Source organism: Rhinoderma darwinii, chromosome 7 (genome assembly GCF_050947455.1).
Source record: "Rhinoderma darwinii isolate aRhiDar2 chromosome 7, aRhiDar2.hap1, whole genome shotgun sequence".
NCBI classification, from domain to species: domain Eukaryota; kingdom Metazoa; phylum Chordata; class Amphibia; order Anura; family Rhinodermatidae; genus Rhinoderma; species Rhinoderma darwinii.
This window is the reverse complement of record NC_134693.1, coordinates 25298873-25368651: the sequence shown is the minus strand read 5'-3', so window position 1 is coordinate 25368651 and position 69779 is coordinate 25298873. Positions and strand designations below refer to the sequence as shown.

Here is a 69779-nt window from a genome sequence, read left to right as displayed (position 1 = left end):
ACTAGGAGTTTATTCAAATGAGAGAAAAAGTATCTGTCCTTTACACTTTTTTCTCCCTCTATAATCCACAACTGGTTTGGGCTTCAAACACAGCATAAAAAAACTGAACAAAGCCTGCACGTGTGAATACACCCTACGTGATAACCCGACAGACATCACATTTAGTCACAAAATGACATCATAATACGCTCAAAAGAACTTTTAATAAAATACATTTTCAAGTCCAGAAATAATATTGATATGTGGTAGATATTATGGTATTTGGTAGATAATATCTGTGGTCTAAAGGGGGTTCTACATTGGGTGATTATCAGGCAGACAAGAGACATATAACGCTCATTCCCGATCATTGTCCTGTGTAAACAGGGGGAACGATCAGCAGATGAACGAGCAAACGCTCCATCATCTGCTGGTCTTAGTTTTAAAAAAAAGTTAAATATTATCGTTGTCGGCAGCACATCTCGCTGTGTAGACTTGCTGCCGACATGATAATAATGGATGGGGACGAGCGATCGAGGTAACGACAGATAGTCCCCATCCATAACTCCGTGTGACAGGAGCAAACGAGCGGCGATCAATGATGTCTCGTTGATCGGCGCTCGGCTGCTTATCAGCCGGTGTAAAAGGGCCTTAAGGTGCTGTGTCTGGTACTGCTACTCACCCAACTCAAGTGAACAGGGCTGAGCTGCAGTACCAGAGAGAGCGAGTGATAAATAAGGCCCTTTTGTTTTGCTAATTAGTGGGGGCCCCGTGTGTTGGACCCCACTGATCATAGTTGGCCTTTTCTAAAGGTACTTTTGCGCCGATCAACGAGACAACAAGTTGATCAGTGGTCATTTGCTCCTTTCACAAGGAGCTATGCATGGAGACGAGTGCTCATCACTACGATCACTCGTCCCCATACATTTGTTCCATTTCAGCAGCACGTCTACAAGTTTACACAGGGAGATGTGCTGCCGACAACGATAATATTTTACTCATTTAAAACGATACAATCCAGGGCGGAGCCTGGCCGCGGTACATGACAGACGTGTGAAACCTAGTCTCCCGCTGATGAGCAGAGCACTTGACCGGCCTTTTTGATCATGGGGAAGATGACAGGCAAGGAGAAGAATCAGGAACTCACCCCGGCTCCTAAGGCTTCTCGAAATCAGCACGAAGTTGATTGGTTCTTTCAGAAGAACTTGCCGGCCTCTCTGGCACGAGCTCCCAAGATGGCGCCGGAACCACGAGATGCCGCCCAGCGCTCTGAGGATTCGGATGATGAAAGTGCTTCCGATGCACAGGCAAGTGATGATTTACTCCCTATATCGAGGGGATTTCTAAAGAGGGCTTTGACCACAGCTCTGGCACCGGTTGTCAGTGAATTGGCAGATATTAAGGCTGACCTGCGGCATGTTGGGGATCGGGTGGAGGCCCTGGAACAAGCACACCAATCCTCCATTATCTTCAACACCGCATTGAAGGATAAGGTTCTTGCGCAACAGGCACACATTAATCAGACCTTGTTACTCCTGGAAGATCAGGAGAACAGGAGCAGAAGAAATATCTTGAAGATTAGAGGGCTGCCTGAATCCTATTTACCAGATGGTTTGCACACCACGGTCTCTCATTTATTTGAACTTCTCTTGGGCCGGGACAGAGCAGCGGCCATTGTCATAGAAAGCGTGCATAGAGCCTTGAGACCTAAGCTGGCACAGTCTGACCCACCCAGAGACATCATATGTCAGCTCTTGAGTTATGTGGACACTTCACTTATCCTTTCTTCACCGAGAGATAGAGATCCTTCTTTTGAGGATTCGGCAATTCAGTTGTTTCAGGATCTTGCCCCTTCTACCCTGCAGAAACACAGATTTTTGAAGCCACTAACGGATAAACTTAAAGAGGCTCTGTAACCAGATTTTGCAACCCCTATCTGCTATTGCAGCAGATAGGCGCTGCAATGTAGATTACAGTAACGTTTTTATTTTTAAAAAAATGAGCATTTTTGGCCAAGTTATGACCATTTTTGTATGTATGCAAATGAGGCTTGCAAAAGTACAACTGGGCGTGTTGAAAAGTAAAACTACAACTGGGCGTGTATTATGTGCGTACATCGGGGCGTGTTTACTACTTTTACTAGCTGGGCGTTGTGTATAGAAGTATCATCCACTTCTCTTCACAACGCCCAGCTTCTGGCAGTGCAGACACAGCCGTGTTCTCCAGAGATCACGCTGTGTCGTCACTCACAGGTCCTGCATCGTGTCAGACGAGCGAGGACACATCGGCACCAGAGGCTACAGATGATTCTGCAGCAGCATCGGCGTTTGCAGGTAAGTCGATGTAGCTACTTACCTGCAAATGCTGATGCTGCTGCAGAATCAACTGTAGCCTCTGGTGCCGACACGATGCAGGACCTGTGAGTGACGTCACAGATCTGCACTGCCAGAAGCTGGGCGTTCTGAAGAGAAGTGGATGATACTTCTCATCAGAACGCCCAGCTAGTAAAAGTAGTAAACACGCCCCGATGTACGCACATAATACACGCCCAGTTGTACTTTTACTTTTCAACACGCCCAGTTGTACTTTTGCAAGCCTCATTTGCATAAATACGAAAATGGTCATAACTTGGCCAAAAATGCTCGTTTTTTAAAAATAAAAACGTTACTGTAATCTACATTGCAGCGCCTATCTGCTGCAATAGCAGATAGGGGTTGCAAAATCTGGTTACAGAGCCTCTTTAAGAGATTCTAAAATTCCCTATTGCTGGCTGTATCCTTTTGGCCTGGCCATTACCCATGGAGACAAGATGATGATTAGACAACCAGGGGACCCTTCGCTACGTTTGGGGTGAACTTCACATTGCTCCTATGGAAATTCCTTCCTGGTTGCCACTGGAAGAAACTGATGACCTACCAATTCTACAACCTCCGGATGCCTGGTCTACACGGCTGCTACGAAGAAGTCACCGAGATCCAAAAAACATCTCTCTAGATCGTCCCTCAATTAAGACTCTTTCTACAAAGTATCTCCATCCATATCCTTTTTTGTTCTTATGATTTCTTGTTATATTTGAACTCCGTATATATAAAAAAAAGGAAATGTCCTAGCGGTTACTATTGGCCGGTTACACTTGTTTTTCTTTGCCTAAAAGGTTTCTGGTAGCTCCTCCGATCAGGGCTAATATTTTCTCTGCTCTTCCACTCTCCTTCCTTCCCTTCAGGTTTGCATTTATATATTGGAATATCCCCTCTACAATTTGGTTCCGCTATGCTGTCAATACGACTTCTGCACTATTCCTGTATGATATGCAGTTTGGTTATGCACTGTTTTAGTTTCTGTTTGTACTTCATCTTACAGGTACTCCCACTATATGCTTTTTCAAGGTGTTCCTGCTATTTTGAATATGGCTGAGTTGACTCTACACTTTTACATTTAATGTAAAGGGCTGCAACTCTCCACCTAAACGGAGTCGCATCTTCTCTCTATTGTCTAGAACGAAGTCTGAAATTATACTGTTACAAGAAACTTTCTGGTCATATTCCGAAGTTACAACATGGTCTTTATAATAAATGGTATCATGCCCCTAGTCCCTCCTTGGAGTCTAGAGGTATAAGCATTGGTTTTCATAGGCATTCTCCATTCATGTGTGAAGACTTGATAGCTGACTCAGAAGGGAGCTATTTGTTGTCGAAGGGTAGATTTGGCACACAATTAGTTACAATATGTAACCTTTATGCTCCAAATTTTAACACTACGCACTGGATTATTGAAGTTTTAGATAAAGTCGCTGCTTTCACAGAGCGGTTATTGTTTTTGGGAGGTGACTTGAATTTAATTTTTAACTCATTGTTGGATTCCACTTCGAAGAGATCAGGGGTTTCCTATAGGGCTCAGAGATGTATCCTTTCTTCATTGGCACAAAATTGGTTAGTTGATGTGGAGGACTCTGCATCCAGACACGAAGGACTTCACCACCTTCTCTGCGGCTCATCGTTCTTATCGGGAGGCTAGATTATATATTTGCTCGTGACTCTGGTCTTTCACAGATCCTGAGTTCCTCGATAGGCAGCATAACGATGTCCGATCATGCACCGGAGGTTAAACTTATTGGTCATGTGGCAAGAGTGGACTTGGAGATTAAATGAGACTCTTTTGGATAACCACGAGACGCTGGTGGCTCTTGAGGGGAAGGTGAAGTCCTATTTTGCTACAAATTTGTCTGCAGACACTACTCAGGCTTCTCAATGGGGGGCCCATAAGGCTTATATGAGAGGAGAATTCATAGCCCTTGGAGCATTTCGGAAAAAACAGAGGGCTAAGCGGATAAGCAAACTTTTGTCTCAGATAGCTAAAATTGAAAGGTTACATAAGAGGTCGCTTGCTATTTTAGAAGAAGATACACTGACTAATCTCCGTAATTCTCTCAAAGATGTATTAAATATTAAGTCTGCCAAGGCCTACCTTCATATGCAGCATAAATACTATTCTCATGGAGATAAAGGGGGAAAGGTTATGTCCGCATTAGTTAAAAAAGCCAGAGAGTAAACACATATCAAACAAATACTAACAGAGCAGGGCTCCTTGTCTTCCGACCCATCTATTACAGTTGATACTTTCTCTTCATTCTATGGTTCACTGTATAATTTACAAAAGACTGTTCCTACAACTAATCGTACATCTATTGCGTCCGCCCCTTTTGTGGAGGGAAATCACCAGGCCATCTCTAGTTTCTTAGACAAGTTATCTCTTCCTACTTCAACTAAAGAAGATGAGACTGCGCTTCTGGCCCCAGTCACTTCAGATGAGATTAAGACGGTCTTGCGGACTTTTCCGAATGGGAACTGCTCTGGACCGGATGGCTTTCGGGTTTTCTACTACAGCATTTTTTTTGATGTGTTGGATGTACCTTTGGTGGAGTACTTTAACTCGTTACATGCAGGCTGTCCTCCACACTCACAAGCCCTTGAGGCACATATCGCTATACTTAATAAGGAGGGTTAGGATCCTCTTCATTGTGGGAATTATCCTATTTCACTCCTAAATACAGATGTTACATTTTGGGTGACGATATTAGCAAATAGAATGGCCCCGGCTTTGCCCAAATAGATTGCACCGGAGCAGTCTGGTTTTGTGCGAGGAAGGGAGGGTAGAGACAACTCATAGGGTTTTGCATGCCATAAACCATACCAAAACTTTTTAACAGGCCTCTTATGTTAACCAAAGAAAGAGAAGAGATGCCTCCAGCTCACCATATGGATGGACCTATGTTGAATGGTCATCTGCGCACAGGTCCTCGTGACGGCACACGATTGATTGACTGACTGCTTGTAGAAGGAGGGGGGGGTGGATCCAGCGCTGTGGTTATTTAAAAAGAAACTATTTCTAAGTTTTAATTGTATCCATTAAAATTAGGATCGGTTGCGAAGTTATGATGATATCCTGGAATGCTAGGAGTGTAAAAAAATGAAGGTAAATAGCCTACGCGTTTCGAACGCTGCCTGCGTTCTTATTCATGGCTTGAGGTACCTATTCAATACCTCAAGCCATGAATAAGAACGCAGGCAGCGTTCGAAACGCGTAGGCTATTTACCTTCATTTTTTTACACTCCTAGCATTCCAGGATATCATAACTTCGCAACCGATCCTAATTTTAATGGATACAATTAAAACTTAGAAATAGTTTCTTTTTAAATAACCACAGCGCTGGATCCACCCCCCTCTTCTTCTACAGGCCTCTTATGTTGCTAGGTACAGACGCGGAAAAGGCCTTTGATAGGGTGGACTGGCAATAGATGTACCTTACATTGCTTAAATTTGGATTTCCCTTAGCAATGGTAGAAGCTGTCTTTACTCTTTATGCCTCGCCCTCTGCTAGGGTTAGGGCTAATGGATTATTGTCCTCACCTTTCGCAATAACCAATGGTACGAAACAGGGCTGTCCGCTATCTCCTACCCTCATTTTAACTCTAGAAACATTCATTCACGCTATCAGACAGGACCCCAATATTAGGGGACTGCAGGTGGAGCACAGAGAGCATAAGGTAGCTGCTTTTGCCAATGACATGTTACTGTTCATTTCCAATCCTAAATCTGCGTTCCCTGCTTTACTGAAATTATTAGAGGAGTTTGGGGCTTTATCAAATTTTAAAATCAATCATTCCAAATGTGAGGCGCTAAATGTTACTCTGTCTCCACTTGTAGTCTCTCTCTCTCTCTCTCGAGAGAGAGAGAGAGACTTCCCATTTAGGTGGGCATCAGTGTTCATCACTTATCTGGGGGTTAAAATATCTAGTAATTTACATGACATCTACCGCCTTAACTTTCCTCCCTTGTTGAAGTCGATCTCTGCTCAGCTACGGGATCTCAGCGTTCCAATGATCTCGTGGATCAGGAGGAAGAATTTACTAAAATCCTTTATAGTACCTAAGCTTCTATATCTGATGCAGGTTGCCCCTATTTTCATCCCCGCTTCCTTTTCACGGAAACTAGGAGATTGGTTCTATAAAAATCTAGAAAACAATCTCGACCTAGAATCTCATATAGACAATTGACTCTCCCAAGGCAAAAGGCGGCTTTGTTTTTCCGGACATACTACTCTATTCTCAAGCTATACAACTTCGGTCACGTCTTGAATTATTGTCTGGTTCACATTCGACTTTGGCTAAACAAATAGCTTTGGGGAGTTTCAAGACTCAGGTCCTGACTACTGGGTGGGGTGGGGTGGGGTGGGTGTTATGAGGAGGGTTGATAGTGAGAGTCCTTTGATAAAGGGCCTGTTGTTCTCCTGTAAATTTAGTTCTACCCATGTGTCCAGTATTCAGTTTCCCTCACCTTTGATGACGGCTACTGACTCCCTTCACTCTTTCCCTGCATTTTGATGACCCCTTGAATTTGTGGAGCTCATTGAAATCTATACCAATAGGGGACTTATATAAAGGGGGTACGGTACCAACACTTGATGCTCTTCACGACTTAGGAATAGGACAACATTGGTCCAAAGCACAGTACGACCACTTCAACGCTACTAGTTTTGGATTCCTGGGACGTTATAACCTTACTAGATTACTTTTTTGGTTCGAGGCTCTGATTTGTTCTACACCCTTGCCCAAAAAACTGATTTCTATCCACTATAACAAAATACTTACCTTTGATGTGCAAGAAAAGCCTCTCTTTCTTTGTACTTGGGAACAGGACTTGAAAGTTGTGTTCTCCTCCCCCCCAAGACACTTCCGCTATAATTAAAAGATCTCATGGTCTGTCTAGATATGTTAGAACTCAGGAGACTGCATATAAGATGCTTTACGAGGTGGTATAGGTCCCCGGATATAGTAGCTAAAATGTATGATACTGCATCCGATGCGTGTTGGAGGTGTGTGTGTGTGTGTGTGTGTGTGTGTGTGTGTGTGTGTGTGTGTGTGTGTGTGTGTGTGTGTGTGTGTGTGTGTGTGTGTGTGTGTGTGTGTGGGGGGGGGGGGGGTTCCCCAGGTACTTTAATTCATATATGATGGGAGCGCTCTATAATTAAACCGTATTGGTCATCTATTGAGTCGACAATTAGCACTATTTGTAATAAGACCATTACACTTACTCCTTCTCTAGTATTGGTTAATCTACCTTCATCAGACTGTAGCCTCACTAGATTTGACTTGTCTTCACTCCTTATCATGGGAGCCAAGCTCCTCATTCTGATCAAATGGTTGGATAAGGTACCTCCTGATGTCTCAATAGAGTCAGGCAAATATATAGGCTGGAGGAATTGTCCAGCTGGGAAGCTAGAACACATGACCAATTTCTGATGTTATGGGCCCTGTGGTGCACTTGGGCATTGACTCACCTAACGTGATCTAGTACTTCCCTTTTCTATTGTGTTGTACGTATTTTGACTTCTAACTCCATCAGCGTTTTTTCACCTTGATCATAGCTTTAGAAGTGACTCTAGCTGCAAGTACAGAGTACCTATTTCTATAGTATAGAAAGGGAGGAAACCTCCAGCTCACCGGTCTGTTGCGTCTCCAGACTCTTCGCTCGGATCCCCGCTACGGCTGGCGGTGCGTAATAGAGGAAAAGGAAAAAATGATCCAGCGCTGAGTCGTGCTCTTGTTAAAAAGGAAAAGATATTCCCACCTTTATTGGAGAAATGACATTAAAAATTGAAAGGAGACGCAGTCCCAAGAAGTGTGGTGGTTGCGGCCTGTTGCCCGAGCCTACGCGTTTCAAGCACGTACCATGCTCTTAATCATGACAAGAGCACGACTCAGCGCTGGATCATTTTTTCCTTTTCCTCTACCTATTTCTATATTTTTTATTTTATGTTACATGTTTCTAATGTGATATTGGCTTCACATGTTGTTGCACGCCGGAAAAGTGTTATAATCTATTATATGGCTTATTTTGTATTATTGTATATTACATATAGCTATGTATTTTTGGGCTTTTGCCTGGCTGTGTATGTATTTTTGTTAATGTCTTTAATGTTTTGTTAATGTCTTATTTTAATTTTTTTTTTTAAATAAAACGATACAATCAGCTGATGAACAAGTGTATCCCCGTGTATCCCTAGCCTTAAAGGGGCGCTATAATGTAGGTGACAGAAGTGCTTTTTATTTAAAAAAAAACTATCTATTTTTACCACTTTATTAGCGATTTTGGTTTATGCTAATGAGTTTCTTAATGCCCAAGTGGGCGTGTTTAGACTTTCGACCAAGTGGGCGTTGTACAGAGGAGTGTATGACACTGACCAATCAGCATCATGCACTCTTCTCCATTCATTTATACAGCAGAATCACGTTCTTACTAGAACGCGATGTGCAGCCACATACACAGACATTAACGTTAATCAAGTGTCCTGTTAATGAATATACATGACCCCCAGCCTGGACGTCATGTGTATTCAGAATCCTGACACTTCTGAATCTTTTCTGTGAGATTTCCAGCAAGAGAAATTAAATCTCGTTTACCTCGTAATCTTGCGAGATTACGAGTGGCTTGCTGGAATCTCACAGAAAAGATTCAGAAGTGTCAGGATTCTGAATACACATGACGTCCAGGCTGGTTGGTCATGTGTATTCATTATCAGGACACTTGATTAACGTTAATGTCTGTGTATGTGGCTGCACATCTTGTTCTAGTAAGAACGCCATGCTGCTGTGTAAATGAATGGAGAGGAGTGCATGATGCTGATTGGTCAGCGTCATACACTCTCCTCTGTACAATGCCCACTTGGTCGAAAGTAAAAACACGCCCACTTGGGCATTAAGAAACTCATTAGCATAAAGCTAAAAATCGCTCACAAAGTGGTTTAAAATAGATCGTTTTTCTAAATAAAAAGAATTGCTGTCACCTACATTATAGCGCCCATCTCCTTATGTAGGAGATAGAGCACTTATAATGTGGTGACAGAGCCTCTTTAACAAGCTGTGTTCCGGTGTCAGTTGGAAATGGTTTTTAGCCTCTGGATCTAAACAAGAAAGTTTCCACTCACTTAAAGCAAACAGGGATCCTGAAATGGAGATGAACTGAAAAAAACAAAAATCATATTAGGGTAAACTTTTTTTTTAAAAGCATAAACTTATCTAAATCATTTCCATCACGCCCACCAAACACAGGAAAAACCATTGCCAGAGGATGACAAATCACGAAACTGCAATATAGATGGTAAACGATACACATTATAAGATATAAAGATATTCCATTGTATGTAAGCGCTGTTTATAGGTTTTATTCTCCTAGATGGAACAATGACCCATCAGTCATATAGTGATATATTATATAGTGATCCAGCCACGGTTTATAGTTGTGAAGAACATGACCGCTGTGGAGCCCACCAGGCAGCTAGACTGTAGGATGACCTCAGCGCACAGTAAGAATGTCATAGATAAACAAGGCCTCTTATTGAGTGGACAGAACTGTACTGTAACGCACGCATCAGCACGAGTTGCAGATTTGAGTGTTGAAATGCTGAGAACAGGAACTATTCAGTGCGGGGTATTAGGCGTTTTGAAGCAGAGCCAACTCAGGGTTTTAGACCTTCGGGATACACAGCTTTAATCGGATGCTGAGCTAGCAACACCGCTTTGAAAGGCTGATGAAAATACAATTTGATTTTAGACAAAATAAAAAACATATACTGCAGTGATTACATGAACATAAATGTAACACAAATGAAGGTTAATCCCTCTGGAGTCAGCGACTGCCCAAGTCAGTGTGCGGCTAAGGTCCCTTCTGACAGGGAATGGGTTTTTAAAAACAAACATAATATGTACGTGTGTCCCCACTTTGAATACATGATTGGACAAAAAAATAAAATAGATCAGTCAATAATTGGTTAATGGATCAAGCATCGCATGATTCTACCTTGCAACACGAAACTGGTGCGAGCGCTCTAGAAGTATGCAGCGCCGCACAGGTGAGGAGCCTGTCCTGCAATATCAAACTTCACTTTACAGAGACCGAAGGCCATGGAATTCCATTTCCAATGGAAAGAAATAATAATAATATAATTATAATAATATAATAATAATAAAAAGGTGCAAATATTTCCTCCGCTCTAGGAAGAGCCATAAGCCCGGCCTGGCATTTCTGGGAGCCAAAAGGTTTAAAACGAGTTGAGTGCCAGTTCTTTGTCCGCCAGTCTATAAATTGCCAGACCGATTTGGCACGGAGGTGCCCAGGCCCAGAGGGCCAAAGTTCGTCTGGATGAAGTCTTTTTCCCACGGGCCCATCACTATATGTTGAGAGGTTTGATGTGGAGTGGATGCATCTACAATGGTTTAAGCACACCCTATTGGCTAAAAAAAGCTAAATGTTCGGGTGAAACTGAGTGGATGAGCAGCGCCTCTTGCGACTGTCCACATTGGAAACAATAAGACCGTTCCGGGCGTATCGCACCATTGCAGGCCTGATACTTGAGACAATGCCCAGAACAAGGCAAGGTTCACTCCATACATTGATAGACAAACCTCCACAAATTTACTTAGAACAACATAACCGGTTATAAGAGGACGGGGTGGAAGGTGCCGAGTATTTGTGGAACGCAGAAGGCCGGAAAGAAAATCATGAACAGCATACATCTTACTAGTTAGGCCTAGTATCCAAAGATAGGGAGACTTAAGGAGACAGAGCATCATTTCTTGGGCACGTGTCAAGATCCAAGAAGAATCGATCATTATCCATGTAACAGGAGTTACTGCTCGAATCTCATGATAAAGTCTGCAGTAAAAACCAATTGTTTCCAATGTAAAATATTCGGTGTATGTTCTGGTTTGCCAGCAGATTTGTGGGTTTCTAGGACTTGTGTGCATTCTCCTAATCCCCATGATGTGGATCTTGTGGCTCAAACAGGCTGAACCCTCAGGGGCCACGTCTTGTCTGCGATGTCCGGAAGAGCCTCAGTTAGTTTCGTAAGAGGAAAGTAGCGCCGCATCTACCGGCTCCATGCAGGAAGGGCAAGTGAAGGAACGCATTAGCCAGTCATCTATACAGTCCATGTGGTAAATGTGCATGCAGGGCAGGAATCGTATGGGGTCACCATACACAAAGTCCATCATACAGATCACGCACCTGCAAAAAAAAATTATGTAAAATTATTAGAATAAACTTGGTTAGGTTTTATTCTGTGTTCTTTATTATACACCTAATATCCATTATTTTCCATCATGACATGCCAGATGGGTTAACATAGGGAAACCAAAGGGTAAAAAGGAGAGAAAAAAAAAACAAAAATCCACTTGTATACACTGTGCAAGGGCCTGGAGGGATGGTGATGACACAGGAACTTTAAGAACCCAAGAGAGAACCCATGTGTCCTGCACCGCCCCTTCAGGCCCTTGTACAAGGCATAACACAGAGTATAACTTTTGCCTAGGGTGTTCCTTTAGTTCTGTCATAGACCTTGAAGGGGTTGTCTAGCTTTGAAAACTTATATTCATACCCCCTATTGGGTAATTCTAAATTAATAGAGGGGGGACCCCCCCATGTGGAAGACCCTCATCTTTTAGCCAGAGTGGAAAATGGCTACAAAGAGCATCTCCCCCTCTCTCTCTGGAGGACCTGTCCTGCATTACACAGACATTCCATTGATATGTATGGACACAGTGTAATGCTTAATGTCCCCTGTGGTGTCGCTGCAGGGATATTGACACATACTGCCAGGTTTTCCTACAGATTACAGCTGATCGTTGGGGGTCCCAGCAAGAGGACACTGTGATCATCTTATTTTCAAAGGATCCTTCTAACAAGTAGTGATTGTCCAAAGTAGAAAACCCTTTTAACTTTCAGTCAGTAGATACTACCAACAATCTATTGTTCGTGGGTCCTGGTTAAAACGAATAGTCAGACTCTTCATACTGCCTGGAATCTTAACTCAATCCCCCCTCTCTTCAGGTCTATATTCTCATGCATTGGGGGCAGGATTATACTAGTAAGTATCGATGTAGTAAAGGCAGTCAACTTTCAGGTTGGTCAGGTAAATTGCTAAATTGGATTGAAATCTGACAACTTTTCTGAGCCAGAAATATGTTTAGAGTAGCGGTCACTGCCCTTCTAACCACCTACTCATCTTGGCAGGTTTTACAAAGTGCATTATGTAGTCTGTCATCCTAGTATTAAAAAATATATACTAAAATTAGACTATCATCAAAAAGTTAATATATTTCAGTAATTCAATTCAAAAACTGAAGCTCCTAAATTCTATAGATTCATTACACACAGAGTGATCCATTTCCAGCATTTTTTTCTTTTAATGTTGATGATTATGGTAACAGTTAATGAAAACCCAAAATTTAGTGTCTCATAAAATTTTAATATTATATAAGCCTAATTTCAAAAATGTTTTTTAATACAGAAATGTTGGCCTACTGAAAAGTATGTACAGTATATGCCCTCAATACTTGGTCGGGCTCATTTTGCATGAATTACTGCATCAATGCAGCGTGGCATGGGGGCGATCAGCCTGTGGCACTGCTGAGGTGTTATCAATGCAGCGTGGCATGGAGGTGATCAGCCTGTGGCACTGCTGAGATGTTATCAATGCGGCGTGGCATGGAGGCGATCAGCCTGTGGCACTGCTGAGGTGTGATCAATGCGGCGTGGCATGGAGGCGATCAGCCTGTGGCACTGCTGAGGTGTGATCAATGCGGCGTGGCATGGAGGTGATCAGCATGTGGCACTGCTGAGGTGTTATGGAAGCCCAGGTTGCTTTGATAGTGGCCTTCAGCTCGTCTTCATTGTTGGGTCTGGGGTCTCTCGTCTTCCTCTTGACAATATCCTATAGATTCCCTATGGGGTTTAGGTCAGGCGAGTTTGCTGGCCAATCAAGCGCAGTGATACTGTGGTTATTACACCAGGTATTGGTACTTTTGGCAGTGTGGGCAGGTGCCAAGTCCTGCTGGAAAATGAAATCCGCCTCTCCATAAAGCTTGTCAGCAGAGGGAGGCATGAAGTGCTGGAAAATGTCCTGGTAGACGCTGCGCTGACTCTGGACTTGATATAACACAGTGGCCCAACACCAGCAGATGACACGGCCCCCGAACCATCACTGACCGTGGAAACTTCACACTGGATCGCAAGACACTTGGATTGATGCCTCTCCACTCTTCCTCTAGACCCTGGGACCGAGATTAAATGCAAAATTTACTTTCATCTGAAACCAGCACTTTGGACACTGAGCAGCAGTGTTGGTCCACTGTGTTATATCAAGTCCAGAGTCAGCGCAGCGTCTACCAGGAAATTTTTGAGCACTTCATGCTTCCCTCTGCTGACGAGCTTTATGGAGATGCTGATTACATTTTCCAGCAGGACTTGGTACATTTGGCAGGTGCCAATACCTGGTTTACTAACCACAGTATCACTGCGCTTGATTGGCCAGCAAACTCGCCTGACCTAAACCCCAGAGAGAATCTATAGGGTATTGTCAAGAGGAAGATGAGAGACACCAGACCCAACAATGCAGACGAGCTGAAGGCCACTATCAAAGCAACCTGGGCTTCCATAACACCTCAGCAGTGCCACAGGCTGATCACCTCCATGCCACGCCGCATTGATAACACCTCAGCAGTGCCACAGGCTGATCACCTCCATGCCACGCCGCATTGATAACACCTCAGCAGTGCCAGACTGATCGCCTCCATGCCACGCCGCATTGATAACACCTCAGCAGTGCCACAGGCTGATCGCCTCCATGCCACGCCGCATTGATGCAGTAATTAGCGCAAAAAGACCATGTATTGAGGGCAGATACTGTACATACTTTTCAGTAGGACAACATTTCGGTATTAAAAATAATTTTTGAAATTGGGCTTATATAAATATCCTAATTTTCTGAAACAAAATTTTAGGTTTTCATTAACGGTTACCATAATCATCAACATTACAAGAAGAAAATGCTGGAAATAGATCACTCTGTGTGTAATGAATCTATAGAATATATGAGCTTCACGTTTTGAATTACTGAAATAAATTAACTTTTTGATGATATTCTAATTCATTGAGAAGGACTAGTATACGCTGAAATCTGTAGCCTACCCGGAGACACGTTGGTAGTTAAATGTAGAGATTTTGTAGATCTCATTTTTTGTAATGTTTTTACCTTTTTACACAGGAAACTTGAATTTACCAATGAAGTGAATATCAGTAGTGACTCGAACGAATATTAAATATATAATTACATTTCAAGCAGGCCTCCTCCACCTGCAGATATTTGTGACAGATATTGTTTAGAGTGATAGTAGAATATTTAAAATACTGTACTGCTATTTAAGTAGGAAACTCCGCTCTGCCCCATCTGTAAATGATAAAGCATAGACAAGGTAATGCAATCATGGCAATTCCCTACAGGAATGATGTATTTCACACAGGAGACACCTGGCTATGTGATCTCATCCTGCTTTTGTGCTTGGGGCTCCATTCTGTAGGTTGACGTTCATCTAGAACATTTTTGTCTAAAGAATAAAGCTTCCCACAGACACGAATGTTATCCAATCCCAAAATAGTCCAGGTGATCTTCCGATGTTCTAATGTGTTTGGGGGCGGCTGGACCCCCGTTTAAATGTAAGCTTTTTTGAGATGTGTTGGGGGAGATGCAGATACTTGGCACTAGTAGAGTCAGGAATTGGGTTGGGAAACAAAGATCTTTACTTTTATGATCAGATGTGACAGATTTGCGGTGGGGATTCCGCATTGCAAATCAGCGACCCATCCACACACACGTTCAAATTTGCAGCAGATTTCCCCCTAAATTTCCCCCTTTCAATGTATAGGGTGAAATCTTCTGTGAATCCGCAGCACAATCCATGTCAAAATCTACATGTAACACGTAAACTTTGCCACAAATTAGCAGCGACAGGCTGACAAGGGGAAAACAAAAAGCGTGCCCCCTCCTTTTCTTTATACTACTTCTAAGTAAACACTAGGGTACAAAGTTTTCTCTGATCCCGGCTGTTACTGCCGGAGTGCGGCCATCAATCAGAGCAGTCACCCCACTGTTGATCTGTATGTAATGGAGACTTCTAGGCAAAGCAAAACATGACATACAAGATACATCACTGTGCACCAAGGAGTTAGGCCTCATGCACACGAACGTAAAAATGCCCGTAATTACGGGCCCATAGACTTCTATTGGCCACGGGTACCTCCCCGTATGCTTACGGGAAGGTGCCCGAGCCATTGAAAAATATAGAACATGTCCTATTTTAGGCCATAATTATGGCACGGGCAGGCCCATAGGAGTCTATGGGACTCCCGTAATTACGGGTGACTACGTGTGCGCACCCGTAATTATGGGAGCGTTGCTAGGCGACGTCAGTGGATAGTCACTGTCCAGGGTGATGAAAGAGTTAACTGATCAACAGTAACTCTTTCAGCACCCTGAACAGTGACTACCGATCACAATATAGATCAACCTGTAAAAAAAATAGAAGTTCATACTTACCCAGAACTCCCTGCTTCTTCCTCCAGTGCGGCCTCCCGGGATGACGTTTCAGCCCATTAGACCGCTGAAGCCAATCACAGGCTGCAGCGGTCACATGGACTGCCGTGTTATTCAGGGAGGTCGGGCTGGATGTCGAAAGAGGGACGCGTCACCAAGACAACGGCCGGGTAAGTATGAATTTCTTTTGCTTTTATTGCAGAAAGGGCTGTCCCTTCTCTCTATCCTGCACTGATAGAGAGAAGTGGCTGCCAATTACTGCAGTGCAATTTTCTAGTGAAAACGTGCCCGTAAATACGGGTGGAATACGGGTGACACCGGACCCGTATTTACGTGCATGGGTCCGTAAATACTGGTGCAATACGGGTCGAATACGTGTGACAAAGGACCCGTATTTACGCCAGTATTTACGGGAGGACAAAGATATGTTTGTGTGAATGAGGCCTTAATCAGGTAGATTAGAACTATTCTGCCCTTCAGGGGCAACAAGAGCCCCATGATGCCAGTCTAAAATAGAGCCCATGAAAGATCAAGGCAGTTTATACATGTTGGGTTGACAGATACTACATATGGGGGGAGACGGTAAGTCTGAGAAAACTCACTCTCTTATCTTCTTCTCTGATCCATCTCTCCCGGGATCATACACTCCCTTGGGCAGGTGCTGAATGAGACCTATTCGTTGCGCTATTCGGATCTGCTCCTCTTCTGTCAGTTGAGTAGCTAGTCGAGTCTGACTTGGCGTGGGATGATACACGGGCACTGGAGCCTGCTCCTGAAAGACATGACATAAAAAATTTAAAAAAACACATTAAAAACGGAGCAAATCAATATGAGATATTTTGCATCAAGTAATAAAACCAAAACACAAATATAAGCAGCCTAGACAATGGTTTCTTGCTGCTCCCTAGTAAGGAAAAGTCGGAGTCAGACTAAAAGTAACTGTTCTTGTAAACTGCTCGTTTTGCACGAAAACAAATTATCCAGAATTAAGTCCAGCGAAATTCCAGAGAACAGAGATTGCCCGGAGCCAGAGAATCTTTGTGACTGTTAACGCATATCAGTTTCATCAACGATTAATCTCAGATAGAGATGGTTGTAAGGGGAAGAACTCACACCGAAGACCAACTAAACAGAATTTCTGTTTTGTTTTTTTAAATTCCATCTCGATGAGTCTTCACATCTGCAAAAATATTCGTCATTTTCCACAGGATCAGTGTCAGTCCATCATGTAGGGCGTCCAAGGATCCGTGCAGTCGGACCGTATGGAAGAACAGAGTCTCTACAGCTCTGTAGGATGCTGTATTCTGGAGATATTCTCCCCTAGGGGAGTACACCTCCGTAAAGCATTGCTTAAAAGAACATGGCAAGTAATTGGAGGCATATGGAGATACCATAAGACCCCATCCACTTCTACAGGTATGATATTAGAGCTCCATGTAACTCGGTAGGTTGTACGGAGCTGTAATAAGGCCATCTACACGAGGCCTTGGGGTCATCAGTAAGAAGAACGTTCTAGAACATGTGCCAAAATGGATATAGGACGTGTACAGTACAGTCTTGTCCATGGCTTACACTGTGCATGTGTCCTCTTCACTGGGTCAGGGATACATATATCAAACAGCAAAGTGAGCAGTCCTGCTAACCTAGGCTCTGTTCACACCTCACCAGAGGTATACGTTGGGAGTATGTCTGCAGAATATGCACTGGCACGGAAAGCTAAATCTGCAGTATTCTGGCCCACAAAAGCAGCCAACCTTAGAGTAGAGAGCGGCTACAATGAGCATCTAAGGGACCTGACACTTCCATACATTATACAGACAGCCTATTGATTTCAATGGGCACCATGTAATGCTTTATTGCTCCTGTGGTGGTGCTGCAGGGGAATTGAACACTTGCTGCCAGATTCCCCCACAGATTACAGCTGATCACGGGGGCACCAAAAAACAGGACACCCTGTCACCAACTTATCATTGGAGGTCCTATATAATAAAAAAAAAGGGACAGTCCAAAGCAGACATCCCCTTTAATATAACCAAATGCATGACTTGAAGCCATTTTTATCACAATATTTGCTGCCGATCTTACCATACATTACTATTTTGACATGTCTTTTGCTGCGGTCTAATGCAGTAGGCATGCGCAACACAATTTGCTCATTGGTTCATGTTGCCCTGTATGTTATACCACTCAATGCGCCGAACGTAATTTCCACACATCCGAATGGCGTTGTGGGTGTGATTTTTACAGAAAAACTTCTGATATATGATATGGATTTCAGCTGCAGAAATTATTGCAATGGAAATCTGCCCAGTGTAAACCCTCAGGGGGAAGGTGTACAGGCATAGGAATGCTTTGCTTTGTACAGCAGGTAACATATAGGACTGCGTTAACCTGATCCTTAGTCAGCCTGATCCATATGTGCAGGGAAGGAACTCTGCAAAGCTTTTGTGAGGGCTTTTTTTGTCCTGTTGACCAGCTGCAAAGAGCAAAAATCCTTACACACAAAGATGTAAAAGACCATGCTACTCCCCAAGGCACGGACTGACTGTCTGGTCCAATCCGATATGCATCAGCTCAGAGATTGTGCTTTCTAATGGGTCACAAAGGGAGGCTTTGCCATGCAGCTGAAAACAGACTGTCCCGGCCAAGTGCAGTCACAGCATCTTCCAACAAAGGCTCGCCACCCAATATACGGTCTCACTTCACAAAGCCGTAGTCAGCGGTTCAGTCAAGCCAAAGTAATATATTGGGTAAAGTTACACATTTTCACACTGTCACTAATTAGTTAACTGGAATCAATTGTTTTTGCGTGTCTTCATGTACGGTCTTCAGCTGGAGTTGGATTGAGAGGTCTGACACATCCAATTATCTCAGGAGTCTGCCTGGTCGGGCAGCCTAGGCTTAAGATGTAATGTGCCAGACAGCAGTGTCTTCTCCCAGGCCAGCTGTCTCCGGAGGCCACGCCAGTTGCTGCTGTCTTACACCATTAAATCACCAGACTGCTGACACACGTGCAATAAAAGAGGCTTCTGCTTCAATATCCCTCCCAGCACTCAGTGCTCTCAAGAAATGCAAGCTCATTTGACTGTAAAACAGTTGTGTAATTGTCAAGCCCTTAGGAATAGTTTAAGAATACTTGAAAGGATCTCTTCTCCTTCTGGTAAGAAACATAATGTACAAGCAATCCCCTGCCCAAAGGAAAAACAGGCAAAAATAAAAAAAGCTGTGAATGGTCTACTCCAGATGTTGCAGAATTATACACCTTTAAGAGGCTCTGTCACCACATTATAAGTGGCCTATCCTCTACATATTGTGATCGGCGCTGTAATGTAGTTTACAGCAGTGTTTATTTAGAAAAACTATGAATTTTGACGGAGTTATGACCTATTTTCGATTTATGCTAATGACTTTCTTAATAGACAACTGGGCGTGTTTTTACTTTTTGACCAAGTGGGCGTTGTGTAGAGAAGTGTATGACCCTGACCAATCAGCGTCATACGCTTCTCTCCAGTCATGTACTCAGCACATAGTGCTCTTGCTAGATAACGCTTGCTGTGCTGTAAGTCCCACACAAATGTTACCAAAGTGTCGGGATTTGGAAAAGACATCGCGTCCTGGCTGGAAGCGATGTCTATTCACTCACGACACTTCAGTAACGTTAATGTGTAAGTAAGTGACAGCACATCATGATCTAGCAAGATCACTATTTGCCGAGTACATGAATGGAGAGGAGTGTATGACGCTGATTGGTCAGCGTCATACACTTCTCTCCACAACGCCCACTTGGTCAAAAAGTAAAAACACCCAGTTGTCTATTAATAAAGTCATTAGCATAAATCGAAAATAGGTCTACATTACAGTGCCGATCACATTATGTAGAAGATAGGGCACGTATAATGTGGTTACAGAGCCTCTTTAAAGTGTACCTAACTTTTTTAGAATAAGCGGTCTTTTGTGTGTACATGAGGAACAACACTATATCTGGCCATTATATGACTTGTATATTAGCACTTTTCCCTTCTGCAGGCTCTAATTCTCAGTGGTCTCTGAGCTAGCGGGCAGGGCCTAACTGCTATCATATCTTCTATACACTGCACACAGAGATAGATATAGAAGAATCCTGGTCTCCTATCACATACATAGAAGCTGCAACAGCATGGAGGAGATCATACAGTTGTAATGAGAAGTGTAGCTGAGAATCCAGCACTGGGGTGACACAGTAACACTTACCAGGAAACTGGAGCACATCTGTGTGTATCTTTCTGACTCTGTACCTGCTCCTCACTACTTAGACTTCTATGAGCAGCATGTCTGTCTCTTTCTCGCTCTCTCACACTCACTCTGCTCCTCCCACCCCTCTCCAGACTTTTATGGGCAGCAGCAACTGTGTGTCTGTCTGCTCCCCCTTTCCCTCGGCATAGACTGGCAGTGAAGTGACACCCCCCCCCCCCCACTTTCTGCAGTACGTCACCTCTGCTCTGTAACTAGGGATGGATTTCGCTTGACAACAGAGGATGGATAGCATATTACAGAAAGGGGGACACCTAGTGGTAGTAAACTTACACACAATTTGCATAGATAAAGTTACTTTTTTTGAATGTTAAGGCCCTTTTACACAGGCCAATTATCGAACATAGACAGAACGCTCGTTACCGATCATTGCCATGTAAAAACAGGGCAACGATCAGCCGATGAATGAGCATTTAATTGGCTGATTGTATGGTTTATGCTGCAAGGAATATTATCGTTGTCGGCTGCACATTTCCCCATGTAAACAGGGAGAAGTGCTGCCGACATGATGGAAATATACGTAATATTGTTCGCTCGTCCCCAAACATAGCTCCTTGTAAAAAAAGAAGAAAACGAGCCATTGATCGGCGTTCATTTACACGCCCTATGTCTGGACGTGTAAGAGGATCCTTGGTTAAACATCACTGAATTATAACGGGGCCTGTATTCCTCCAAAAATAAGTTACCCAGATGGTGTGACCTACTACACTCAAACCATTTACCCCTCTACTTAGTGGTTCGGATATGCTGATGGCATTTGCCATCAGAAAAATGTAATTAGCCTAAACGGGAACGTTAAAAGGGTTTTCCCCAAATATATTACCTATCCACGGGATAGATCACCATTTTGTGATCGGTGGGACCCTCACCGATCGTGAGAACAGGGGTCCCGAAACCCCAAGATCCTCCTCACTGCAGCCCTCGCAAAGAGAAGGAGCTTAAATGGAGCGGCAGTCGAGTGCTGTACTCGGCTGTTTCTGCCATTGCTTGACCACTACTCCATTCAATGTTCTCTTCGTTTGTGGAGCAGTGAGAGGGAACAAGGTGTTCGGTACCCCTGTTCTCATGTTTAGTGGGGGTGGGGTCCCAGCGATTAGAAAATTTTCACCTATCCGATAGGTGATAAAGGGGATTTCCCAAAATCATAAGTTCACAGAAAACCTATGTACGTTTTACTGTAAAAATAACGGAGCAGAGACAATCACTACGATGAACAGAGTCTTAACCTCATCCCCTGCAATTACATTTATCAGTTACTATTATTGAAGATAGGCTGTGGATCTACCTTTCAAAAAAAGTCAATCACTGGGCTATGTAGGCCTCTAAACTCATAGAACGGCACATATCAGGTATTGTTTGTAGCCGGTCTGTTCTACCAGAGGAATTGTGCAATGATCCAGATCATGTGCAAGAAGCTCTTATCTAATAGGTAAACCAAGGATCCTCTGATCTTATCGAACAGTGCAGCCAGATAGAGACAGGACAGAGTCATTCTCCAGGATCCCCCTTTATTCACTGTAATTTCCATCAGTATATGAACATTTTAGGCGGTGTAGAGGTTCACGCTGGGGTTCTTCAATGGCAATCCTAACAGGAAGTCCAGAAAACCATTAGTCCACATATTCTGATCTGCCCCGTATAATCTAGAAGTGTCATAAATAGCTTCTATGTGCATTAATAAAGACAGACTATAAGATGATCACTTTAACATCCATTAAAAACTGTTAAAAAACAAAAACACACCTACTTATTACATAGAGCTTAGACTTCAGCCAACTATTTCTAGAAGCTGCAGCCCCAGATTATGTAACTGGGGAAAAAACGAAAAAGCACTAAGGTAGTGAAGACCAGAAACCGACACACTCCACCCTTATCCATAGTAACGGCTACTTATAAACTGTAGAGAAGCCAACTGTTAGGAACTGTGTCCTGCCTGTATAACAAGCCCCCGCCGTAGGCAGTAAAAACTACTCAATGTAACGTTTGTGTTTATTCTGGTTTGGTTTAACTAAAAAAAAGTAAATCTAAAATCCGGGCTTCCCATCAGACCTCAAACAAGGTTTGTTTTCTGCTAAATAATAATGGAATGCAAAATCAAATGTGTTATGTGTACCCAGCATAGGAATGTGTCTTTTTGACTTTTGTAAAAGTTTTTCCAACTTTTGAAAAGTTGCAAAAACTTCCAGTGAGCAACTGGCTACAAGGTTCAATTTTCCTTATTTTTTTTTCCATTTAGAACAGCCTAGAGCCATCAGGAAATGCTGGGTGTTGTAGTTTTGAAACAGCTGGAGAGCAACTGCTCTATGGCCAAAGCATCTAGCGACATCACGTTACGTGAACACATTCTGTGTATGTACCGAGAAAGCTACCAATGCCTACAGTCACCTAACATAGCTATAGGTCCCCATTCAGCCGACGGAGGCCAAAAGGGTTACATTTTTAACTCCGCCAAAGTAGTATGCGTCCACATACCTCCTTTTTTTTTACATTTTTTAACTCTAGAAAAGCACAGCTGACTGTTCTTTCCTATACAGTAGAAAACTGCAGAAGAACGTATATAGTTTATTTTAATATTGCAGTCAATGGGTGACGTATGGCTATACAGTGGCATAAGTCGGAGCCTTACGCTGGAGGTAATACGTTGGGGAATACTCCTGACATATACCTCTGACTTGATGTGAACAGAACCTAATGTGTATGTACCTCTGCTGTCAGGGAACACAGTAGATTGCCTGGCAGCAGGCATGTTCAGTCAATCCAATCTGACTGGTAACATAATGCTGCCCATACACACTCGGTTCAGCCGAGAACTCTCTTACATCTATAGCCAGTTTTAAAGGGGATGTTTTATGACAGACGACCCCCTTATATCTCAGGGCAGACATCAATTGATTGCCTCAGGTCTGGCTTCCGAGACTATTTTGAATGTCTGGTGTCAAAGAGAAGCTACATTCAAACATCTCAAAACCTGGTTTGGTCTTTCATCAAGACTAGGAGATGTACGCGCCACTTTACTTGTGCGTAAAGAAGGAGGAGGAATATGAAAGCTCTGGGATTTTTAGCGGCAACTAATCTTTAAGCATAAAGTGAGCAGACAAGGATCAATGACAGGCACTTACTCTTTTACCCATAGTAAGTATAGAAATGCTGACCATACGTGTCTACCCTACTAGAGAACAATGAAGGACATTGAATATCTAAAAAGACCGCTGAATTATGACTAGGGTTTAAAGATTAAAAAGATCCAGTGGTATACAGGCGGAATATGTAATACATTATAATAAAAAAAAAAAAAAAAAGAAAAAAAAAAAAGAGGTCAATCAGTGTTGGATGGCAGCTCTCTGTGGTAATCCAGGGGATAAAGATTAAAGAAAGATTAGAGCTCAGCACGATTGGAAAATAACCAAAATATATAAAACCTAGCCCGGTCATAGGGAACAACTGGTTAGAAATCCCAATAGTTTAGAGTCGTAAAAGATGCTGCTGAGGAGATACATTTTATGCGCCTTCCCGAAATAAATCACATGGAGTCGTGAAGAGAACAAGTAGTGGGAGAGGCTGGAGATCAGGATCTACAGGGCCTCAAACAAGCACAGTATTAAATCAGAACGCTCAGTCTAATGTAAAAAACATTTATTAGGAGCAGGTCCTTCAGGCACCGCAAAGAGATCAGAGAGATGATCATAGAGGACGACATTTATCCAGCCCATTCAGACCACCATAGAAATGAGACAGAACAACAAACCTGTCCCAAGTGAAGCTTCTTAAAGAGGCTCTGTCACCAGATTTTGCAACCCCTATCTGCTATTGCAGCAGATAGGCGCTGCAATGTAGATTACAGTAACGTTTTTATTTTTTAAAAAACGAGCATTTTTGGCCAAGTTATGACCATTTTTGTAGTTATGCAAATGAGGCTTGCAAAAGTACAACTGGGCGTGTTTAAAAGTAAAAGTCCAACTGGGCGTGTATTTTGTGCGTACATCGGGGCGTGTTTACTACTTTTACTAGCTGGGCGTTCTGACGAGAAGTATCATCCACTTCTCTTCAGAACGCCCAGCTTCTGGCAGTGCAGACACACCGCGTGTTCTCGAGAGATCACGCTGTGTCGTCACTCACAGGTCCTGCATCGTGTCAGACGAGCGAGGACACATCGGCACCAGAGGCTACAGTTGATTCTGCAGCAGCATCAGCGTTTGCAGGTAAGTAGCTACATCGACTTACCTGCAAACGCCGATGCTGCTGCAGAATCAAATGTAGCCTCTGGTGCCGATGTGTCCTCGCTCGTCTGACACGATGCAGGACCTGTGAGTGGCGACACAGCGTGATCTCTCGAGAACACGGCTGTGTCTGCACTGCCAGAAGCTGGGCGTTCTGAAGAGAAGTGGATGATACTTCTCGTCAGAACGCCCAGCTAGTAAAAGTAGTAAAAACGCCCCGATGTACGCACATAATACACGCCCACTTGTACTTTTAAACACGCCCAGTTGTACTTTTGCAAGCCTCATTTGCATAAATACAAAAATGGTCATAACTTGGCCAAAAATGCTCGTTTTTTTAAAAATAAAAACGTTACTGTAATCTACATTGCAGCGCCTATCTGCTGCAATAGCAGATAGGGGTTGCAAAATCTGGTGACAGAGCCTCTTTAAAGAGGCTCTGTCACCAGATTATAAGTGCCCTGTCTCCTACATAGCCTGATCGGCGCTGTAATGTAGATAACAGCAGTGGTTTTTATTTTGAAAAACGATCATTTTTGAGCAATTTTAGATTTATGCTAATTAGTTTCTTAAAGACCAACTGGGCGTGTTTTTACTTTTGACCAAGTTGGTGTTGTACAGAGAAGTGTACCCTGGGACAGTGACTGAAATGGGAGAGCGGACCCTGGGACAGTGACTGAAATGGGAGAGGGATAAAAAGTCTCCCATATCTTGATTCCTGCCTGTAGCAGTAATTGAGGGACAACGGTATAACTACAACCCCTCTCCCGATCCATAAATAATGGCGAGATCGGGACACTTAACAAAAAGGGAACGTACAAAGCCTACAAACCTCTTCAAGAGGATCTGTCACCACATTAAAAGTGGCCTATCTTCTACATAATGTGATCGGCACTGTAATGTAGATTACACAGTGTTTTTTTATTTAGAAAAATGATAATTTTTGACGGAGTTATGACCTATATTAGCTTTATGCTAATGAGTTTCTTAATGGACAACTGGGCGTGTTTTACTTTTTGACAAAGTGGGCGTTGTACAGAGGAGTGTATGACGCTGACCAATCAGCGTCATACACTGCTCCCTCATTTACATAGCATATGGTGAACTTATTACATCACTTTTTGCAGTCACATACACACACACACACACACACTAACACGTTACTCAAGTGTCTTGACAGTGAATATACATTACCTCCAGCCAGGACGTGATGTCTATTCAGAATCCTGACACTTCTGTAGCGTTTGTTTGAGATTTACAGCAAGGCAAGCGTAATCTCGCGAGATTATGATGTAACCTGTCATTTAAAACGAGATTACGTTTGCCTTGCTGTAAATCTCAAACAAACGCTACAGAAGTGTCAGGATTCTGAATAGACATCACGTCCTGGCTGGAGGTAATGTATATTCACTGTCAGGACACTTCAGTCACGTTATAGTGTGTTTATGTGGTTGCACATAGCGATATAGCTATATCACTATGTGCTGTGTAAATGAATGGGGAGAAGTGTATGACGCTGATTGGTCACTGATTGTTCAGCGTCATACACTCCTCTGTACAACGCCCACTTGGTCAAAAAGTAAAACACGCCCAGTTGTCCATTAAGAAACTCATAAGCATTAACCTAAAATAGGTCATAACTCCGTCAAAATTGAGTTTTTCTAAATAAAAAACACTGCTGTAATCTACATTACAGCGCCGATCACATTATGTACAAGATAGGCCACTTATAATGTGGTGACAGAGCCTCTTTAAAGAGGCTCTGTCACCAGATTTTGCAACCCCTATCTGCTATTGCAGCAGATAGGCGCTGCAATGTAGATTACAGTAACGTTTTTATTTTTAAAAAACGAGCATTTTTGGCCAAGTTATGACCATTTTTGTAGTTATGCAAATGAGGCTTGCAAAAGTCCAAGTGGGTGTGTTTAAAAGTAAAAGTCCAAGTGGGCGTGTATTACGTGCGTACATCGGGGCGTTTTTAATACTTTTACTAGCTGGGCGCTCTGAAGAGAAGTATCATCCACTTCTCTTCACAACGCCCAGCTTCTGACCGTGCAGATCTGTGACGTCACTCACAGGTCCTGCATCGTGTCGGCCACATCGGCACCAGAGGCTACAGTTGATTCTGCAGCAGCATCAGCGTTTGCAGGTAAGATCGACTTACCTGCAAACGCTGATGCTGCTGCAGAATCAAATGTAGCCTCTGGTGCCGATGTGGCCGACACGATGCAGGACCTGTGAGTGACGTCACAGATCTGCACTGTCAGAAGCTGGGCGTTGTGAAGAGAAGTGGATGATACTTCTCTTCAGAGCGCCCAGCTAGTAAAAGTATTAAAAACGCCCCGATGTACGCACATAATACACACCCACTTGGACTTTTACTTTTAAACACACCCACTTGGACTTTTGCAAGCCTCATTTGCATAACTACAAAAATGGTCATAACTTGGCCAAAAATGCTCGTTTTTTAAAAATAAAAACGTTACTGTAATCTACATTGCAGCGCCTATCTGCTGCAATAGCAGATAGGGGTTGCAAAATCTGGTGACAGAGCCTCTTTAAGTATCCCTTGACAATAAGCTGATCACAGGAAGTTTCATTGCTGGACCCCAAGGATCAGCTGTAATCTGTGAGGAAACCCAGTAGCAAGAGTTCATCTTCCCTGCAGTGCCACCACAGGAGGAATGAAGTATTACACAGTTGCCCAAAAAAAATCAATAGACAGTCCGTGTAACACATGGACGTGCTGTGTCGGCTCCTCCAAAGTGAGGAATGCTGGTAGTAATCTTTTACACTCTGGCTAATTAATGAAGGTTCTGAATTATAGAACCCCCTCAATCAATTCTGAATTCCCCAATAATGGATTTGAAAATGGGTGTTCGTAACCAGACTACCCCCTTAACACAAATCATAACTGTTTAAATGTAAAAGTAAAGGGTCTGTATAGACTGGTTCAAAGAAGGACATGTGAGAACAGACAAGGTATAAAGTTCTCCGCACAGTTGCACCCACACCACACTGCTGACGTCAACCATTTCTAATCTCATCACTGTGAAAGCCAGGTAATGGGCTCATTTCTTAAACAAAAGCCTAGCAACTTGACCTTGTGTAAATCGTATCACTTGTGACTCATGACTAGTTCTGGTCATTGTTGGGCTTTCCAGAACAAACACACGGTGTAAATTAAATTTGCTCACTGAAAATAATTCAAGATTAACCATAAATTACAGGAATGCATATGACCTGCCATGAGGCACACGTGGAAACAAATATCTAGACACATTCTGTATGGATTTCCTCCCTAAAATATCCAATTAAAATTTTAGGCATGTCTGTAGGTTAACAAGGAAGGGGGAGGGGAAGTGAAGTAACACAGGACTGGAAGATCAGACTACAGGGTTTGTTTGTAGTCTGTAACCATGGAGACATATAGGTCTGCAAAAGAGCAGTGCAGACAAAACAGTAGAATATTGAACCCCTTGAGGATGGGCCAATTTTGGCCTTGAGGATAAGATTTTTTTTTTTTGCCTCTTCGTATTCCAACGGTCATAACTTTAGTATTTTTTGTTTGACGTAGCTGTATTAAGCTTTGTTTTTTCAGGACAAGTTATACTTCATGTGCCATTGTTTGGTACACATGAATTAGTGTTTAACCCCTTAGTGACCACTAATACGCCTTTTTACGTCGGTCACTAATGGGCTTTAGGCTAGGCTGACGCCTTTTCACGTCAGCCTAGTCTAAGTCCTGCACGGGTCTCCCGTGCAGGCAGGAGCCGGGGCTCTGCTGTCTGATGACAGCTGAGCTCCTGCTCCAACGCCCGCGATCGAAGTTTACTTCGATTGCGGCCGTTTAACCCGTTAAATGCCGCCGTCAATAGCGACCGCGGCATTTAACTTTGTTTACAGAGGGAGTGAGCTCCCTCTGTCACCCATCGGCGGCCCGCGAATGCAATCGCGGGTCTCCGATGGGGTGTCATGGCAGCCGGGGGACTGATAAAAGCCCCCAGGTCTGCCCTGGACATATGCCTGTTAGGACGCGCCGGAGGCACGTCCTAACAGATTGCCTGTCAGATTTACACTGACAGGCAATAATGCTCTGGTATACGAAGTATACCAGAGAATTATAGCAGCGATCGGAATATCGCACAGTAAAGTCCCCTAGTGGGACTAATAAAATAAGTCATCAAAGTGAAAGATTATTAATAAAAAGTACAGTAAAAAAATAAGTAAAACCATTTTTTTCCATAAAAAGTGGTTTTATTTAGTAAAAGTGTAAAAAAAAAAAAAAAAGTACACATATGTGGTATCGCCGCGACCGTAATGACTCCATTAATAAAGTTAATATGTAATTTAAACCGCAAAGTGAACACCGTAAAAAAAAAAAACGCAAAGAACCATGGTGAAATTTTTATTTTTTTCCATTGCCCCCCAAAAAAAGTCATAATAAAAATGAATCAATAAGTCCCATGCACCCCAAAACAGTACCATTCAAAACTACGTCTTGTCCCGCAGAAAACAAGCCCAAAAAATCACTACATTGATGGAAAAATAAAAAAATTACGGCTCTTGCAAAGCGATGATGCAAAAACAGATAATTTTAGTTCAAAAGTGTTTTTATTGTGCAAAAGTCGTAAAACATAAAAAAACCTCTACATATGTGGTATCCCCGTAATCGTACCGACCCATAGAATAAAGGTAACATGTTATTTACGTCGCACAGTGAACGGCGTCAATTTAAAAACGCATAGAACAATGGCGGAATTTCAGGTTTTTTTTTATAATCCCCCACAAAAAGGTTAATAAAAGTTAGGCCTCATGCACACGACCGTGTTTTTGCGTCCGCAATTCAACCGCAAATCCACGGGTTAATTGCGGACCCATTCATTTCTATGTGGCCATACCCACTATCCGTGTTTTCACGGCTCTCCGCATGTCCGCACATCCGTGCCGCAGAAACTCCGGACATGTCTTATTATGGGCCGCAAATGCGGTGCGGACATGCCAATAGAAGTCAATGGGCCCGTGGAAATTGCGGATACACCTCCGTGTGTCATCCGCAGTTTTGCGGATTTGCGGAAGTGTTGCTAGGCGACGACCGGGAATGAGTTCTGTCGTCATCATGTTTTACCTAGGCTTTTTTTTTTTCATCCGCATTTTGCGGATTACATACGGATGAACTGCGGAGGACATACGGATGAACTGCGGATGACATTTCACGGAACACGGTCCTGGAATTTGCGGACCAGAAAAACACTACGGTCGTGTGCATGAGGCCTTAATATAAAAATTATATGTACTCAAAAATGGTGCTATTAAAAAGCACAACTAATCCCGCAAAAAACAAGTCCTCATACAGCTATGTAGACGAAAAAATAAAAAAGTTATAGCTCTTTGAATGAGACTATAGAAAAACGAATAAAATAGCTTGGTCATTAAGGCCTAAAATGGGCTGGTCACTAAGGGGTTAATTTCTATGAATTTTTTTTGGGCAACGAAGAAAAAAAACCAAAAAACAATTCCGATGCAGTTTTTATTTTTTACACCATACACCAAAATCTTAAATTATGTTATAAATGTATTGCACAGGTTGTTATGGTTGTGCAGATACCAAATATGCATATTTTTTTTAAAAAAATGTAGCATAACTTTTTCTTAATCCTATAGGGGATGGGGGCTTTCAATTTATGCCCTAACAGGGAATATGGTCAGACAGCCCTGGAGTTATTCAAAGGACATTGGGCTGTCTGCCCAAATAAGAGCACTTTATATGCCGCGACCAGCATTGAATGCAACATACAAAGGGTTGAACGACTGGAACAAGAAATTTCTCTGATCTTAGAGAGGCTGCGGCTATGTGTTACAACCGTTGCCTTGCTCCGGATCACGTGGCTTGAGTAAATCTAGGTCAATGTGATCCTAGAAACACATGGAGGAATGGGGGAATATTACCACACGGCATACTTTTTTTGTGGGATCCCTCGGGTTGGAAAAGTGTAGTCTACGATGCTATTCCATCGCCCCAAGAAAGGTATACGGACGTATACCAGCCAGATGGAGGCCAAAAAGACATTCATTTGGCCTCAGTCGGGCTAAATTAGCCCTATGGACAGGATTAGCATGTGCGTCTGGGAGTTTTCCCGATGTACACGCTAAAGGTACAACAAAACGTAGCAAAAACAGACGGTACGGATTCTCCTTGCAGAGATCCAGCTAGTAGGGAGTCATTAGTGCAATTGCTCTGTGTGTAAAACCGCTCTCCCACAGAAAAAAAACAAAAAATCCTGTCCCTCAAGTGCCCCCTATAGGTAGCTGCCCTGTAAGTCAATGCCCAACTTTCTAAAGAGCCTTGAAACAGGATTCATGAACAACTGCTATACTTTCCCTTTGCACCAAAAATATATATACGGTATATGAAATGAAAGCTAGCACATTCTGACAAATAAGGGGGGATAGCTATTGGCTGAACGAGCATGTGGCCAACAGGAAAATTATTGGATTGGCTAAATAGGAAGGGAGCAGGGGATAAGCATCTGCCAGACATTGCTGGAACTGCTGATCTTCAAAGGGAACAAAGGATTGGACAGGAAAAGATCCTCGTTTCCCTGCCGGCAAGCCTCAGCCAAGACACTAGATGGGTGTGGATCATACAAATTTTGACATGATCCCACCACACGTAAGGCCAGCTTTATAAGTTAATATAGGCAGTAGAATCAATACACAGAAAAAGCCTCATCTGACCAACTCCAACTGTTCGGAATTCAAGCTGGTTCTTCCAGGTAATATCCTATATCACAGACCTGCATGTATGCCATGAAGAATAGGGATCAAACAGCAATGAAACCAGCTTTTCTGTAATTGCGGCTTGCTCCGGCGGGGCTTAATATGAAGGTTACATCAAGAACACAATTATGGGCTTGGCAGCGCACATCCGAACAAAAAACAGAATTCTCACTTTATATGTTATCTCTATTCTGCAGGTGCAGATTCATCTTTCCTGTGCCTTTTCTTTTTATTTTATCACAAGGGCCAGTGATCATTATCTTGCTATATGCCACAGAACAGGAAATAAATTACACATATGGCTTATGGCTCTGTGCACATCACGATTTTGGCCTACGTTTAACGTACACGCCAGGAATAGCTCCCGACCACTGCATAGCGGCCGTGTAGGGTTACTGCAGCTCTTCTCCTATTCACTTGTCAAAGACTTCTGCTTCCGGCACTGCCCACTGCATAGCTTCCGGCGCCTGGAGGCAGCCGCAACAGCTGATCAGTGCAGCACCCGGGTGTCGGACCCCCACGATCATATACTGATTACCTATCCTATGGATAGGGCATCAGTATAAAAAATAGCCCCAAACCTGGACAACCCCTTAATAGGCCAAAATAGGCCTGGTAGTTAAAGGGGGTTGTACACGACCAGACAACTGATGACCTATCCACAGGATAGGTCATCAGTATATGAATGGTGGAGTCAGACACACTGACCCCCCACCGATCGGCTGCCGGATGTTTTGAAGGGTATGCGGTAGTTGCCGCCGGAAGCAGATGGTTCTGCAGAACTGCAGCACGGCCGTTATTCCATGACCAGATCCATCTGCTTCCGGCATGGACGTCCAATGCTTGGAGGCGGTCGGAGCAACTGATCAGTGCGGGGACCATGTGTAGGACCCCCACCGATCATATACGGATGACCTATCCTGTGGATAGGCCATCAGTTGACTGGTCGTGGACAACCCCTTTAAGGGGTTCAAATTTACCATATTACATTAGAGGCAATAATCAATATACTTCATATACAAACATCCTCCAGTTCCCACTGTAGTTAAACACATTGTATTTGTTTTGATAAATCTCCCAAAAGCAAAAGGTTACCCTGACAACTAAACAGATTGATACTTTCATTTTCCAAAGGGCCTGACGGAAATAAGAGCTGCAATGTGATTGGTTGCAGGTCATTAAATGCATTAACCCCTTAATGACCAGCCTATTTTAAACCTTAATGACCATGGTATTTTTTACGTTTTTCCATCGTCGCATTCCAAGAGCTATAACTTTTTTATTTTTGCGCAGGCATAGCTGTATAAGGGACATTTTGTATTTTTAATAGCACCATTTTGGGGTACATATTATTTATTGATTAATTTGTATTAACTTTTTTTTTTTGATAGAAAAAAACCTGAAATTTTGCCACTCTTTTGCGTCCTAAATCTACGCCGTTTCCCGTGTGGTATAAATAACACTAACTTTATTCAGCGGGTTGTTACGATTGCAACGATACCAAATTTGTATGGATTTTGTGTTTTACTACTTACACAATAGTCCACAGCAACCAGATTCCAGCTCATTCTTCAGAGGCCCTGAAAATGAAAACTAATCTCATGGGTTGCTATGGGCAACTGCTCCACTTTTTCTTTGTACCAATTTTTATATATCTCCGCGTACACGTATTTATATTTGTAATGAAGCGATGTCGTCACAATTATATTTATTATACACAGTTGATATAAGCCCATCTATACAGGCTGTATAAACGTCACATATGTACAGACCTCTATATAGATCTCTTGTACATCGCCTGGCCTGTATTAATGAGCTGCATGTGAAGGAATAAAAAAGTATATATGAGAAAGGTAGAAACAAAACCGCATATAGAGCCGCGTACATTTCATAAAGAGGAGTAACTATACGGCCTCCGGCGTGCAGCGGTCTGAACAGTACATTACTTTTAGGGAACAATTAATAAGTGTCGTGTGTGAATTGTCTATTGGTAGGTGGCAGGACACATTTATAAAAGAGTGCGTCCGCTTATCTGTCAGCCTGCAGATTCCCTAGAAGTGGGCATAACCATAGCCCCCTTTACGTCCATATGGCACATACGCTCCGATATCTGAAGCCAATGGCTTATAGATTATGGCTCACATTTACTAAGCTGTTTACTCCATCAAAAACTCAAATTTATTAAGACGCAAGCGCCTTTAACAGGTTTGGCGCAAATAAACGTTTCCCGTTAATTAGACCGGCATAAGGGCTCCATGAGAGAAGGTCCAGCTACAGCCAGCTCCATATCAAAAGCCTATTGCAAACGACCATTTGTCTACAAAAAACTTCCGTTGTGCATCCATGTGTGATCAGGATCCACAAAAAGAAAAAAATTTTGTCACCAGTATGTCAAGCCGCAAATCCGTACCGTAAAATGACTTGTCCTGAGTTTTTGCAACGCAGATTCGTGGCCCCTACACGGATCCCATAAACATCACGTGAAGTCCATGGCTCCATAGAAATAAATGGGTCTGTGTGCTATCTACAAAATTGTGGATAGAATTTGGACAAAAAAAATAAAAAATCTTTGCCTGCGTGCATGAGCCCACACCGAGCCCAAACCCCTATTCTATCCCAGAAAAGTTAGAAAATAAGTAAGCGAGAAACAATGGCATAATGAAGGGACATAACCGCACAACAGGCGTAACTATAGGGCGTGCTGAGATTGCAACTGCTCTGGTGCCTGGGGGCCCAATAGTACCTCTGCCATGTAAGAGAACAGCAGTGCTATACAAGACATGAGTTTGGGGGCCTTTATAGATTTTGCCTTAGCTTCAAGATACGCCTTTGAATACCACACACAGCTACCAGACCCCTGCGATTTCTGCTATGGGGGTCCCCACTCTCCCTTATACAGCTCATCTCCATAAAAGGTGGTTCAGATGGTAGTTTTTCATAAAGTTGAAAGACTACACAAGAAAAACTTCCCCACCCTAACCTTCCTTGTATGCATTCTGGCAAGACGTACTTTCTCTACAACAAAAATAATATCATCGCTTTCCAAGAGCTGTGCAACAATGGCTGTGATGTAATAGCGACTCTGCAGTCTGCGCTGTCACGTGATAAACATGAGCGCATGGAATTGTTGAGATTTCTTTATGTAACGATAGCATATGACCTTCCCCGTGAACCTTGCACATGGTGTACCCGTCTCAGACTAGGTCACAGAGCAAAGTGCAGAACATATATATATATCATAGCCTTGTGTCCACATCACAAGATCTATAACATCAGATGCCAATAATCTACAGAGAGTCATAGGAACTTAAATCCCAGCAGTTCAGGCCCTGTTCACATTAGCGTTCAGAAATTTCAGAGTAGCAGAACAATGAAAATGCAGGAAGCGCAGGCTACGATGAACAACGGGCGCCCGACGGAACACATTGACTTTAATGGATTTCGACATTTGACTTTTTAATGGATGGTGTGCTATGGTTTCTGGTATTTTTTTCGCCAGTACCTTCGATGGAGGCCCCTAAGGCCTCATTCACACGACAGGGTCCGAGTGTTGGCCGGGAAAATCGGCCGTTTTTGGCCGATTTTCCCGGCCGGTTTGCATCCGATTTGCATCCGTTCCGTTCCGGGCCGAGTTGCCGTTTTTACCGGCCGATTTGCATCCGTTTTTTCCCCTGTCCGTTTTAAAATCGGATGAATTTCATTTAAATTTGTTGCCACACACAGCCCTTTGTAGATAATGCCACAGCCCCCCTGGTAGGTAATGCCACCCAGCCCCCTGTAGGCGATGCCACCCACCAGCCCCCTGTAGGCGATGCCACCCACCCTGCCCCCTGTAGGCGATGCCACCCACCCTGCCCCCTGTAGGCGATGCCACCCTGCCCCCTGTAGGCGATGCCACCCTGCCCCCTGTAGGCGATGCCACCCTGCCCCCTGTAGGCGATGCCACCCTGCCCCCTGTAGGCGATGCCACCCTGCCCCCTGTAGGCGATGCCACCCTGCCCCCTGTAGGCGATGCCACCCTGCCCCCTGTAGGCGATGCCACCAAGTCCCCTGTAGGTGATCCCACCCATCCCCCCCCCTTCCAGGAGAAGTCACTGACTTCAATGTCCATATATGGACAGTGTAGTCACTGAATTCTCCTGAAGAGGAATTCCCTGCCACAGGTCGGGAATTCGCTTCAGAAGTGAGTGACGTCACTGTGTCCATATATGGACAGTGTAGTCACTCACTTCTCCTGTAGCGGAATCCCCGGCCATAGAGTCGGGGATTGCGCTGCAGAAGTACGTGACTTTGCTGTGTCCATATATGGACAGTGTAGTCATGCACTTCTCCTGTAGCGGCATCCCCGGCCATAGTCGGGGATTCCGCTGCAGAAGTACGTGACTTTGAGGTGTCCATATATGGACAGTGTAGTCACTCACTTCTCCTGTAGCGGCATCCCCGGCCATAGAGTCGGGGATTCCGCTGCAGAAGTGCGTGACTTCGCTGTGTCCATATATGGACAGTGTAGTCATGCACTTCTCCTGTAGCGGCATCCCCGGCCATAGAGTCGGGGATTCCGCTGCAGAAGTGAGTGACTTCGCTGTGTCCATATCTGGACAGTGTAGTCACGCACTTCTCCTGTAGCGGAATCCCCAATCCCCGGCCGGGGATTGGGGATTCCGACTCCTACAGCGAGCAATAAAAGACCCTCCTCCTCCTCCTCACATGCACTCTGCACTCTGAGGAGGAGAGAGAGTGCGCGAGCGACGGTAGACCCGGCCATCACTCGGGACACATTCCGGTGATGGCCGGGTATTACCCGGCCCCATAGACTTCTATGGGAGCCGGGCACCCGGCCGAAAATAGAGCATGTCCTATTTTTTGACGGCCGGTTTTCCCGGCCGTCAAAAAATCGGTCGTGTGAATAGCCCCATTAGGGGTCTATTATTCCTGATGCAGCCGGGTGCCGGCCGATTTATGAACGGCCGGCACCCGGCCTGGAATCCCTGTCGTGTGAATTCCGCCTAACAGAGGAGAATTAGGCCTAACTTAGGACCTGTATACATCATATTTATGGCTTCCGTTTAACGTATACGACGGGAATAGCTCCCCACCTACACAGATGTCTCAGATGGATGCCATACAGTGGCATCTGTCAATGCTTTTTTTGTTTTGTTTTTTTTTACTAAATACCGTTATAAGGAATTGCGTTGTAAGCATTCCTAAAATACAACTCCCTTACTTTTGCTTGGAAACCGGTCAGCAGACACTGGCTATTTTGTGACAGCCTGTACGGAGACTACCGACAGACTGCTACAAACAGTACCATGTAGAGCAGGGGTCTCAAACTCGGCCGGGTAAGTGGGCCGCATATAGAAAAAATGGGAAGTTGACGGGCCGCATTACTTTCAAATTTGATACAATACAAAATTATTGTTAATCAATTAGTTATTTGAACTACTATAACACTATATTACTAGAATAATAATACTACATTACTATAATAATAGCGCTAGGTTTAAAATTTGAGATATTTCTCCACGTTTTTATTTCAACAATCCAGCTTTCCTGTTTAAGTGTCGCCAAACGCAGTCCGGCGGCTCAGTTAGCACACGTCAAGATTGGGCAGCCCCTTTTTAGATAGTGCCGCAGTGCCCTCTGTGGATGCTGCCGCAGTGCCCTCTGTGGATGCTGCCGCAGGGCCCTCTGTGGATGCTGCCGCAGGGCCCTCTGTGGATAATGCAACACACCCCTAGATAAGGCCACAGTGCCCTCTGTAGATAAGGCCACTGTGCCCTCTGTAGATAATGGAACACACCCCTAGATAATGCCAGTGTCCTCTTCAGATACTGTCACACACCCACTTGTAGATAATGCCCCAGTGCCCTCTGTAGAGGCTGCCCCAGTGCCCTCTGTAGAGGCTGCCCCAGTGCCCTCTGTAGAGGCTGCCCCAGTGCCCTCTGTAGAGGCTGCCCCAGTGCCCTCTGTAGAGGCTGCCCCAGTGCCCTCTGTAGAGGCTGCCCCAGTGCCCTCTGTAGAGGCTGCCCCAGTGATGTCAGGGGCTTGCCCAGAGCTGGAGTCCCAGGCAGAGCGCTAGTAGGCTCTTCCTGGGACTCCAGCTGTGCTTCTGACATCACTGGGACTCCTGCTCTGGGGAAGCCCATGACATCATTGTCGATGTATGGACAGCGATGTCAGAGGCTTCCCCAGAGTCCCGGAGCAGAGCCGATAATAGAGCTCTGCCCGGGACTCCGCTCTGGGGAAGACCCCGACACACTGTCCATATATGGGCAGATATGTCAGGGAATTCCGCAGCGTCCCGGAGCAGAGCCTGTACTAGCGCTCTGCCCGGGACTCAGGCTCTGGGGAAGCCCCAGACATCGCTGTTCATATGTGGACAGCAATGTCAGGGAATTCCAAAGAGTCCAGGAGCAGAGCCGACACCAGCGCTCTGCTCCGCTCTGGGCAAGACCCTGACACACTGTCCATATATGGGCAGCGATGTCAGGGAATTCCACAGAGTCCCGGAGCAGAGCCGACACCAGCGCTCTGTTCGGGACTCCGGCTCTGGGTAATCCCCAGACATCGCTGTTCATATGTGGACAGCGATGTCAGGGAATTCCAGAGTCTCGGAGCAGAGCCGATACTAGCGGCTCTGTGTCCCGCGGGCCGCAGATGACAGCCCCAGGGGCCGCATGCGGCCCGCGTGCTTGAGACCCCTGATGTAGAGTGTGGGGACTGTCCGACTATTAACGGGAATTTTTTTTATCATAGAATTTAAAGAGGCTCTGTCACCAGATTTTCAAACCCCTATCTCGTATTGCAGCAGATCGGCGCTGCAATGTAGATAACAGTAACGTTTTTATTTTTAAAAAACGAGCATTTTTGGCCAAGTTATGACCATTTTTGTAGTTATGCAAATGAGGCTTGCAAAAGTCCAAGTGGGCGTGTATTATGTGCGTACATCGGGGCGTTTTTAATACTTTTACTAGCTGGGCGTTCTGATGAGAAGTATCATCCACTTCTCTTCAGAACGCCCAGCTTCTGCCAGATCACGCTGTGTCGTCACTCACGGGTCCTGCATCGTGTCAGACGAGCGAGGACACATCGGCACCAGAGGCTACAGTTGATTCTGCAGCAGCATCAGCGTTTGCAGGTAAGTAGCTACATCGACTTACCTGCTAACGCCGATGCTGCTGCAGAATCAACTGAAGCCTCTGGTGCCGATGTGTCCTCGCTCGTCTGACACGATGCAGGACCCGTGAGTGACGACACAGCGTGATCTGGCAGAAGCTGGGCGTTCTGAAGAGAAGTGGATGATACTTCTCGTCAGAGCGCCCAGCTAGTAAAAGTATTAAAAACGCCCCGATGTACGCACATAATACACGCCCACTTGGACTTTTACTTTTAAACACACCCACTTGGACTTTTGCAAGCCTCATTTGCATAACTACAAAAATGGTCATAACTTGGCCAAAAATGCTCGTTTTTTAAAAATAAAAACGTTACTGTAATCTACATTGCAGCGCCTATCTGCTGCAATAGCAGATAGGGGTTGCAAAATCTGGTGACAGAGCCTCTTTAAGTACAACTGGGCGTGTTTAAAGTTAAATACAAGTGGGCGTGTATTGTGTGTGTACATCTGGGCGTTTTTACTTGTTTTACTAGCTGGGCGTTGTGAATGGAAGTGTATGATGCTGACGAATCAGCATCATCCACTTCTCTTCGTTACCACCCAGCTTCTGGCAGTGCACAGACACACAGCGTGTTCTCGAGAGATCACGCTGTGACGTCACTTCCTGCCCCAGGTCCTGCATCGTGTTGGACGAGCGAGGACACATTGGCACCAGAGGCTACATCGACTTACCTGCAAACGCCGATGCTGCTGCAGAATCAACTGTAGTCTCTGTCGCCTGGTGCCGATGTGTCCTCGCTCGTCCGACACGATGCAGGACCTGGGGCAGGAAGTGACGTCACAGCGTGATCTCTCGAGAACACGCTGTGTGTCTGTGCACTGCCAGAAGCTGGGTGGTAACGAAGAGAAGTGGATGATGATGATTCGTCAGCATCATACACTTCTATTCACAACGCCCAGCTAGTAAAAGAAGTAAACACGCCCAGATGTACACACACAATACACGCCCAGTTGTACTTAAGAAAGGCTCATTTGCATAAATATAAAAATGCTCATAACTTGGCCAAAAATGCTCGTTTTTGGAAAAAAAACAAAAGTTACTGTTATCTACATTGCAGCGCCGATCTGCTGCAATACGAGATAGGGGTTTGAAAATCTGGTGACAGAGCCTCTTTAAACTAAATCAGGTCACTCCCCGAGGCGTGTGGACCTTTGTGCTACTCCCTACAGAATGTATAGACTGTGTTCTTAGCCACCAAACTGGTTATTTCCACTTTCCGTCGGGAACATGTTTATCCTACATGATACCTGTTGAAACTAAGCAAATAATCTGTATGTGTATATATGTAAACTCCTCTGTCATCACGTGTCCTTGACTAATAGATAGTTGAGATAACATCTAGAGTCTGTCGCAACCATCTGATCTCAAGGTTATGGTTGCACCAATCCCAAAATGGAAGGAGAGACATCGCATGGTCAAAATATTTTACTAGCTGTGAATGATTTCCATCAAACCAAGAGTGACAGAACTGACCTTCCATTACCCGTGCCATTTACCGGTAATAGATAAAGTTGGAGATAGATATATATATATATACACACACACACATATGGGTGAGTGTAATATATGCACATACTTTTTTTTATACACATTTATAGCAGGTAATTTACGTATTCTTTATCAAAGAGAAAAAAAAAAAAAAAAAGGACGTTTTGGAGCCCATGATCTAGGCGAGTGATGGTCGACCCTCCATACTACGGGGACCCTCAAGGACTCCGTTCAACGTCCCGTGTCCTCTGTTTGCACCTGCGTGGTCAAAAAGAGCTCAGTAAGCCATTATGCCATAAACGTGTATAGTGAGAAAACTCCATAAAGGCAACCCCTTTTAAAAAGGTATATGGATCTTATAGACGGTCTGCCTATATGGCCGCCATGTAATGCTACAATGCAGCCGCTGCAGGAAAAATGTCTGGCCAGGCGCTGCTCCCCCCCCCCCCCAGCTGATTTCTGGGGATTAGGAAAGCCGGACCTGCAGCGATCCGGCTACCATTTGAAATGGGGTTTCCTTCATAAGAGAATACCCTTAATAGGCCAGAACCTTCTGGGACTTGGGGGTTGTGTTATATTTTACTACACAGCTGCATGTCTGCGTTCTGATCCCCTAATCTGGAAATAGCAGCCAGTCACCCACGGACAGTTGTCCACCACTGACGACAGGCTATAAACCACTTTAGAAATGCGCAGAGATTTCCTTGTTACACCCGTCATTTACTTTAGTCCTCGCCATTGAGGCTGTGATATCTCAGGCTACAATGTGAACTGCATTGTTGAAAGAAAGACAAATGAGCGGTATAAAAATAGTAAATTAAAACACTAGAGGTTTAAAAGAAAAAACATAAAAAATGCCACAACAGCCGTGTCCACAGTGAACATTTAAAAAAACAGGAAGTGGTAACAATGGGTGACATCATTCATGAGCTTATCGGCTGCAGCACGCGGCCCCGTAATATCTCCACCTGTGGTTTATTTAGCTTGTTCTTTTTTTGCAGTATAAATGTAATAACTGAAGAACTATAAATACCTTACATAAAAGGGAGAAATCTTCCAAGAACGGATTCCTATTGAAAATTTTACTTTGGTGCTACATCTAAAAGCCAAACGTGTGGTTCCATTTTTAACCACTGTTAATGGGGGGAAAAAAAATGAAACAAAAACACCTAAAGCCTTCCAGTGGTCCTAAGATTCGCACGATTGGTTATCTCAAACTAAACGTAAGTATCAGTCCTCCACCTGTATATTACAACATAGGTGATGTCACTGAAGAGCTGAGGGAGCAAGTAAACAATTACCAGTTTGTTATTTAGTTGGAGATCTGACCTTCCATAGATATACTGCTCACAGTGAACGGCACCACCGGGGTATAAAAAAAAAAAAAAAAAAAAAAAGAAGACAAAGCTGAACTGCCAAAGTTTCCCAGCCAAGTAAATATCCTCTTGAGGCATATGAATGTCATAAGGAACGGCGTGTATTCCGAAAAGCGGTTGTCCTGCAACACCAAGAAATATGATCAAACTTGGGATCAGATCAACTCCTGGCCATATGTGCATCACAAAGAGCGGGCTCTTACAGCCAGAGAAGAGAGCCACTGCAAGGCGACACTTTGAAGGGGGTCAGTGCAAACATGCACTACATGGCACCCATTCATCTGAATGGGCGCCATGTAATACCACATTTCATCGAATTGCCGGGAGTTTCAGCTGCTGGTCCCATCAGCTGATTGCTATTGGGACCTCATTTAGATAGGACAAACCTCCCCACTGCGGATTTTCTGCAACGGATTCATAGCGGAAAATCCGCAGCGTATTACAGTAGCAGCAGTGTGGGTGAGATTGCAAAAATCTTGTCCCTACACTGCGGTAAATATCCGCCCAAAAAAACGCACATAAATTGACCTGCGGTGCACTTACTTCAACCGCAGCATATCAATTAATTCTGCGGATACGCAACTCTTCTGTTGCAGGTTTACCTATTGAATTCAACGGGGTGCTTAAACCCGCAACAAAGCAGTATTTAAATATTTGCGGCGGAATCAATAATAGTTATATTTACCCAGAGTTCCCTGCTTCTTCTCCAGTCCGTCCTCCCTGGATGACGTAGCAGGCTATGTGACCGCTGCAGCCAATCACAGGCTGCAGCATCAGAAGGCCAGACTACGCGCCGAGAAGAGGGAGCGGGTAAGTATGAAGGTTTTTTTCTTTTCCCGGCGCTGCTTCACAGTGGAAATTCCTCTGCAGAAACACAGGCATTCTCCGCAGAGTTCAGGGCGGATACGCTACCGCAGCTTAACACAGTGTATCCGTACTGAATACGGGGTGTGTGTTTAAGGCTTTTTTTATGCTCGAACAAGGGAACTTGTGAACCACTATGTTTAAAGGTACAGAGGCACCTCTAGATCAGAGGTCTCAAACTCGGCCGGCCGGGTAAGTGGGCCGCATATAAAAGAAATGTGAAGTGGTCGGGCCGCATTACTTTCAAATTTGATACAATACAAAATTATTATTAATCAATTAGTTATTTGAACTACAATAACACTATATTACTATAATAATACCGCTAGGTTTAAAATTTGAGATATTTCTCCACGTGCCTATTTCAACAATCCAGCTTTCTCGTTTAAGTGTCGCTAAATGCAGTCCGGCGGCTCAGTTAGCAGCGTTTGGCAGACACACGTCAAGATTGGGCAGCCCCTTTTTAGATAGTGCCGCAGTGCCCTCCGTGGATGCTGCCACAGTGCCCTCCGTGGATGCTGCCACAGTGCCCTCCGTAGATGCTGCCACAGTGCCCTCCGTAGATGCTGCCACAGTGCCCTCCGTAGATGCTGCCACAGTGCCCTCCGTAGATGCTGCCACAGTGCCCTCCGTAGATGCTGCCACAGTGCCCTCCGTAGATGCTGCCACAGTGCCCTCCGTAGATGCTGCCACAGTGCCCTCCGTAGATGCTGCCACAGTGCCCTCCGTAGATGCTGCCACAGTGCCCTCCGTAGATGCTGCCACAGTGCCCTCCGTAGATGCTGCCACAGTGCCCTCCGTAGATGCTGCCACAGTGCCCTCCGTAGATGCTGCCACAGTGCCCTCCGTAGATGCTGCCACAGTGCCCTCCGTAGATGCTGCCACAGTGCCCTCCGTAGATGCTGCCACAGTGCCCTCCGTAGATGCTGCCACAGTGATGGCAGGGTCTTGCCCAGAGATGGAGTCCCGGAGCAGAGCCGCTTCTAGTACTCGAACTACAGTAGAGTTGTGACTGCAGCTCTGGATTTGTTTGGAGTATTGGACCTGATGTTACAGTACAGTTGTGACTGCAGCTCTGGATGTGGCTGGAGTATAAGACATGATGTTACAGTAGAGTTGTGACTGCAGCTCTGGATGTGACTGGAGTATAGCACATTATATAATAGTAGAGTTGTGACTGGAGCTCTGGATTTGTTTGGAGTATAAGACAAGATGTTTGTATCTGCATCTACTGATCTTGAAGTAGAGTTGTGAGTGTAGCTGTGGATGTCTCTGGAGTATAGTACATGATGTTACAGTAGAGTTGTGAGTGCAGCTCTGGATGTGACTGGAGTATAACATGTTACAGTAGAGTGGTGACTGCAGCTCTGGATGTGACTGGAGTAAAGTACATGATATAATAGTAGAGTTGTGAATGCAGCCTGGGATTCCAGCTCTGCTCCTGACATCACTGTCCATATATGGACAAAGATGTCAGGGGCAACCCCAGAGCTGGAGTCCCGGGGAGAGCGCTAGTAGGCTCTTCCTGGGACTCCAGCTGTGCTCCTGACATCACTGCGACTCCTGCTCTGGGGAAGACCCTGACACACTGTCCATATATGGACAGCGGTGTCAGGGAATTCCACAGAATCCCGGAGCAGAGCCGATACTAGCGCTCTGCCCGGGACTCCGCTCTGGGGAAGATCCTGACACACTGTCCATATATGGGCAACGATGTCAGGGAATTCCACAGAGTCCCAGAGCAGAGCCGATACTAGCGCTCTGCCCGGGACTCCGCTCTGGGGAAGAAGGACACACTGGAATTCCCTGACATCGCTGTCAACATATGGACAGAGTCTCGGAGCAGAGCCGATACTAGCGGCTCTGTGTCCGCGGGCCGCAGATGACAGCCCCAGGGACCACATGTGGCCCGCGGGCCGCGTGCTTGAGACCCCTGCTCTAGACATATGCTCAGTATAAGTAGAGAGACTGTGGAACACTCTGCCCCAAGATGTTGTGATGATCACTTTGTTGAATGACCTTAAAAATAGGTCTGGATCCCTAATATAAGGCAATTGGCAACTGCTCCAACTCTAGGGCTTGTTTTGCCTTCTTCTGGATCAACACTTTGGATGACCTTAAGGGTATGTTCACACGGCCTATTTACAGACGTAAATCGGGCGTTTTTGCCCCGAATTACGCCCGAAAATAGCGCCTCAATAGCGCTGACAAACATCTGCCCATTGAAAGCAATGGGCAGACGTTTGTCTGTTCACACGAGGCGTATATTTACGCGCCGCTGTCAAATGACGGCGCGTAAATTGACGCCCGCGTAGAAGAAGTGACCTGTCACTTCTTTGGCCGTAATTGGAGCCGCTATTCATTGACTCCAATGAATAGCAGCGCTAATTACGGCCGTAATTGACGCGGCGTTCAAGCGCCTGCACATGCCGGTACGGCTGAAATTACGGGGATGTTTTCAGGCTGAAACATCCCCGTAATTTCAGCCGTTACGGACCCCCGCCGTGTGAACATACCCTAAAGAGTGACTGTATTTTTCAAAAACTTTTGATATGTCAGAGACATATCAGAAGTTTTGATCCATGGGGGTCCGGATGCCAAGACACTTACCGTTCCTGAAACTAATGTGCATTTGCGCTCAGCAGAGCACTCCTACATCATTGGTTGCGATCAGCGCTCCTTGCTAGAGACGGCTTACATAGTATGTAATCTGTCTTCAGGCTAAAGGCCCTTTTACATGGGCCACTTATCGAGCAAACAAGCGTTCATACGAGCGCTCAATCCCGATCATTGTGTAAACAGGGCAACGATCCGACGATGAACCGGCAAATGCTCGTTCATTGGCTGAGCTGCTCGTTTATGCAGAATTAAATATTATTGTTGTCGGAATCTTCCTGTTTACACAGAGACATGTGCTGCCGACATCATTGAAATGTATGGGGACGAACGATCATAGTAACAATCTCACCTCTCCGTACATAACCAATCATTGCGCCTTGTGAGAGGAGCAAATGAGCACCGATAAACGAGCTGTCCCGTTTATCGGCACTCATTTTCATGGCCCATATCGGGACGTATAATAGGACCTTTACAAGGAGCACGGATCACAGCTGAAGATGCAGTGCACTCAGCTGAGCCCTTCTGCAACGGTGGGGGTCTCGGCACCCAGATCCGACTGATCAAAACTTCCGATATGACTATGACATATCAAAAGATTTTGGAAAGTAGTTCCTCTTTAATGGCCATATATAAACTATCCTGCATATCAAATAAGACTTTAACACTATAGGAGTAGAACATAAAACATTTCCAAGCTTTTAAGTGTATGACTCAGCAACTACTTAGCCACACTTTAATAAAGTGTGATTAGATACATCCGATCGAGGCTTGCAGACCTAGATACAGGACGAGACAATGTGTGCGGAACAATCTCCTGAATCAGTGTGACTAATAAAAAGGAGCAACATTGTGATGAATCAGGACAGCCCTGTTCATGAACTGTAAGATTCAATTATTTCCAGAAAATCTATGTATTTGTCACTGGGCTGCGGTAAATGAGATCAGAATCAGAGGCTCTTTCCCCTGTAACCGGAGAACTGCCACTTTGTGACATGTGTGGTGGAAAGATATGATGATGTAAGCGCACACCGCACGTACCGTATTCTGCAGTGTCATAATACAAGGAAATCTCTTCTCCGTATCAGGGGGGGGGGGGGTGAAAGCTCCGCCGAATATTAAAAGATCACAAGAATCAATATTTTACATTGGAAAGATTTCTGATGACCAGTGTTTTGCTATAAATGGTTTTCGTCAGTGAGATTAACAACTGTGAGGATTATTTCTGCACATTCCCTGGTTAAACCCTTTCAAAAGACCTTGTACATAATCCTTGGGGATTTAAAAAAAAAAAACCAAGGAAACAAAACAAACAAAAAAACTGTACCAGGACAAGGATGGACAGACCCAAAAGATGAGCAATTTCCAGAAAGTCTCATCTCATATGGTGATACAGCGCCGCTAGTCTAACATTTATCCAAACAACATTTTTTTTTCACTCTAAACGATTGTCTATTTGGTGAAGTTTAACAATTTAGCTGACCAATGACAAACCGTCATTGTATGGAAAGAAGCCGGTCGTGTTTAAAATTTACGTCTGGTAGTACTTGACTTTACATGGATCGATCTGTGAAAGAACATTTCACACAGAAAGATCGTTCATGCTTAGCGCGATGTCACTGACAATGTATGGCGAGTTTGAACAACTAATGGCCAGTATGGACTAAAATGTATATGGATACATCAGCGCAACAATTGTTAACAAGGCCATTGTTCAATCATCAATCTACTAATGTTTACGGCCACCTGTACTGTAGATTAAAACTTTCGATAAAAGTTGACTAATTTTTCAAAATTCTTTTGGTTGCCTATGGAAACAGACAGCGGTTTATCTCCACTTCGCTGACAGACATGAAACCTAACTGCTTACGCTCTGTTCACACTTGCGTAGCGGTTTCTGTTTATAATGCAAATCAGGACGCATAGCCGGATCCATCGTATGACGGATCACAATGACAATGCGGTTCGTCGTGGTTTCCTTTGTTTTCACAGCAAGAATAGCGCCGCATCCAGTGTGAACACAGCTTTAGCTCTGACTTTAACGGTCATTTGCGCTCCCTTAATGCCCTGCTTTTTGGTTACAGGACAATGAATTTGGCTTTGAATAAGAATTGAGATGAAAAAGCTTTGTAAAATAGTAACAGATAAAATGCCATACACAAGGCTGTGTTTTTACACATCGGATTGGCTGCCAGTAACTCAGCTGCTGTTTGGTGCCTCAGGACATGCTGTGATTTCTAAGGGTCAGTTCAAATGTAACTGAATTGCTGAAGATTTCCCATCCGGAATTGCGGACGGAAAATACGCAGAATACAGTAGCAGCAAAGTGGGTGAGATTTAACCAGAAATTCACCTTTTTGAAACGCAGCATGTCAATTCCTGCTGCGGAAAGTGGCCAGAATTGCTGCATTTTTCAGGAGATGTCGCCATCTCCCAGCATTTAAAAAAACGCCGCAAAATCGGCACAATTTTCTGCAGTAAAAAAACCCAGTAAATGGTGCGGTTTTTCCGCAGCGGAAGGTCGCTTAGTTTCAAAAGAAATGCTGCAGAAATTTTCTGCAGCAATTCCTTTACGTGTGGACAAGCCCTCACATGAGAAATACAGATGGAGATGCTCTCAGTTTTTGGACACAGAGCTGTAATATATTCAGATGGCGAAGTCAAGTTTTGTCTTTTTAACACAACTGCGGTGACTTTGCAAAACTGCAAGAAAAATGGACTAGTTATACCGCCATTACAATAAAACAACAACGACTGCCATAATTAGGGTATTGTTATGGGCCAAAAGTAGTTGTAATGTACATTATATGTATGGGAATTTTTATTTTTGGAAGGAGGGGATTTTTCGGCCGAGGTATTTTTAATTAGAAGAGACTACATAAAGATAATGTCCCACGCAACAGCATTGAACAAGCAATGTCGCATGCAACAGCATTGAAGCGGCCACGATGCTGTTGAATACTGCGCCGGCATGATGTTCGCCACGGCTCTTAAATTGCTTTGAATAGCCACGCGGTGTTGTGGGTAAAACTGTTGTTTACCTAAAAAATCGTGCGGCCATAAGGATCTATACGTTACCTACAATATCGTGCTAATACAGTTTGATTCTGCTTAGCATTTATAGATCACTGCAAAAAATTGGATGGGCGGACCACGTCTTTTTTTTACAGTTTTTGCGCTTACAAATTACAACTGCTTCATATAACCAAGTAATGATACTAAACAGAGCTCACCGCCAAGGGCACGTTATACTTCACCGCTTCCAGAGCGGATCACAAATAGACTTACTGGAATCCTTTGTCCAACACAGGCCAGGCCGGCATAAGAGCACAACAATTCACAAAGAAAACGAGCTGACTGTGCATTTCCGTATATATACCACCTCCCTCTATGCTTCGCTTGTAAACTCACTGCCTTTACATCCAACAATCAGCTCCATTTAAACCAAAAAAAAATAATGACACAGCAAAATGCTAAAAACAAAATAAAAATTTTCCGAAGAAACAAAAATAAAAAAGCAGCTCTACAAAAGGACTTATCAAAGCTTTTGTTTTAACGAAACATTAGGGGTCATTGACCGGGCCGCTGGAAAGTTCCGTCTGCCTGGAATGAAGGAGTTGCAGACAGTGAGATCACCATCTTGAGTAGAACAAAGGCAGCTCCTCGCAGGGAGCAGCTAGGCCCCGGCCCTGCACCCAAACACGGGCGGCATGCTGTCCTCAGGGTCACCTCCTAGCTGACTAATGTGTTTGCGGAGCACAGAAAACACACATTATTTCTAATCAACCCATCCCAGGCTGGAAAATGCAGAACTGATTAATGTTCTGGGAAAAATGATATAATTAAATGGGATGTCGAAATAAAAATGGAACTTTGATGACCAAAAGCTAGGAAATTAATCAACCAGCACCGTCTGGCGAGGGTAAGGGCACAGTCACACCTAACAGTTCGGCCGCTGCCGTCATTTACCTCATACCTCATTGTAGAGAATGTTGTAAAACCCTGTTCAGACAATAGAACTAAACACTGTGCATCTTTTAGGGCAAGCTGCATTTTTTAGTGGCCTATCCAGCGCAGTTCGGTTTTGCATATTTTCAAGTTTTTTCTAAATTAATTTCAATGCAAAACGGTGGCATGAAAAGCCGTGACCACAATTTTATGAGTTTTTCCATACATGCAGATTGTTACTGGAGTCTCCATGTAACTACTGCACGGAGATGACCAAAATAACATCAATCAGATCGCACCATAAACAAATCTGACATGAAGATAACTGTACAACGGAGCCATAATATGGCGCTCATAAGTGGATGGGGCCTTTACCTCCGATTACATACAGAGACACACACAGTTTTTGTGTCAGATTCCTATACAAAAACACCCCAAAAAAAAACAAAAAACATGGCATGCTCCACCTGATGCCATATGTACAGAAGTATTCCCCCTATTTGGCACACGACAGATAATGGTATAGCAGCCCACTGAGGCCATATGGCTCCATCCTTTATGTTCCACACCAAAAGAAAAAAAACTCACCAAAGCTGCACTGTGTGAACAAGGCCTAAAGTTTTAGCTCTGTGGGAATGATTTACTGATTCAGCAGAACGGAAACCAGCCCAACCATTAGATGGCTTTGGTGGTTGTCACCACTGGTAATCCAGTATCGGTGAGTGGTCTGCAACTTGTAGCTATCCAGATGCTACAAAAAGCACATCTCCCTGTGTAAATAGAGAGACGCGCTGCCGACATGATAATAATGTATTGGGACGAGCAATCGTAGTAACGACCGATCCTCCCCATCCATGTCTCGTTGATTGGCGCTTGGTGCACCGGCCAATGTAAAAGGGCCTTAAGGCTGGTTTCACACAAGTGTAAATACGGGCGCATTTTTGTGCCCATATTACAACCGAAAATCCTGGCCCAAGCGGGACTCTAAGGCTATGCTATGCGGAAACCGCACCACAAAACTCGTCAAAAATTGGCCCGAAAATGCCTCCCATTTATTTCAATGGGAGACGGAGGCGTCTTTTTCCCACAAGCAGTAAAACCGTCCCGCGGGAGAAAGAAGGGACATGCCCTATCTTCGGGCGTTTACGCCTCTGACCTCCCATGGACATCAATGGGAGGCAGAGAAAGCGTATTTCGTGGCGTTTTATGCCCACGGCGCTCAATGGCGTGCAGGGAGAGGAAAATCTGCCTCAAACTTCCAAACGGAATTTTGAGGCAGAATTTCCGCCTGCAAAAAAAACTCTGTGTGAACCCAGCCTAAAGACTCAAATATCAACATTTTAGATCCCTGTGATGCGGTTAGTTTGGGGGTTGTGTCAAGCCTGGACTTGTTTTTTTCTGGTTTTTGTAGGGCACGCTCTTTAACAACCGTGACCTGATGCGCCAGTCTGACGTTACAGAAATGTGAATATTTTCTTCAAGTAAACGTCTAGCGTAGAAAGCCCAGGGACTGATACGGAGGCAGGAGGATCATTTATCACAGCACAGTGCGCAGCTGTTTGCCTTTTGGAGACGCGGCTGGGAATGAAAGTCACACATTGTTATGTCTGATATTTACTTTATAAATTCGCAGGCCTGGTGGACTTTACAGTCAAAAGAACATTCAGAAAGGGAACAATAAAAGGCGCATTCAATGACAACGTCAGCGCGCAGCAGCGGCGCCGGCAGCACTGACCTCTCTGCTTATATTATATGTGACTTTCATTAATCTTCATACACACGCTGGCAACCAGACAGATCTAACCGGTCACAAGTCACGACAGGGGAGATTTATCAAAACTGGTGCAATGGAGAGGTGGGGCAGATGCCCGAACTAACCAATCAGATAGCAGCCCTCCTTGTCCAAAGTCCGAATCTGATTGGGGGCCTTAAGACCTGTCTGATTTGTCACGCGTATTTACTGCAGAATCGGTGGCAAAAATCTGAGGCTTTAGGCCCCGTTCACACTTTTTTTTTTGCAGGGAGAGAAAATTTGCCTCCGAATTCCTTCAGGAATTTTGAGGCAGATTTTTAACCGCCTGTGCTTTTTTTATTCAGTGGCCATTGAATCTTTTTTTTTTTTTTTTTAGAATATAAATTTTTATTATTGTTGAATTATATCAAAACATGCTATATTACATAACCAAAAAAAACAAGAAAATGTTCCGCGTTAACATTAGATTTAATGTTAATATTGAATCTAATGCTAGGACTGCGAGCAAAAAACGCTACTTTTTTTGTCCAAGAGCGGGCAAAAGCAAAGCGGTAAAAGTAAATGTCTCTGCCTCCCATTGAAATCAATGTGGGGCGATTTCGGCTGTTTTTTGGCGCTGATTCCGACTGGGTTTCCCAGCCAAAAAACTTAGAGTGAACTGACGCTAAGGCCTCGTTCACATCTGCGTTGGGGTCCCGTTCGGACGTTCTGTCTGAACTTTCCATCAGAACGGGACCCTGAACAGACACAAACTGACACCGATGGAAACCAGAGATTTACGTTTCCATCACCATTGATTTCAATGGTGACACATCCAGTGCCCGTGGTTTCCATTTGTCTCTGTTGTGCACCGGACCCGTAGTTTCTCCAGAAGCAATAGCGTAGTCTCAACCTCTGGTTTCCGTTTGTGTCTATTCAGGGTCCCGTTCTGACGTTCCGTCAGAACGGGACCCCAACGCAGATGTGAACGAGGCCTAACTCTGTTTTCTGCCGCGGATGTGCAATTTAGTGTGGGGAGGATCTGCATGGTGCCATTTTGTTGTAGCTGCTTGGCCAGCATTGATGTATTGATGGGGCATTGTCAAGTATAGACACTTCTAAGCACTTTCTATGGCACCAAATAACACGAGTATGTTGTAGTGTGAAGGGGAAAACTCACTACACCATATAGTAGAATTGAAGGTGGTTATGTGCCATGTGTCTGCTGGCATACATCCAAAGTGAAGAACGCTATGGCACGCAATGAAGTTAGAGGGGTTTTCCCATAATCATTATTTTTCACCTCTCCACAGGATAGGTGATAAATATCTGATTGTTGGGGTCGGACTGCTGGGTCCCCCCCGATGACTAGCTTACCTTGCCGTTCCTGGGATCTCCATAGCAATGGAGCGATAGTGCGCACGCTCAGCCACCACTTCATTTCTATTGGGCTGCTGAAGATAGCGCTTAACAGCCTCATTCTCAGGGTTAGGTCTGATTCACACGAACGTGTTAAACATCCGTGGGACGGCCGTTGAAACCGCGGCCGTCCCACGGACCTATGTAATTCAATGTGGCCGTTCACACAGCCGTTGTTTCAATGGACCGTGTGAAGGGTCCGTGGGAAAATAGGACATGTCCGTTCTTTTCACGCATCCCTCCATAGACTCAACTATGGTGGATGCGTGACATCGCGTCCCGCAGCGCCGAGCACGGATGCACCTCGGACATGAAAAACTGTAGTTTTTCACGTCGGAGATGCGCAGCGCTTGTGTGAATCAGGCCTTAAAGGGGGACCCAGCAGTCAGGCCTGCTGTCCTCCCATTGGGGAACACACTGATGAGGCAGGCTGGAAAATTCAATATATCTATGTGTACACATAGCGCCTATACACGCCGAGACACACGCAGCGCCGATACACGCCGACTCGCACGCAGCGCCGATACACGCCGAGACGCACGCAGCGCCCATGCACGCCGAGAGGCACGCAGAGCCCATGCACGCCGAGAGGCACGCAGCGCCCATGCACGCCGAGAGGCACGCAGCGCCCATGCACGCCGAGAGGCACGCAGCGCCCATGCACGCCGAGACGCACGCAGCGCCCATGCACGCCGAGACGCACGCAGCGCCCATGCACGCCGAGACGCACGCAGCGCCCATGCACGCCGAGACGCACGCAGCGCCCATGCACGCCGACTCGCACGCAGCGCCCATGCACGCCGAGACGCACGCAGCGCCCATGCACGCCGAGACGCACGCAGCGCCCATGCACGCCGAGACGCACGCAGCGCCCATGCACGCCGAGACGCACGCAGCGCCCATGCACGCCGACTCGCACGCAGCGCCCATGCACGCCGAGACGCACGCAGCGCCCATGCACGCCGAGACGCACGCAGCGCCCATGCACGCCGAGACGCACGCAGCGCCCATGCACGCCGAGACGCACGCAGCGCCCATGCACGCCGAGACGCACGCAGCGCCCATGCACGCCGAGACGCACGCAGCGCCCATGCACGCCGAGACGCACGCAGCGCCCATGCACGCTGACTCGCACGCAGCGCCCATGCACGCCGAGACGCACGCAGCGCCCATGCACGCCGAGACGCACGCAGCGCCCATGCACGCCGAGACGCACGCAGCGCCCATGCACGCCGAGACGCACGCAGCGCCCATGCACGCCGACTCGCACGCAGCGCCCATGCACGCCGACTCGCACGCAGCGCCCATGCACGCCGAGACGCACGCAGCGCCCATGCACGCCGAGACGCACGCAGCGCCCATGCACGCCGAGACGCACGCAGCGCCCATGCACGCCGACTCGCACGCAGCGCCCATGCACGCCGAGACGCACGCAGCGCCCATGCACGCCGAGACGCACGCAGCGCCCATGCACGCCGAGACGCACGCAGCGCCCATGCACGCCGAGACGCACGCAGCGCCCATGCACGCCGAGACGCACGCAGCGCCCATACACGCCGAGACGCACGCAGCGCCCATGCACGCCGAGACGCACGCAGCGCCCATACACGCCGACTCGCACGCAGCGCCCATACAGGAGACGCCATATTCTCATAGTGTCCCGGGACATTTTGAGCAATAAGTCACCGAGGCTGGAGACAATAGGGTTGGTGATCCAATACAAATGAACGCTATTGATACACATACAGCCATTGTCTACACCGCTAGGTTGGCGTTATATCGTAATAAATTCACATAACATTGTACGCACATAATACACGCCCAGTTGTACTTTTACTTTTCAACACGCCCAGTTGTACTTTTGCAAGCCTCATTTGCATAAATACGAAAATGGTCATAACTTGGCCAAAAATGCTCGTTTTTTTAAAATAAAAACGTTACTGTAATCTACATTGCAGCGCCGATCTGCTGCAATAGCAAATAGGGGTTGCAAAATCTGGTGACAGAGCCTCTTTAAGTATATGCCGAGTCTATAGGTGGCATCACATTACCTGGTATGGGGGCGGTGGCTCCTGATCCCCATCATTGCCATCTCCGTAACTCGCCCGATCAGACTGCGATTCGTGTAGAAGGGAGATATCATCCGATGTCGGTGACTTTAAGCAGTTCCCCATGTCGCCCACCTGGAGTCTTCTCTATACCGGTTATAAAGGGGCCTCCTGTCCGGACACCTGGGTCTTAAATGAGCTCTTAACAAGGGCTTCTATCTCTTCTCTCTATGTATCGACTCTTCTCTGTGACCCGGAGCCGCGGTTGCTGCTTCGGTATCCCGGGCCGGTCAGCCTCCTTCTCCGCTGCGCTCTGCCGAGATACCGGCCGCCATTACTGATCCCTGCGCTCACAGACACGGTGTGACGTCATCGCCAGCAAGGAGGAGGCCACGCCCCAGTGTTTGTGTCTGGGAGGAGGACGGTCACGTGGCGTGCCACACCCTTTCGCTGCCGGCTGACTGAACGCGCTGTACAGAACAATGGCGCTGCCTGTGTTTGTGTATTGTCACCGCTTCATCTGCCCATAACTTCTAGACACTTCTTTGCTGTGCAGTTCAAGGCAATCTATTCTTCCCTGTTATCAGCCTTTTCAGAGTGGAGGAAGACAATAGTGCTCTAAAAGTGATCACCTCTATATTTTACATATCTCTTACAATTCTAATTTACATATATATATATATATATATATATATATATATATATATATATATATATATATATATAGTGTATGTTTTCGGAAATATGTTTAGAAACCGGAAAAATCACTGTTGCAGCCAATGAAAGGCTGCAGTGGTCATATGGAATACAACATCATCCCAACAGGCCGGGCTGCGCTCAGAACAGTAAGGCCCTGTTCACACAGAGTGTTTTGACGTGGAAACCGCGTCGGAAAACACGTCAAAAAACGACCTAAAATGCCTCCCATTGATTTCAATGGGAGACAGAGGCGTTTTTCCCGCGAGCGGAAAAAAGAAGCGACATACCCTATCTTCGGGCGTTTACATTTCTGACCTCCCATTTACATCAATGGGAGGCAGAGAACGCGTTTTTTGCTGTGTTTTTGCCCGCGGTGCTCAATGGCCGCGGGCGAAAAATGCAGTGAAAAACGCAACAGCAAAAAACTCTGTGAACAGGGCCTAAGAAAAGTATAAACGCGTTCCCTGCTGTTCTCTCGCTTGTCAAGCAAGAAAACAGTAGGTACCACGAATGCGCGTTTCTGGCAGTATAACAGAACAGCCCATACACGTCACGTCACTAGTGTCGTATACCAGGCAGAAACTTTTAACGGTTTGACCACATGATAGATATACGGCTGGTAAACACAGCGGGCAAAGTGACGTCACCAGTCATGTGCCCCATGGCAGCATCGGGAAACGTGACCAATTTTGATACAGTCGGTGCATTACAAATGTAATCACTTTCCGAGGTTAAAAGCACTGACACATTACAATTTTAGGGCCTGTTTATATCACCATTGCCATTCCGTTGAGGGGTTCCAGTCGACTGCGCTATTGATTCAGTTAAAACGACGAAACCCTGTCACAACAGTGACAGACGGAAACCATTAGCTAGGTTTCCGTCACCATTCATTTCAATGGTGAGGGAAACGGAAGCTGAGATTTCTGTTTGCTTTCCGCTGAGGGGTTAACCCGATGGAAACCTCCGACGGAACCCCTCAACGGAACACAGACGGTGATGTGAACACAGCCTTAACTCGGTAAACCCCTTTAGCTACTTTTAAGGTGACATGGCTCTACTTGGCCCCTATGCAGCTCAGAGGTTGCACATATAGCAGAAAATATATAGAAACTGGTGGAAAGGAAAAGGGAAGTAGTTGCCCATGACAACCAATCAGGTCACTGCTTTCATTTTCCAATGGACCTCTAAAAAATAAGAGGTAGAAGCTGATTGGTTGCCATGGGCAACTCCTTTACTTCGCTTTTGCAGCAGTTTTGATATATCTCCTCCATAGTATCTGCTCCTGAGCGTCACTCCTGACTAGGGGCTGTATTGGGATTTGCAACAAACCTCCAGTCAAGCTGTGTTGTAATCCTGGCACAGCGCTGGGTCAGGAGTGGCATTGTTTTGTACATCAGTGAAGTAAACATGGGACTGGCAGCAGGATATGGATGGGGCTGCAGTTTTGAACAAGGGCATAGTTACTGAAAAAGTATACTGGAAAAATAGTGGTCCTGTGGCCACGATGTAGGGGTTTTCCAAGATTTTTCCGACTTGGAAAAACCCCTTTAAAAGAGATATTCCCATCTCAGACATTTATGACATTTCAACGGGATACGCCATAAATGTTTAATAGATGCGGGTCATAGCTGGCAGCCGAATCCAGACGAAGACTTGTGCAGATTTGTCCAGGCTTACAAAAACAGCGTAGCTCGCCATGCTACGCTGTTTCCGTAAGCCCTGCCACTTCTCCATACAGTCTCTGCCTAGATGCACATATAGATATGCCATAAATGTCTGAGATGGGAATTCCCCTTTAATATTGGGGAAGCACCTTCTAATGTACCAGCTATATAACCGCATAACGCTTACTGCAATATATATGACTGTATAACCCTGGGCATCACATGGCACAAGCGGCTGCGTAGCCTTAGTGGTACCATGATCCGTTTTATTTTTCTGGGTCATCATTACTGGTGTGCTTGATCCCTGGAACCAGTTAGTGGAGGGGCAGAAGTGCGGTCCTTTTGTTCTTAGCTGAGTGATATCTCTTGATCTCCACAGGTTGTCAAGCGTTGTCACTCATTGACAGTGATGCCTGTTGCTGGGCAACCATCCAAAAGTTACGCCTCTGACTCTCATCCGGTAGAGCGAGGCCCCAGTATTAGCTTTTTTCATATAAAAAACTGTAACTGTTGGATATGTCCAAGGATCAATGACAATATTCAGTCCCCAGCAGCTGCTGTCCATAAGTTCAGGATATATATATATATATATATATATATATATATATATATATATATATATATATGTTTATATATACACATACTTCATACATATACAGATCTGATATGATAATCAAAATGACTTGGCAGCATTTCGGCCTATCCCCATGGTTACATGTAAGGATAACTATTAAGTAACTTGCACTTATGGGAGGGAATGAAGAGGTAGCAACTCATGATGAGCCAGCAGTTGTGTCATTCAGGAGTCATCAGGGCTATAATTATCTGTTTTGTGGTCTTGGAAAGGAGTCACCCTTCAAATATTGTATAAGTTGGGGTATGTTCGCTCAGTCTGTGGTCTGGCTGGAATCTGTATCACTAAAGGCCCTTCTACACGGGCCAATTATCAGGCAAACGATCGTTCATACAACCCTCATTCCTGATCATTGCCCAGTGTAAACAGAGCAGCCATCAGAGCAAATGCTCGTTCATCTGCTGATCATATAGTTTTAAAAAAGTAAAATATTATCGTTGTCGGCAGCACATCTTCCTATGTAAACAGGGAGACGTGCTGCCGACATGATAGAAATGTATGGAGATTTATGGGGCTGTGCGATCGTAGTAACCAGTGCTCGTCCCCATACTAGCTCCTTGTGAAAATAGCAAACGAGCGCTGATCAATGAGCTGTCTCGTTGGTCGCCGTTCTTTTACAGGGCCCAGGACGGGCAGTGTAAGGAGACCTTAAGGCAATAAAGAAAAAAAGTCAATGAAGAAAAGAAAAAAGTGAAAAAAAATGTAGCTTTTAGCCGCCACTAGGGGGAGCTTGCGGCATATGTAATTATATTCATCTAATTGACCTCAATGGGAGCTGTAAAAATCTGTATGCAGTAAACCGTTTGATGTCCCAGGCGCTGCGGTTGCAAGTGCCACTCTCTGATCTCAGTGACAGTACTAACAGTCTCCTGATTGGAGTAGAGCTGAGGGGCTGGCAGCGTTCAGTGCAAAAGGCCAGAAGCACTGAACATGAAGTGGCCGCCTCTGTGGCACTTGCGACTACGAAACTGGGCACATCAAAACAGAGATTTCTCGGTCATGCAACTTCCATGACCGACAACATAGATATTGCTACGCTGCTGTATATAGTGCTGTCAGCAGTTTTGAGGACTCAAACAGAGATCTTGAAAATGGAATTGATACACAAAGTCTACTAGGAAGTTACATTTTTTTTATAATACAAGGATGAGGCATTATTTCACTGGGGACAGTGAGAGATGACAACATCTGTAAATCGCTGCGGCATATGTTAGCGCTATATAAGCTAAAAAAATGAATTAAATAAATACATTTATTTAAAATTTTTTGAAGAAAACTTTAAGTATAAACTTTGTATAAATGGGCCTATAGTGAGTGAACCTTCTACTACGGTCTGTGAATATTCACAAATAATTTGTACAACAGCGCACTCTGCTGGACACTAAAGTAATTGACCAAAATGAATAAAGTTTGTAGATGGTGACTTTGCCATATTGGGTCAATACACAGCTGTTTATGTATCCGACCATCTACTGGTATCTGTGCCTATATAATCACCTGTATGATTGACAACCACACTCCTGCATTGACGAACGGGATCAGAAACAAAGCTTAGTATGGCCATTTAACCCTTTAATTAAAATTGATTGCAATACTGACAAAGCGACGTTGCTAACAAAGTTCCCTAGGGCTATCCAATAGTAATGCGTATCAGAGCTTATCATAGGTATACCCTAACAAAGCCCTGTACAGTATATATGCCCAGGTAATAATGTAATGTCACATACAAATATTACATAACATCAATGTAAAAAAAAAAGTAAATGTTTCGTATTAAGAAAAATAAATGAATAATAGGGGCTCAAATGAATCAATACAATAAGCACAGATCTTTTTTAAACAAATTATTTTGTTACACAAAAGTTTTTAAACTGTAAAAACCATATACAGATATGTTAACCCCATACTGGAAACAACCTGGCATTCTACATATTTACCTATAGGGCGTGTTCAAATGTTGAGGATTTGTCCTGGATTTTCATTTACGGATTCTGAACTGAAACTCAGTGGCAGTTTACAGTACATGGGCATTTTCAAGTCCGCATCATGTCAATTCTGTTAAAGAGATTTTGTGGCAAAGGGTAAAATCAGTGGCAAATCTGTACCCAAATTCGCCAATACACTTATAGGACTGTTTTATATCTGGAATTAGGCTAATTATGACCATGTAGTGGATCAAATTGTTTTCACCTTACCCTGTCATCTCATACACAGATCTGCTGTTGGACTGTACCATGTCGTCATATACCAACAGGCATTTTATATAACTGTAATGATAGGGGTAGGGAAACGGACAAGTGAGCCCTAATCTACCCGCCACTCTGTCCCTGCCTACTTGCAACGACCCGCCCTAGGCGACGGGGTACAACTGGGCGGCGGTCCCTACGCTCAGTAAGTGCACGAGACAATAAATAATATAAAGCAAAGGGAAAGGGGCAGTTGCCCACGGCAACACCGTGAGCAACAGAGTGGTGAACGAGCCAAGTCAAACCAGGAGAGCACGAGGTACCAAACGCAGAGCAGAAGAGTAGTCAGAAAGCCAGGGTCAGAATGGAGCAGGATCAAATTGTTAGGAGCTGTAGCTGGGCCAGGAAACCACACGGAAAGAATCACAAGCAAAGGAGGAACAGGAAAGGCAGGTATAAATAGACAGAGGGCGGGAGCTAGCTGAGTCTGGCCAGGCTGCGATAGGCTCTCCCACTCCTAAGCCTGCCAGCCTGAGTGGTGGAAGCTGGAGTCAGTCTCAGAGAGATAGACTCAGGTGAAGACTGATTACCTATGGAAGTTAACCCCGAAGCTGTGCCTGGCAGATCCTTTACAATAACATTAGGACTGTGCCCGAGGGCCCATGGCCAGAAGGGGCCCAAAGCCCTTTCATACCACCCCACCATCCCAGATTCAGCGGGACAGTCCCGGATTCCGAGCGGTGCCCCACTGTCCCGGGCAGTCGTGGTTATGTTCTGGTGTCAACTGTATCTGCGTCCTCAGGATGCAGATTCAGTTGAACCCAATGCTGAAGCAGGAAACCGTCAGCTCCCTGCTTCAGCATTAGTACAGAGCAGAGGGAGCTCCTCCTCACGTCGAGCCCAGGGAAGTCCTTAACGTCACTGTCCATATGTGAACAGTGACGTCAGTGGCTCCTCCAGGAGCAGAATCTCCTGCCAGAGCATAGCCAATGCTCTGGCTGGGGATTCTGCTCCTAAAGGAGCCCTTGTCGTCACTATCCATATATATGGACAATAACATCATGGGCTACTCCTGCAGCGGAATCCCCTGCCAGAGCGTTGCCGACGCTCTGCCTGGGGATTCCGTTCCTAGACGGTACCCCTGACGTCTGTGGCTCTTCCTGGAGCGGAATCCCTGGCCACAGTGTGGCTCATGCTCTGGTTGGGGATTCCTCATCTAGAGTCCCCCTATCCACAGGAGGGGGGGGGGCGGTAGCGCTATATACAGGGTGGGCGGCACTATCTTGAAGGGTTGTGTGGCACTATCTACATGGGCACTGTGGCACTATATAGGGGAACTATCTACAGGGGACACTGGCGCTATCTACATGGGCACTGTGTGTGGCACTATCTACAGTACATGGGCACTTTGTCACTATGTGGGCACTGGAACTTTATATGTGGGCACTGGCACTAGGGGCAGCTAATGGGACATTATACTGTATGGGGGCAGCTAAGGCAGCATTATACTTTGTGGGGAAGCTATTGGGGCATTATACTGTATGGGGCAGCTGTGGGGCATTATACTGTATGGGTGCATCTATGGGGGCCTTATACTGTATAGTGGCAGCTATGGGGGCATTATACTGTATGGTGGCAGCTAGAGGGCATTATACTGTGTGGGGGCAGCTATTTTGCATTATACTGTATGGGAGCATGATACTATGTGAGCTGAATCGGGTGTGTTTGGGTGGGAATTGGGCAGGGTTAGAGGCGTGGTTTAAACTGAAAAAAAAAAATTGCCTTCAGTTGTCCCTCTTTGCGATACTGGAAAGTTGGGAGGTATGCTTGATTAAAGGTGTATCTTGAAGTTTCTGGGCTTCAATACAAATACGTAGCAGGGCCCCCTAAATACCTTGTGCAATTTATAACTTCTTATGTGGCAGAGAGGTTTTTAGGCCCCTTCAGGCACCAGGCACGGTTGTGACTGCTATCTCTGCTCCCCCTCTAGCTATGCCCCTAAGTCAGCAGCACTAAATTGCAGAGTCTGCATGAAAATAAAAAAAAGCCAAGAGTACATTTGTGGTTTTGAATGGGCGAAAGATCGCCAACTCCTTAGTCGTAGGTTGGCAAAGCAGATGACAGGAATAGACATGTAACGGATTCTCACTGAATAGATGGAAATTGTTATCTCTTATGTGAGTGAGAAATTTATACAAATGAACTTTGTCATGCCCAGTAAATGAACATGTGTTATTTGCACTATTTTGTGAGGAGACATTAAATCGGGAGCGCAACTTCATTCGGTTGTGAACCCTTGTTTGACTGTGAACCCAATCAATCCAACATGCCTTTCTTTAAGAGTACGAACACACACAGCGTAAACACTGGATTTTCCGCAATGGGTAAATTGTGGGAAAAAAAATCGCAGTGTATTACAGTAGCAGCAGTGTGAGTGAGATTTCAACAAATCTCGTCCCCATACTTCGGAAAAATTCAGCCGAAAAAAATGCACATACATTGACCGGCGGTGCGGTTTCTTCAACCTCAGCATGTCAATTAATGCTGCGGAATCGCAGCTCTTCTGTTGCGGGTTTTCCCCATTGAATTCAATAGGGAGCTTATGCCCGCAACAAAGTGGTGTGTGTTGCGACATTTACGGCGGAATCACAGTGATTCCACCGCAAAAATCGCAAGTAGGAAAAAAAATAATAAAGTTATACTTACCCGAAGTTCCCTGCTTCTTCTCCAGTCCGGCCTCCTGGGATGAGGTTTCATACCATGTGACCACTGCAGCCAATCACAGAAGGCCAGACTACGCGCAGGGAAGAGGGTGCGATTTTTCAGGCAGCATTCCCTGCGGTGTTCAGGGCGGATACGCCGCACAGCTTGATGCAGCGTATCCGCCCTGAATACGCTGTGTGTGTTCGTACCCTAAAGGGGTAGCCCTATTATTGACAATTATCACCTATCCACAGGATTGGTGATAATTGCCTGATCTCTGGGGCCCCCATTGATCACGAGAACAGAGGTCCCGAACCCTTTGTTCCTCCTCACTATACCTCCTGCAGTGAGGAGGAGTTTGAATAGAGCGGCAATCGAGCATGCGCCCACCACTCCATTCGATATTTATAGGACTGATGGAAATAGCCGAGCGCTGTAATAATCTATTCCCATAATTCCTATAGACTTTGAAAAGAGCTGCAGCGTGAAGGCTGGACGGCAGCTCCATTCAATGTTCTCCTCAGTGGCGCACCACATCAATAAAAAGTTACTATAGTAACTCGGGCCGCGGGCCCCTGTTACTATAGTAACTGACAGTACTTACCTTCCTGGCGGAGGTCCTGACGTCAAAGCTCTGTGCGCCGCGCACAACATCGTAATCCTGGATGGAGTCAGGACAGAGCTTCCGCCGCAGCTGAAGAGGAGGGTAAGATTAATATCCCTGTCTGCTGAAGCTGATTGGTGGGGTCCGACTCCCGGGAGCCGGCCAATCAGCTGTTTTTAAGGGGCCGCAGCACTCGTACGAGAGCTGCGTCCCCTTCATTCCGGTCACTTGCTCACACTGTGAATCTGTGTCGGCGATTCACAGTGTGAGCGAGTAAGGGAAATGAAGGGGAAGCAGCTCTCGTAGGAGTGCTGCGGCCCCTTCAAAACAGCTGATTGGCGTGCTCCCGGGAGTTGGACCCAGACACATCAGCTATTGATGGCCTATCCTGAGGATAGGCCATCAATGTTTAGGGACTGGACAACCCCTTTAAGCCTACGATGTAGCAGGCTTAGAGGGCCCATGAGACAGGATCACAGATTGTGTGATGCTGTTTGCTGGGCCCTGTATCTAAGCCAATCACATGGTAGGCTTAGATACATGGCCCATGGGTGATCCTGTCTGATGGGCCCTGTATTTAAGCCTACCACATGTACTGTATAAGATTACTGTCTGCTGGACCCTGTTCAAAGCCTACCTTGTGGTAGGCTTAGATACAGGGTCCCACAGATAGTATCACACATGGGCCCTGTATCTAAGCCTAACACATGTGTTACTAATAATTTTTGTTGTGTTTGTTTTTTTTTACAGGTTCGGTCGTTGGACTACGTCGGATCCGAGGACTACTTCGATGACGGCTTTTTTTATCATCAATAAAATGGTTAATGAGGGTTGTGTGTTTTTTTTTTTATTTCAATAAAATATTTTTTCTCTGTCTTTGTGTTTTTTTTTTTAACTATATTACTACCGACTTAGTAATGGCCGCCGGCTGATTGACAGTGTCCATTGCTAAGGTGGGGTTTAGTGTTAGAGAGTGCAGAGACTAACACTAATCCCCTTTATTACCCCGGTACCCACCGCCACCAGGGGTGCTGGGAAGAGCCGGGTACGATCCAGTACTTGACCATCTGTAGTGATGGTTGGGCAATGGGGCGGCCGCAGGCTGGTATTATCAGGTTGGGAAAGGCCAGAACCAGTGGCCCTTCCCACCCTGGTAATGCTAGGCTGCTGCTGCTTTATTGTATCTGGCTGGTTATGAAAAATGGGGGGACCCCACGTCATTTAAAAAAAATAATTGGAAAGAACGATGTGGGGTCTCCCCCAATTTTCATAACCAGCCAGATACAACACAGCAGCAGGCAGCATTACCAGGGTGGTAAAGGCCACAGTTTTTGGCCTTCCCCAGCCTAATACTACCAGCCTGCGGCCGCCCCGGTGCCTGACCGTCACTACAGATGGTCGGGTACTGGTTCGTACCCGGCTCTTCCCAGTACCCCTGGTGGTGGTGGGTACCGGGGTAATAATGGGGGTTAGTGTTAGCATCTGCACTGGCTAACATTAAGCCCCGCCTTAGTGATGGAGGTTGTCCATCAGCCAGCGGCCATTCCTAAGGCGGTAATAATAAAGTTTAAAAAAGTACAAGCACATAGAAAAAATATTTTATTGAAATAAAAAAAAACAACCCCCATTAACCATTTTATTGAGAATTTAAAAACGCTGTCATTGAAGTAGTCCTCGAATCCAAAGTAGTCCAACAACCAAACTTGTAAAAAAACACAAGCACACAAAAATAATTAGCAACACATAAAGAAGCAAAACAATTATTATTCTTACCTTTCCTGGGTCCAGCACTGGAGCCGCAATGTCAGCGAGCTGGGCCCTATATCTAATCCAATCATGTGTGATACTGTCTGCTGAGCTACTGTATCTTATCCTATCATGTGTGATACTGTCTGCTGAGCTACTGTATCTAATCCTATCATGTGTAATACTGACTGCTGAGCCACTGTATTTAATCCTATAATGTGTGATACGGTCTGCTGAGCCACTGTATCTAATCCTATCATGTGTGATACTGTCTGCTGGGCCACTGTATCTAATCCAATCATGTGTGATACTGTCTGCCGAGCTGTGTATCTAATCCCATCATGTATGAAACTGTCTGCTGGGCCTTATATGTAATCCTATCATGTGTGATACTGTCTGCTGAGCCACTGTATCTAATCCTATCATGTGTGATACTGTCTGCTGGGCCACTGTATCTAATCCCATCACATGTGATACTGTCTGCTGAGCCAATGTATCTAATCCTATCAATAGTTTATAGGGTCGTAGTGCTATAGATATACGTTGCTGTCTCCTATACACACACACACATTTTTTTTGGGGGGGACACATATGTATTGGGGCTATTTCCCCTGACATTTTAAGTCCTTAGTGACGCCACCCGGCTGCTAGTGCTGGATTGTTGGGTCACTTAGGAGACCCAGCAGTGCAGCTGAAAGCTGCGGACCGTCGGCCATGAGCAGTTTGCAGGGGGGGGGCCCAATAAGAACTTTTGCATCGGGCCCATGAGCCTTTAGCTACGCCCCTGGTTCTCCTCACTGCGTTCAAGCAGTAAGCAGGAATGGGGGTTCGGGACCCCTGTTCTCGAGATCAGTGGGGATCCCAGCAGTGGTGCCTCCAGTGATCAGACAATTGTCAACTATCCTGTGGATAGGTGATAATTTTCTATTCTGGAACAACCCCTTTAAGCCCAAAAAAACTACGGTTTCTGTACAGACTTTTCAGTACAACGGACTGAAGAAAAAAAACAACACATCAGATCGAGTCCTAGACAGATTTCTTGGGTTGGTCATTGTTAAACATGATCGTTCGGTGCACAAAAGATGGACGATCGATGGATGACAATTCTCTAAATCTCATTGTTTCGGCCGATCAAAATCACTAGTAAATGGCCACCGCTAGGCATAGTCTTAACTTGGCTCAAGTCTACTATAACTATGGTGGTTGGTAAGAGGCCAATGACCATTATTGCCCAGAGCACTCTCAGTCCACCCCTATAAACAAGGAAAAAAATAGCTAAAAAATGAATTTTCTACATAAATGATTAGGTTAATGTATCGTAGACCTGCTTAAGGAATGCCAATGTTTTTACACATGTATCATGTAATAGCTCAAATACTCCTAGGAGAGACTGCGCCCAGTATATATTTAGAAATCTGGGTACATTGGCCCTTTTGCCTGGAATGTGGTGTTATCTTTTCATTGGACTTGCTTCAAATAATCATGTGGACTGTATTACTACTGTGTAATTTGTTCAGCATAAACTTTTTCACTTGTACTGTAAGTAGTGCCAAAATAAAGTTGAAGACATATCTTTGCCCTGCAAATGAACTAAAGTCTAGGTGACTTCCATAGTGTTTCTTCTGCATCTTGGCAAAATAAACGCAGAACTTAATGTATAGTAAAACCAGCGTGATACAAGTTTATGGATGATTTACAAGGCTTGATGTCTACACAATCCATTTTTACCCATAAATCTATTTTTTGGCTCCCCAAGTGTCAATAAACCATTAATCTGTGAATTCAAAAGAAGTTGTAAAACCCAAGTTGCTGTTGTGACCTATATATTGCACACTTTACTCCCACACAACCTCAATTATAATATTTGAATGGAACCTTCCAGCAGCCTTTATTCCTTCTTTCACTGCTTGTAGCCGCTCGGTAAACGTTCCAAAACCAACTCAGTTACCAAAAAAAAATCCATCTGGAGTAATACAGTAGAAGACAGGGATGAGGGGGAGGAGGGGGATGAAACTGCAGTTTCTCTCTCTGTGTTGGTGAGACTGCGGGCCAATGAGAGGGGAGGAGGAGCAGAAGTGACAAGACATCTGATTGGTTTAGATACTGAAGACAGCTCCTACATCACTACAGGTAAAGTCCGCCCTCACTGCAGGAATAGAAAGAGAAAACATAAATTACAACATACAACACAATTTCTTCATTTTGCTTTATGCTTTTGCTGGTGAATGTCCACTTTTTAACATCATGTCGTTTTCAGGTCTAAAATAACAGATCGGTGAGGGTCCGACCGCTTGGATCCCCACCCATCACGAGAACGGGCTTACTTTGCCATTCCTGGGAGCCCCATATGAATCGAGCGGTAGTGCGCATGCTCAGTCACCGCTGTATTAATTTCTATGGGGCTGCCAAAGATAGCACTTAGCAGTTCCATATAAATGAATGCAGTGGTGTACGAGCATGTGCACTACTGCTCCATTCCTATGGGGCTCCCAAGAACGGCAAGGTAAGCCCGTTCTTGTCATCAATGGGGTTCCCAGCCCCTTATAAAGTGAATGGAGTGGTGTCCGAGCAGGTGCAATACCGCTCCATTCACATAGGGCATTCAGTGACCCCGTTCTAGGCATCGGTGGGGGTTCCAGAGTTAGAACCTCCACAGATCAGATATTTATCACCTATCCTGTAGATTAATGATGATTATAGGAACACTCATTCAATGCATTCTGGTTTATTGTTGAGTTTAAAGGGAAGGTGTCATGAATTATCTTTTTTTTTATCATATTACTTTTAATATAATATTTTTTTTTTTTAAATTTCATTGTGTTCTCATGTTTTACTTTTTATTGTTTTCTGACTTTTACTTCTCTATGGGGGCTGCCATTTTTTTTTCATCTCTGTATGTGTCGATTAACGACACATATAGAGATGGAATACGGCACATACAACCCCATAGAGAATGCGAACGGGAGCCGTTCCATACTCAGCTGCATGCGCCGTCTGTGTGGTAACGGCGCATGCGGCGCTCCCACACAGACCAAAATGAAGCTCATTCATAGAGCGAAATCCGGTGCCATTTTCATGTGGACCGGAAGCCGCTGCCGGACATTAAGATGATGACTTCCGGCCGCGGCTTCTGGCCATATGTTCAACGAAGCGAAGGCGAAAGGAAGAGGAGCGTAGACCAGTGGAGGCGGCGGCAGGAGCAGGTAAATAATGTTCGGGTATGTTCGTGTGTATTATGTTCCTGTGTATTATGTTCGTGTGATATTGTCTGCTGAGCCCTGTATCTAATCCTCCTAGCACTGTACAGTCGCTCAGGAAATGGCGGCACACAGTGTAGGAGGTTTGAAGATAGAAGAAGGGAGGGGTGATTGTGTGAGGACACTAGAGAGAGTGTGTCCACCCCAAATTTGCAGCATACATCAATGAGGTTGCTTTACCACAGTGACCATGCTGTAATTTTGGGAACTGCTCCCTCTAGCGACCAGCACAGGGAAATGTTATAAATTAGAATCTAATTTATAATATTTCCTGACTTGTGAAAAATTAAAACAATGTGTAATTACTCAAATACTAATTGTTTAACTGAAAAAAAAAAAAATAAATTCTAGCGACACATTCCCTTTAAGAAGATAATCACAGAATGCTATACCTATTTAGCGGGAAAAAAAGAAACAAAATGGTATGCAAGGGCATTCGCTAGGCATAGACTCAAAGATATACTTTATGATCCAAAGAAAGTCCACATAATATCCCTGGTTGTACGTCAATTTACAGCATAGCTTCCTCTTACCCAGACAATATTTAATAAAATCTTTTCTTATTAGATAGATAATGGGTGAGAACTTGGGAAAGTGCTCAGACATAATAGACAACGCTGGCAGGAAGTTATTTAAAAGCAGTGTGGCATCCTGACGGATGTGGAAGTCAATGAACCGCACAGTGATTGATGAATATATGTTAGATCCTGACATGTGCACTATATTAGAAATTTAATAAGCCACAGGAAATAATTGGCTAGCTTGTGAAATACCGGCTCAACGCAACTGCAATATTTTCAGACTGAGATTAACTAATTGCAAATGAAGATAAGACAACTAATTTGTATGTTTATGAGATGTGATAAAATATATAAAAGTCAATAAATTGCTACAAAGAACAGACCTGTATGAGAACATGCACTGACTATCAAATTAGATTTCCAGGAATATACATTGGAGTATAAAATGTGTGGTCGGTGGGAGTCCAACCACCTGGACCCCTACCAATAAGCATTGTGAAGGGGCAGTGGCGGATTAAGTAGACCATGGGCCCTGGGCTGTTACCCAAACTTGGGCCCCCCTTCCTCACCGCCGCCCTGCCGCGCCGTAACTATTTTTGACACTACTTTTTTGGGCAAGCATTAACAGTGTTACGATTTCCCTTGTCACAGGGCTGTGTCCCTACATACTGAGAGTATCACACTGTGCAGGGACACAACCTCCTGACAAGGGGAATTGTCTATCAGTCCTGGACTGCAGAAAGACTTTTTGTGAAATACAAGGATTCCTATAATATACATGTCAGGAGAGGTGACAGATTCTCTATAAATCTAGTGACTCACAGGTGACGACGTCTCAGATTCTAGTAGTTTTTTTCCTCTTTTCTTCTCCATCCGGTCCAGCGCTCATGACGACTTCTCCCGTCCATGACTCATTTCTGCAGAATTTGCCACTCAGACGTCTCCTCACTTTTCCAACATTTCCACACCTATAAACGAAAATAAAGTTATCATGGTGCCACATACTGTGCCCCTAAATATAATAGTACCAAACACTGCGCGCCTGAATATAATAATACCACACACTGTAAAACACCACATACACACAGCCCCCTGTACATAGTGCCACACACAGCCCCTGTAGATATTACACACCCCCATAGATATCGCCATACACAGCCCCCTCTATATATCACACATCCTCCCCATAGAGAGCGTTACACACAGCCCCATATAGATAGTGCCATACAGCCCCCTGTAGAGAGCGCCACACAGCCCTCCCCCTCTTGTAAATAGCACCAAAAAGCCCCCCCTATAAAGAGCGCCACACACATACCACTGTGGATAGCACTACACAGCCCCCCCTTGTATATAGTGCCACACAGCGCTCCCCCTTGTATATAGTGCCACACAGCGCTCCCCTTGTATATAGTGCCACACAGCGCTCCCCCTTGTATATAGTGGCACACAGCGCTCCCCCTTGTATATAGTGCCACACAGCGCTCCCCCTTGTATATAGTGCCACACAGCGCTCCCCTTGTATATAGTGCCACAAGGTTATGTACACATTTAAAAACTTTATATCATAATTTTATATATATATATATATATATATATATATATATATATATATATATATATTACCCAATTACCCTAATATAGACATGTAATATATTACAATTTACGGTAAACAATGACGATTACAAATAAAAGGTCTATTTTAGGGTAAAACTATGTTATTACCAAAACAAATAGCTGAAACGTAAAAAAGCTTATTTGTTTACTATTATTTTCAAACTTTATGAATAAAAATTGTAAAATAGCAAAAAAGGTGTATATAAAAACGATAAAAAACGAAACCTGCATTGTCTACGGAAAAAACGTCGCAAAAATCACGTCGTTTTTATTTATTTTTTATAAAAA

The 69779-nt window shown here is 44.9% G+C and overlaps 1 protein-coding gene across 1 annotated transcript; it reads right to left on the bottom strand.

Moving 5' to 3' along the window:
* Positions 1-10000: 10000 nt before the first annotated feature.
* Positions 10001-54242, bottom strand: RNF11 (ring finger protein 11). The gene is made up of 3 exons (XM_075832980.1): positions 53864-54242; positions 16507-16676; positions 10001-11541 (listed from the first exon to the last, which is right to left on the bottom strand). Exons 1-3 carry the CDS (start codon positions 53984-53986, stop codon positions 11370-11372), a joined length of 465 nt encoding a protein of 154 aa, XP_075689095.1. The 5' UTR covers positions 53987-54242; the 3' UTR covers positions 10001-11369.
* Positions 54243-69779: the final 15537 nt, after the last annotated feature.

Excerpts from the sequence above, each read along its gene's own strand:
- RNF11 (XM_075832980.1), bottom strand. The coding sequence starts at position 53,986 with ATGGGGAACTGCTTAAAGTCACCGACATCGGATGATATCTCCCTTCTA. Across the intron at positions 16,677-53,863 it reads AGCCACCGCCCCCATACCAG|GAGCAGGCTCCAGTGCCCGT; the intron begins GTAATGTGATGC and ends CATGTCTTTCAG. Across the intron at positions 11,542-16,506 it reads TCAGAGAAGAAGATAAGAGA|GTGCGTGATCTGTATGATGG; the intron begins GTGAGTTTTCTC and ends TTTTTTTTGCAG.